The 72,089-nt window shown below is 47.6% G+C and overlaps 1 protein-coding gene across 6 annotated transcripts; it reads left to right on the top strand.

Moving 5' to 3' along the window:
• The first annotated feature begins 13,622 nt into the window (after positions 1-13,622).
• On the top strand, positions 13,623-56,052 carry LOC144179413 (farnesyl pyrophosphate synthase-like). 6 transcript variants are annotated; one of them, XM_077707760.1, is made up of 7 exons: positions 13,874-14,006; positions 21,263-21,325; positions 23,255-23,316; positions 24,478-24,769; positions 34,149-34,520; positions 47,494-47,706; positions 55,432-56,047. In XM_077707760.1, the coding sequence occupies exons 1-7, from the start codon at positions 13,884-13,886 to the stop codon at positions 55,633-55,635; spliced, it is 1,329 nt and encodes a 442-aa protein (XP_077563886.1). In that variant the 5' UTR covers positions 13,874-13,883; the 3' UTR covers positions 55,636-56,047. The 6 variants fall into 6 exon arrangements, with proteins under 6 accessions (XP_077563890.1, XP_077563887.1, XP_077563886.1 ...); XM_077707761.1 differs by lacking the exon at positions 23,255-23,316 and having other exon boundaries at positions 13,624-14,006; positions 55,432-56,044; XM_077707765.1 differs by lacking the exon at positions 47,494-47,706 and having other exon boundaries at positions 55,432-56,052.
• The last annotated feature ends 16,037 nt before the right edge of the window (positions 56,053-72,089 follow it).

The following is a 72,089-nucleotide window of genomic DNA, read 5'->3' as shown; positions in this document are numbered from 1 at the left end:
TTAGCACTGTTAAGGAAATGATGCAACGGTTTCAGTCGGGGTCTTGTTATGGTAGTTAGCACGGAAAGAATACGCCGACCGTGAAACAAGCAACGTTTTGTATTTAGTAGTATTAACTCCTTTTGCCGCTTTAAGTGCCGATATAATATGACATCGATATCATTTTGAATATGTTACTATTCTTAATGTCCTTCATCTCGCGGCAAATTACACAATCACCTGTAAGTAAGGAGATGTTAGATGAAACACGGTATGGGAAATCATTAAAACATGTGAGGAAAAGAAGAGCACCGAGAACAGAACCTTGAAGTACACCTGATAACACGGGACTAAGGGATGATTCATGGTCATTGCATGTTACAAACTGTGAACGGCAAAGAAGAAACCGCTCCAACCACGCGAGAGATTTTAAATCAAGGTATAGTTTGCTAAGATTGAAAAGAAGTAGTTTATGGCATACCTTATTAAAGGCTTTCGAGAAGTCCAGTTAAATACAATGGGCACGTGAGCGGCGGTCAGAAATGACGTGAGGTTGATGGGTCAATGACAAGTCCATTTTACAAGTCCATTTGAAATGACAAGTCCATTTGAAAACGATAAGTCCATTTGAGCGGCCCACGACACATAAAGCGAAAGCGAGTTACTGATAAGGCGGCGAGCGTCTGCTTTATCTTACTCCGTGGTCCCTTCCCTGCCAAACGCGCTCTGACCACGCCCCCCCCCCTCCTCCCCCACCTCCCCCTGCCCTCCGATCAACACCAGCGCCGCGGCGCGGCAGCGTACGAAGCTCTCCCATAGCGAGATGGCCAAGTTTCATGACCAGAAAGGCATTGAAGGACTCTGTCTATATCTTACCAAGTGACACTAATCCACCCTACCAGAACGATTCCGCAAGTGCCCAGTCGAGTCCCGGTACCCGCCGCCGTAGCGTTAGGGGACGCTACCGCTAGGCTAAGGCTCTCTACTAGGCTCAGGGGCCCTATTCTCGACTGCACAAATTGCCGGCATTTCGCCCATGTTCTTTTGCGTAAGCACGACGTAAGCAATCAGTGACGTGCTGCACCTATAGCTATGACGACATGCAGTGTAATTTGACGAGTCACTCATAAAGATCGCTACCAAGGGATCAAATATTGTGCAAGAAAGATATAAAAACACTTGGCATGTACTATAAAAATTAAGACGGTAGCTGAGGCTGACAAGAAAAACATTTTTCTGGAGGTCAAATTTGACGTCAACACCACAAGGCGATCGAGTAACGTTGATCCAAAAGCGAGCGAAAGGCGGATGTCGAGCTAAAGAACATCACACAATTTTTTTACCGTATCTATTTTCACCGTAGCTGGGCTCTCTGCTTCAATGCAAGCTTTGTTGCGTTATCACCTTCCCTGCCGCCACCGCCGCCAGGCCATCGTCTGCTGCTATGTTACAGTTTATGGCGTGATCACAGAAAAAGACGGCCGCGACCATCGCTTCTATGACACAAAAGAGCAGCGAAGCGCTACGCCTGATAACCGCGGAGTGCACCGATGTCGCCGATTCACTCATTCGTCAAGCTCGACTGCAATCAGCGCTGTAATGAACCAAATAGTCACTTTTCTTTGTTATTTTTCTCTTGAGTTCGATCATGTGACCCAACAGCTTACTAGGACGAGTATGGACAAATGCCATGCATTGGGTTCTCTTTGTCATGGAGAGGCTTGTACTGCCCTCTTATGTTGCGGTTACGCCAAAAAAATAATTTTTATTTTATTGCCAAACATAAAAGCAAAATACTGCACGTTATTTGTATGCTCCATGATCGCTGATTTGGAAGCAGTTGAAACTATAATTTGTTTCAGTAGGAAACATGCTTTAAACAGCGCGCATGCGAAACTGCGCCTGCTGCAAATTGCCGCACATTTCGCTGCGCCGTAAGCCGGGGCAATATTGTGCCCTATTTTGCTTGTATTTTGCGACAAAAACAGCCGCCATTTTCAAGCTGTTACGTAGCATTACGTCACTTTTACGCAGGCTGAAGTTGCCAATGCATGACGTAATCGTTCCCGCCAACTGTTTAAATTACGTCACGCCTTCTCAGCCAATCACAGAGGGGGTGTGTATTACAAGCAGCATTGTTGTTGAATAGCAAAGACAGGCTTACGTTGCCATGTCCGCTGCATTTAGTCTGGTTTTTCATTGCCGGCCAAGAATTATGCGCCTTTAGTAACGAGAAATAAGGCAAACTTTAGAACTGGTGTCCGTAGACGACATGAAACGTCAAAATGACGACAGCACACACAACCGCTTTGTCAACCGGAAGCACGTGACCAAAATTGAAAGCCAATCAGAAAAGACTTCCGGAAAATTGCCTGAATTGCAGGCAATTTGTGCAGTGGAGAATAGGGCCCCAGTTTTCGATTTCGCCGTGTCTAGAGTGCCGTCCGACGGTATCATAACATTCCACTATATCGACGTTCAGCTGCGTTTTGTAACAAAATTGCCGCGTCTGGCACTGCATCGCTCTAGATAACGTAAATAGCAACCTAACCTAAACATAGCATAACCTAACGCACACAAAAAGTCGTTTAAAACACCAAAACTAACCTAAGGCACAAAAATTATAGTTCAATTTAGAGATGAAATAAAAAACAAAAGCGGCACCAACCGGTCTCGAACCGCCGTCTTTAAAAGCAAGAAGCTAAGACAGATCATCTGCACTACAACGACAGGCGCTTTAACTCGTGCTAGCTTAGTCTTTAATATTCGAATGGCGTCGGACGCCGCTCTAGCAATGCCTGCAGGAATCAGCTAGAGTGCCGTCGGGCGGCACTCTAGACACTGCGTTTCGATTTTATCGTGGCATGCCAACCATCCGCTATCAGCCGCGCCCATCAAGCGTCCGCGGAAGTAAGTCATCAGTGCTAACAGGAAGCTACAACTGAGGCAGCCAGATATGAGGGCTCGCTGGGAGTACAGAGCAGCGGCAGATTGTGGGAAGCACAATAATACTGCATCCGAGACAAAAGAAGAGATATGCGATTTCAGCAGGCACCGCGCCTGCGCATTCATGTTTTTTTCGACGCGCCATGCCTAGTATCATGTTCGGCATACATGGACGCCAGCCGTGCTCGCAATTTACGCCACCACCAAAGCGCCTCTGCAATGACCGAAAATGAGGCCGGCGCCAACATTGCGTCAACTAGCTAAAAAGGGAGCCAAAAGAGCAACGCCATGCTCTCAAAACCAAGTTACGTCTGTCATATTGTCGCGTGGATTGTATGTTAAGGGCAATCTCCTGTTTAAGGTGTGTAAGTGTCACTGCACTTGGTACAATCTCCAAGTGATGGATACGTGCCGTGTTTCCTGGTAAGCCGGCTAGCACGAAGACGACGACACAAACGCGTGCCCCGGGCCCCGCGCGCTTGACTCGGTCAGCCATTTTTGCTGAGCTTTGACGTGCTCTCTCTCGCCTTTGCATTTTAGGCGCGCCGCCCCTAATAAATCGGTGCAACACCGTACAGCCGATTTTGCCTGCGTTTGTCGGGACGCAACAATATATATCCAGAAACGTACCCAAATGTGTCCCAATAAGAATATAAAACCGAGTATACGGCCTATATTTACACAAATTTTAAAAACGCCTTTCGATTTTTTAGCGACCGTGTCACCAGCGCAAGCTTTGTCTGAACAACTACGAATGGCGCCACGCGTCCAATTAAAAAACACCCCTAAAAATAGGCCAGCATGTTATTCCAGACAACAGCCACGTAAGAATGCTTGATGGGCTTCCAGAGCAGCGCAAGAGCTGTTCACACAATCGCTAAAATACCGCATTGTAAAATGGCTGTATAGGGGAAGACCGGAAACGAAACAAACGACAAAACTTATGCAGGCACTGATCATTAGCCAGATATCGACCAAGCCGCCGTACCTGAAACCTACACGCACTGAAGAAAGAAGCATATCAGATAAGTTAATGGGGGCAACTCTCAAGCTTCCAATTTTCAGTGTTGCGGAAAGAGTCTCTACATTATAATATATTTGGAAAAATCAGAGAGTTCCTCCTCTAGACAAAAGGGGATGTCTAAAAAAAGGCAACATTATTATCGCCCATCGTATGGAATACAGGATCAACTTAAGATAAAAAATTTGCCGCGTATCTGCTCCTTTCGTTACAAATGTCGAAGAAAGACGATAGTCGGCTGGCGCCCCTGACAAGTAAATGCCTCCCTGCGCTTTCCCGCTCACCTCTCATGCTGTTCCTCTCCCGTCTCGTTCCTCTCAAGATAACACGCTAGAGTTTTGCTCAAGTCTGATTAAATTTATTGCGTTCCACAGCACCAAGTCGGGTGCCTCGATGCCAGCGCTCCCGTACGGCGGAGACGCGCGTAAATCGAGGAACCCGTTACCCTACCACAACGTTTATACAACCACGTTGCCTTACTCCACAGGCCTCCCAAGCGGAACGTGGAACCTATCTAGTGGAACCTTTCGTTGCTGTTCCAGTTTGTCTTTTTTTTAATGCCACCAGGTAGCGCGGGAAACAGCAGGCGACGGTTTTCTGCAGTTGATGTAGTAGTTTATTTGCTATCGCAAAAACCAAGCATCCGTAATTTTTTAAATCCAGAAACCCTGCAAATATCCCTCATGTATTGATTTTCTGTCTTATATTTGCAAAATGTTTTGTTCTTGTTCAACAGTGTTGACAAGTGTAAACATTAACACCGGGCTTACACGTTTAGATTTGGCTGTGGGTATCTCTTCAAGTTCAAGTTAATTCAAAACTAATAAATACAGTATTGTTGAATACAATAAACATGCTACAGACGGAGGTCCCAAAGTTTAAAAAATACTCTCGGGGGGACTTCCTATGACAAAACAGATTGAGGGAATATTACATAATAAAAGCAGTGATTTCTTAGCAGTAACAAGAGCAGAATTATTATATAAGTTTAGACAATCTAAAAAACACTTTAAAAGACAAACATGTATGCATACCATTGTTAAAAACATAGAAGAAGTATAAATACAATTTTAGCACGTACAGTGATTTGAAAAAAAAAAATTCAGAAAATATAACAATAAAATAAAACAGCAGTATTTGTGGAGAGATAAATACGAGTAACTATTCAAAGTAGAAAGAAATTAGGCTAAATATGCAGACAAGATTAACGCAGAGTCATGGGAATTCATGAAGTGCGTCTAGCAAATATCATTTAGTGATATGAGTATTGCGAAGAGTATTGTGAAGAGTATATCAGAGTACTGCGAAGCTCCTGTTTCATTTTGGCCGGGTGGCTGAATAGAGTAACACTTTTGAAAGAAGAAAAAGAAGCCTCTCTCCGAGTTCTTACAAACCAATAACCGTTTTGAACGCAGACTACAAGACTTTAACTTCCCGTTTTGCGTCCAGAATTAAGGCTCTTTGGCCGGACCTCCTCTCACTCCAATAGGTTGGCACGGTCCCATACAGGAATATTTTTTTCGGCACCTAGCCTAACTCGGGACATACTAAACTATACGTACCAAACTGGTATTGCCGGCGTGTGTCTCTTTAAACGAAAAACAGAAGTTTGATAGCGTCATTTATTCATACCTGCTTGCCATATTTCAGGCATATGGGTTTCCTTCTGAATTTTTTCAGCTTCTCAGAGAATGGTATGATAATTTATCCAAGGGGCATTGTCAATAATGGTGTGGTACAGGGTGAAATTGCAATTCATAGAGGCGTCAGTCAAGGATGCCCCTTGTCGCCGCTTGCTTTTGTCTTATGCCTAGACCCCTTCATCAGAAAACTCGTCGACAACCCCAAAATTAGGGGTCTCCCTTTGGCCGGACAAGGCTCTGTTAAAGTGTCTGCGTACGCAGATGACGTCACCATTTTTATCCGGGACACAGATAGCCTCCCGGCTGGTTAGGGGACATGGAGTCTTATGCCCGACTTTCAGGCGGCGAGTTAAATGTCACAAAAAGTGCTGTCCTCCCTCTGGGAAACGCTACACTCGCCCCATTCATAACTTAAAAATAGTTGGAGACCTGAAGATTCTCGGCGTCAAATTTACCGAAGCTGGTGTTTCACCAGACATGTGGCCCGAGCTAGTTGATGATATTCAAAAGAATGTTGCCTGGGCTAGGTATTTCAACTTCTCTTTTTCGGAAAAATCATATCTGATTAAATGCGTTTTTCTTGTTAAATTCTTTTTTGTCTCCAGGATTATGCTGCCTCCCAATCCTGTTACGCACAGTGTTCCGCGACATTTTTTTCTTTCTTTTGGGATGGAAGCACGGAGCGTTTAGCGAGAGATGCCCTGCGCCTCCCACGCCGCTATGGGTGTTATGGTCTTCCTTGAATCGACCTCATGAGCCAGTTGTTGGCCGTTAGAGTGGCCTCTTCACTTCTCAGTGTGGTCTTTCTTGAATCGACCTCATGAGCCAGTTGTTGGCCGTTAGAGTGGTCTCTTCACTTCTCAGTGACGTAGAAGCTCCGGGCAGACCTTTTTTGTCTACTTTCTGGGCCCTTCTAGACGGGTTCTTTGTTCAACTATGGCCAGCAACCTTCACCCCAGTGCAGCTATCCCGTCGAAACTCTTCAACACCGTCATTAATTTAGCTAAGACAATTCGTGCACAGAATGCTGATCTCGATTTTTCCAATGAAACACCTTCGGGGCTGTGTGAAAAAATAGTTACTGCGAGGTCGGGCAGGCGTGTGGAGCCACCAGATTTTCCTTGGTTACGTCTGACTTCAGGTAGGCTGCTCGAGGACGCCAAAAATATCCAGTGAAAAAAAGATTGGCGAATTCTTCCCACAAAAGACAGATTATTTCGGCGGCTAGCAACACAGAACTCTTCCTGTCCCAACTGAGGTCAACCAGAACCCACGGCACACTTTCTCAAGCTGAACTGTAGCGCGTTGCTTTTGGCGCAACGCGCTTAGGCACCGTGCCACTCCAAGTTTGGGGCTTGCACTGTATCAATTGAGAGAACAGTGCCCTAGGCAAACTATTCGTAGTAATTGGCGATTTTGTACTATGGCGTAGTCGCTGCGGGGCCGTTGAACAGAATCGCAGAATGACCCTTGCTGGGTTAGGTTAGGTACAACTTTATTGATGCCTGCAAATCGGCAGTTTTAAATGCAGAGCATTTCTTAGCCTCGCCTGTTCCTGCGTCGGACGGTCCGCAGCAGGTTCGCCTCTCCTTCCCTCCTCTCTCTCAACAGCAGCTGGCGCGCGCATGCGTCGTAGTCAGCCCGTTCGCTCCGTCGGGGTCTCGGCGTAACAGGTGCGTGATAGCAGCGCGGTGGGGCGTGAAAGGGCGCGCGCTGTTTGCGCATGCGCGCTCTCCCCCCCCCCCCCCCCCCCCGTACTGCTCTCCCTCTACTGCGCGCGCTGCAAATATAGCGGCTAGCGGTCGCTCGTGTTTCAGTCACTGCGTTGCTCCTTCCTTCCTTGGTTGACGCTCGTGCCCACGTTTACTCGTGTTTGCTACTCCAGCATCACGGAAGAAGCGATGGAAGCAACACTGCCTTCAATCAGTACTGAGGCCCCAATGCTCTGCATTTACTCGTGTTCCCCTCGCGGGAAGGCGCGGGAATTTTTTATACGCCGCGACGCGGGCCTGGCGTTGACCTAGCGTTTGCTGCAGCTCTGCACAGCGCCAGCGGATCCCGTTGCCGGGTCGCCAGGTCTGTGTTTTTCGAGCGCACCCCGGGCTTCCTGGACGGCCCAAAGTTGAACGTCGACTTGTCGCTACTGCACACTGCTTCGTGGAGTTTGGGCGGATAAGTCCTTGACTTCACTTTGTCTGGAAACCGGACACAGTCCCACAAGATGGTCGGCCAGACCCACTTCACACACTTTGCAAACACCACTCAAATGAAATCCTCGATGTAAAACGTGCAGCGTTGCCGGTGCGAGGATGGATCCGGTTTGGAGCTGCCGCAGTAACACGGCCTCCTCCTGGCTGAGACCCTGAGGGGGGAGGGGGGGGGGTGGCATTAGCTGTCAAGCCAGGCGGTAGGCCCTGGTAATCTCGCTGTAGCTTGCTAGGCGGTCTTTGCTCTCGGATCACCACGTACTGTCGGTCTCGGGGGAGCGGAAGGTAAGTGCACGCGCCTCCGAGTGAGCCGTCTCGTTGTGGTTGAACGTAGTTGCGGACTCGCCCATGTGCGCCGGGAACCACTTTATGCGGACTTCACTGCCTTGAAGCTTGCTCTTGGCGATGATGGCGCCCGCCTGGGCGCACACTCGACCCTTGGCGAAGTTGCGCACGGCGGATCTTGAGTCGCTGAGCACGGTGCGACACTCGGCGTCGGAGACCGCCAGAGCGATGGCGACTTCCTCTGCGTGCGTAGCGCCCGTGCACCGCACGCTCGCTGCCGCTGTCGTGACACCCGTGGTAGCCTTAACGGCCACCGCGAAGAAACATTTTCGCTGGTACTCCCCCGCGTCTACGTACCGCGCGTGCTCGTCCTTGGCGTGCTGCTCGACGAGGGTCTTGGCCCGCGCCGCCCCCCGCTCTTTGTTGTATTCCGGGTGGACGTCCTTGGGGATCGGGTCCACTCGTATGCGAGCCCGTGCATCCTCGCCGATGTCGCTCTTCCTTTTTCAGACAGTACCTCGTGACCTTTCTCGAAGGCGAGTTGGGCCTGTTGCGTGAGGAAGAGTTTCTGCGAAACTGGTCTACCCAATTTAGAGGTGTCGAACCAACTGGTTATTATTCATGCCAGCTTTCCAGACCTGTGTCCTTAGGAATTTTCGTTGTTACAATTTATTTCGGTGTTAGAATTGGGTGTTACTGCGCTACAGTACTCGTTGTGATATTAACAGCAACCTTGTTCCGTATATTGCTGCGTTCTTGAAGCGAATGTTTTTGTGTCCTTGTTTCCCTCGCATTTTAATCTTTTGGTTGTAAGCAAGTCTAAATTGTTTGTATGTTAATTTTTTGTGTACAATTACCGTGAAACTGTTTGTGTGTTTCTTTGAGCGCCTGTAACTGGAAGCCTTCGGGCTCTGTTTTGTAGCAACAGGCGCTGCACTTCTTTAATTGTTTCTGGTTGTTACGTTGTATAATTAATACCAAGATTTTGTGATAATAAATTTATCTTTTCAAGACCGACAGACCTACAGACAGACCAAAATTTCTGCGTTTAAGTAGCCCAAGAAAGACTATCGTCTTTAACAACATCTGGGCGCAATGATGGATACGTCGCCGATCGAGCGCCATTGCATAATACCCGACCCCTACCGATAAACAGATCCAAACTTACGCAAGGACAGGCGACAACGCAGTATCAAATTCCTTCGAAAAAAGCTCCAAAACCATGAAAACCTGGGCACGCGCCGGCGTCAGTGCGTCCGCCGTAGCTATGACGCAACACAATCCAACACAATCCACTTTAATCCAATCCAAATCCAATCCAATGCCCCTCGCGAGAGAGTGTTCGCTATCGGAGAGGAGAGGGGGAGAGTGGCTGCGGACAACAACGGACGCACGCGCACAACAACGGACGCACGCAGGAAGGACAGGGCCGCCAAGAGATGCTCTGAGCGTCGCATCTAAAAAGAGCTTGCTTAAATAATTTCCCGCGCAGTCTTGGTTGGCTTTCAGCGTATGGAGAGACGGTATAGTAGCAGCATGAATAGTCATTCTTGAAAACGTAGCTGCGGTGGGTATGATGCCGATGTTCTAGGCTAATTAAAGTCGACTTAGGCTGCAGGCTCGGCAACAAACCTAGCAAAAAAAAAACACTTTCGCGAACGAATATCCCGAAATAGCCTGCAATACATTTGCATCATACTTTCAGTAAACGTATCGTACGCGATTTTGTTTGTTGCGTACAGCTGAGTAAGCCAGGAAGGCGCAAGGTGAAGGCAAATTGCTTTCACCAGGTTTCGATTACTCCGGTGCGGGGGCAGTGACGCAACAGAAGGAAGCCCACACTAACGCGTAAGACTTCAAGGTAACGAAACTGCACGCAACCTTCACAACCATCACGAAGGTTTCAGTCCAAGATTGCAGCCTATTTGCTTCTTCTTCGCTGCCGCAACGACCTTCACTCCCTCATTGTTGCAACAAGTGTGAGCTTCGTTAATTTTTGGAAGTGAAATCATTAGACATCATCTCGGAGGGGCGTGACCCATGACGCGTCTTTCTCCTTCCGAGTAAGTGTTGCCACGATTAGAGTGAAAGCTGTAGTTTTTTCTTTCTTTCTTTCTTTTTGGCCCATCTTGGCCAATCGCCCTTAGTGGTTATGCTTGGCATGACGAACATTCGCCGGGGACGCAGGGCGATTGCGGCGATGCACGCTCACACGAGTGCTCGGCATTTTCGTGTTGTTTTTTTTTTAAACTGCCGGGGGGTCGCCGCAATCTGGGCCAATATATATACCTAAGCGGGTACGGTTGGGTTGACAAACGTGCGCAGAGGGCGCTGGGTGGTCGCGGCGAGGTACGCACGCGTATTTCCAAACGCTTCGCTGTACAAAGCACCCACGTGACATGTCTGTTCGCGCGATGCAGAACGGCAATTAAATGATGTCATTGGAGGTGCCCCATACCTAAAGCGACTTCAAACATACCAAATCAGTATTACTAACAACACAGCACTTAGATTTGTGCTTAGACAAAAAATTAAATTTAGAAAAAAAGTAAGAAATGAGAAAAACTTACAGATAGGCCTGGTGAGGCTCGAACCCAAGCCGTCGTCTTCAGTACTCGGTACTCTACATCGAGGCAACACAGCCCGGCTCCTTTCAGCAGGTGCTCCAAAAAATAGTGCGCGCAGTGACATCACACATGTCACGTGGGTGCTCTGCGCAGCGAGCGTTTGGAAACACGCGGCACGCACACACGAGCGCTAGGCATTTTCTTGGTTTAATTAGCTGCTGGGCGGTCGCCGCGAGGCCCGTGGTAACGACCGCGCGCTCGGCAATTTATTGGTATTTTTAACTGCGGACACGAAAAATTACGTTGTGCTAAACAGCTTCGCTATTAAAAAGATGTCCTGAAGGTAACGGTGGTTCTCACCGCAAGCGTTGACAGGGAACGGCTGCCCTGCCCAAGTTTTCCCTGTCTTGGGCTTGTAAGTCACCACGACGAAACTCCTACAAACGCGCGCTTTATGGTGTTATGGGGAAAACGCCGCAGTCACTGAAAAGGTTGCCGTTGATTACGGCTCCTTTCGCTGCGAAAACATGTTTTCCCGCAAGAATGACGGTGCTTACTCGCACAGAACGGCACTGTTGGGGTGTTTATAGAAATTCGAGGATTCCCTAAGAAATTCGCACGTGCATAGACGAGTTTCACGTCGAAAGAAAGCTCCCCGTGGTGAAGCAAAAGTTGACAAAGTTTTCGCGTGTTTAAATGAACGAAAATGCTCGGAAATCAATAACGCCAGTCGAGCGGGTGGATATAGTAGCAGTGTGGTTTACTTGTGTGCGTTGACGTTTGCGTAACTAAGAAACGGTTCCAGACTTAACCGCCAATACTCGTTGCTGGCCGGTATTATAGGTAGTGATTGGTACAATCGGCATTTTCTTTTGTATGACCGCTACTTTTTATGCTAGCATTCGAAGACTGCACTTCGGGAGTAAACTTAGTTTGGGAATTCAAATTATCCCCACCTGACGGGGCGCGCCGTCCCTACACGGCAATTGTTTGGCACGCCGGTTCTCATTGTCGCCGGCTGCGATGGGCAGGTCGTTATCTACAAAGCCGGTCGTGATATCAACAAACCTGGGACCTCCTTCAGCAACAGCTGCCTACGTTATCAAGGTGTGGATATAGTTGGAGAGTGCTTGAACCCGTAGTAATGAGTAAGATAAAACAGAGAGTTCAGATGCGGAAAATGATAACATGGCGTACTCGAAAATTGGTTTCTCGTCTGCGTCATCTGTCGGGGCAGTTCGTGCTCGGTGTGGCCTGACCCAAAAAGGTTTTCTTGTAGTTGTGTCGGTAAGCTCACGTCACTGCCCGTCACTGGCAATCGATATCAGTTACAATGTTTTTGTGAATATTTAATAAATTCGGTAAACGTATACGTACCGTGTAAGTGTAGGTGGATATCTTTCTTTTTAAAATAAAACTCTGAAATAATCTCGTTTCCAGACGCCTTTCGCTCTTCCTCTGATTTCCCACTCTTTCGGAGGAAGAACAAATTGGAGGTAATCCGACAACCGCTTTCCTGCAGCCGGAACCAACATTTGGGCAGTTCTGTCTGATGTTTTTAAAGCGAAGCTTTCTACCTCTAGCAGCCAACGATTTCTTCATGGCGTGCGGGACAAGAAACTCGCAACGCAGATAGGAAGGGGGAGGGCAGTTTTCCCGCCCGGAACACAGTGTAGGTGGCACGGCGATAGGGCGCTATTACCCAGCGTTCCCCGCGGCAGCTGCCTGCTCGCTCACGCGGCCGCGTTGGAGGGACGGCTTTGTCGTCTGCTTTAGCAACGGTTGTTTTGGGCCTGTTCTCCCGTGCTTCGCGTCCATTGCGAGCTTCCTTCGCAGACGGCTTGATTAACTTGTTCAACAGCACCTACTGGGTAACCAGAACCCGACAGAATTAAGTGGTCGTAAGGCAAAGATACGTTAAGGAGTGGTTTTTAGGGCGGCAAAACAAAATCTTGAGACCGCATACAGATATCTGACCGCTAGAGAAACGCTACAGAAATTATTTCGGTGTCTGGCTTGTGTCGCGCGGTGGTGTAGCCCCTAGCCAGCTAACAGGATGGCTATGTTCCGCTGTTTCACCCTTCGAAAGGCGCTCTTCTCCGTTTTCTGCCGACGCACGGCCGGGCTACAGCGGCGGCGGCGTCCGACGCTCCTGTGTTCGGGACCCCGCCCCCGCGAATTCTAGGTAACGGCATGCAGAATCTGTGTGACCTCGCATGGGCAATTGTTGTAGGTGTCGTTTACAGCTTTGCTTTCCAACCACCTTTACAGCGTGGATTGGAGCGAATTTTAATTTTGCGGAGACTAGAAGCCTTCCCCGACTAAAGTCGTTCGTCATGTCGTCGGCATGCCGTATCCGACATGTCAGAGTGAGAACAAAAAGCAGGCTTTCGACACTTGATACCAATCGCACCGCGCCGTGACGTAGGGCCTTACTGGGAGAGCCTTTCAATGCTGTTGCTATTACGCCACTGCTACTGTAGTGTTCACTGCGTGGCACGCTGCGCGAATTTTGCAACACGTATCCCGATACGCCGGACGGCCAGGGGTCTTTTCTCCACAACTTTTCTTCCTTCTTAAGGGCACTCAGCAAGCACTCGATGTTCGGGATTCCCGACGTTTAGCCCGCGCCTTCTTGCCGGACAATAAAAATGTTGTTTCTCTCTCTCGGAGGAACGGCCTTGCCGCATTCGTGCAAGCCTCCTTGCTCGAGTGGATGGGCCGCGGTGTCCTCCTTTCGCGCGTGTCGAGGACGCACGTGGAGTGAGGGCACATTCAGATTACGTGACCAAGTTTGGGAACGCATTATGCGGTATCGTGGGTGATAAATGGTGCAGAAAATGCGAGCGCGAATAAAGGCAGCGGAGGAATGTTATCTCCACAGAAATTATGCATGGCTGGCACGTGACACCTCTGTCATTTCTGTTATTTCGCATTCACCTTTCTCAACAGAGCTCGATAAAAACAAGCGGCAGATAAGTTCATAGCCATCCAACACGCACGCTGTGCCTCAGCCCGGAAGCTATACAGTGACGTCAGCGCAAGCTATCCATAAAGGCCAGAAAAAGAGACGACGCAAAACAGAGCAACTGGAATACCTTCTTAGCCTCGTTCCAAGCGCGCACCCACGACATGCGCGGACTAATAAATTTAAATGCCGTGTGAAATATTGCGGGCCCTGTGTAAACCACGGTCGGTTCAACATGAGGACTGCGGCTGCGGCTACCCTACGAAGATGGGCAGTGGGCTTCGTATTGCCCACGAGAAAACAGCCTTCCGCTTCCCTGGTGACTCGACGGCATATCTCCTCGTTTTCCTCAAAAGCCGTTCTCAACGCACCCTTAACTTCGAAAAACAGGTAGGCAAGCTCATTACTTTCTGGGCCAGCGTTCCCGCAGCGTCTAGGTTGGGGTTGAAAACTCCAGGCATTATCAATACTCGTGGTACAAACCTGTAAAAAATAATATACCAGTGATTCAAACTATGGAAACCAATCAGGTTATTTTTGAAACAACAATCTGAATGCTGGTAATGCAGTCTAACTTTACGGTGTTCATTGCTTTTAACGTGAAGTACAACCCATTCAATACAGCGAGGCTACCGCCTTTACGCGTGTCCTAACGTCACCGGGCGTTTTACGTTGGAGTAGAGCATTGTTTTATTTTTTATTTCAACAGTTTTATTTCAAGTTTCTCTGCATCCAATTTTCACCGGCGCCTTATCATCCATCATGAGAGAGAGAGAGAGAGAGAGAGAGAGAGAGAGAGAGAGAGAGAGAGAGAGAGAGAGAGAGAGAGAGAGAGATCAAACTTTATTTAAAGCAGCCCATGTCCGGGCTGCCGTAAATGAGATTTTCATGCTTGTTTTGTGTTGTTTTAACGAATAATGATCTTTATGCTGATTCCAAAAAATAATGATAAATAAATTTTAACGAATAATGATCTTTACCTGATTCCAAAAAAAAAAATCCATCCTGTTTGCCTTCAACTGTTCGCCTGGGGTTTTTCGCTTATCACGAGAATTCGAAATTTTATGACCAACGAGAGGCCAACAACTTTTCTGTAAAATATGTTTCTGGCGTCTGCTCGCTGGAAACAGTTGCGAAAGGCGAGTTTGGGGATCGCCTCGTGCGTTACATGCTATTGCACAAGGCTTAAGAAAGGAGCAGCCCAAGAAAATCTGGTACGGGGGGGATTAAAAAAAAACATGCCCCCGCGGGAGGGGCACGAGTAAATGCAGAGCATTAGCGGCGTTACGCGCGTGGCGGTGGCGATGGGTGTTGTAATGGTGGTGGTAGTAGAGGGAGAGGAGGCGGAGAGAGAGCGCGCTATCACGCCACCGCCACGCCACGACGCGCCCGCACGGTGCTTGCAACGCCGGAGCGCGCGCTGCACCTATTGTTGCAAGCGTGTTGAGGGCGAGGAGGAGTGGGGGAGAGGGCGCAGATGCCGTGGTGCGGACGCCGAGTTACGGACGCATACCATCGTGAGTTAAAGAAATGCTCTGCATTTAAAATACGAACGACGAAGCGCACAGCCTCCCACTCAAGCTGCACAGTCTGGCTGCAAAGTCAGTAAACTGCGCGCATGCGCACTCTTTCGATAGCGTTTGACACTGCGGCCTACCTTCATTTACGGTAAATGCTTGATCGAGAAGCGACGCATGGTCGTTTATTTTGAGGCGCCTTTTCACGCGGCGTCGCCACTGAGCAGGGTGGTTGTTAGTCGGCATCATGCTATCTGCAATCATGGCGCTGCACGCTTGGCCCCGGAATATAGCAAATAACAGGGGATCCCATCCTGCTCAGTGGCGACACATCGTAAAAAAGCGCCTAAACATAAACGACAGGTGTAGACTCTCGATCAAGCACAGTTGACCGCACTCTAAAAAGCACGCATGTGCTCAGTTTAATGACTTTGCAGCCAGACGGTGCAGCATGCGTCGGGGGCGGTGCGCTCCGTTATTCGTGTTTCTTTTAATCCCACCCTGTACAGACACATGCCGACAAGCACTCAGCTGTCCTTGTCGCTTTGCCCCCTGTCCCTGTGTTTCTGGCGCTAATTTTACTGAACTATGTACCAACTTTCTCAGTTCTTCGCATTAAAGTTAACCCTGTTTGCTCTTAATCAATAGCATTGCTTATACGTGGGACGCTGAACTGAGCGCGCGCCTAAGACTGCGCAATAAACAACCCGTTTTAAAAACGCTGGATGACGCCCACAGCAGCCCGAAAGAGGACAAGTTAACATTATTGTCTGTACCATTACGAATAGCATCTTAAATACTTGTCATTGCTTGAAGACGCAGAGCTGGTTGCCACCGCAGAAATGAGGTAGCGGAGTGACGTTACGGACCACGAAGTATTTGCAATCATTTACGATATACTCCGCGAATATAGAACAAGGCGATGCGGCGGCGTGTCACTTCTGCTGCGGAAACCCCTCAGGTATGAAATCGTGCCCTTCATAAACAGCATTAAAGATTGCGGTGTAAACTATATATTGACAATACTATCTTGACAGTGGGCGTCTTCTTTACACTCCTTGGAGGGCATTCTGAATTTATGTATGCCGTTGACCAGTACCTAAATTTATAGAATGCCGGAAGTGATATTGTCTTTCATTTACAAGGTGAAAATTTCAATACGGGGATTTCAAGGTGAGTTGGAAAGGCTGACACCGATTTAACGTTACAGATCAGCATACCTTTGTTTGGGTAATTAATGAGGCAACCAGGGCACGGCCAAAATAAATCCACGCTGGATTCGCTACTCTTGACTGAGGAGCTTTGTCTTAATGGCAACATTGATAATTTCATACCAGATCATAAAACAATCTCACCCCGGGCATTCGCTCGAAGAGATTTACACCGGTGGCTGAAGTGAGAATGTAAGCACTTGGGCATTTGGACCGGTTGTGCGTAGATTGTGTTCATGTGTTTACGGACGGATCTGTCGACAGAGAATAAAATACCGGCGCAGCGGCCTTTGTGATTCCCGCATTAACTTTTCCAGGGTGGCTCGCATTGACCATTTAACGTTATCAAGAACGGCGGAGCGTATAGCGATTGAGGCGGCCTTAAAAAAGATCAACTCGATTCTGGTGCGGCGTCCGGTAATTTCAACGGATTCCAAGTCAGCCCTACAACTTTTGCCGCTTCAATTTCCCACAGATAAAACTTCTAAAAAACAGATAAAACTTCTAAAAAACAGATAAAACCTCTTCTTCAGCAGCTAAATGAGACCGGACTTAGCGTTCGCTTCCAGTGGGTTCCTTCCTACGTAGGAGTGCTTGGAAACGAAGCCGCGGGCAAGTTGGCCCGTTAAGTGACATCTTGCACTGGTTTTCTGAAAGTCGCTCCAGACGAACGGCGCATTTTACAAACCTTCAATAAAGAACACTTCCGATCTCTCTGGCAACCACGACATCAACCTTGTGTTACCAAACGAATGAAGAGGACATAGGAAACCTTACTGTTCCGCATCCGGACCAACTCAGAGCGGTCACCGGAGTGGCTTCATCGGCTGAACCTTATGTCCTCACCTCTGTGCGCAACGTGTTGTGTGACCGGTGACATCGGACATTTTCTTATGGACTGCCGAGCGCATGCGACGGAGCGGTTAGCTTTGTTTAAACAACTTCGAAGGAGGGCCGCTCCGCATGCCTCTTTGGATGATGTAATTTCCCGTAAAGGCCATTGGATCACAAGGGGAGGCGTTTTGCGCCTGATCCTCCCGTTATTAAGGGGCAATAGCCGTAGTGACTCCTGATGGTTTCCCGCGCATAGCAGCAAAAAGGTGTTGAACGGGGGAGATATTGCCGGCATCACGCTAGCCTAGGCCAACCCGTTAATGAACATCATTACCGCTACCACCACCAGCCGTAGTGACCATAAATAGGAGTACCGTGAAAAACAAAGATATACCTCTGGATATTTGTGTAATTTAGATAGAACTTGTGACACACCGGTTATCGAATACTTAGAATGATGTCATGATGATGTGCCTGTCGATAAGGACGCAAGAGTCTTTGGCGATACTTTGTGTGCACCTCTATAACAAATGTGCCCAAGAAAGTCAAACAGATAGCAAAACCCAGTTAATGGGTAACTAGAAATATTCATTTGAAGCGGTGACTGAATTGTTCTCGTGAAGGACGACAAGGCGACATCCATGCGCAAATCAGAAAGGAAGTAAAAGATGCGAACGCGGCATTTCTTTCGACAACGCTGCTGGATTACTTGAAAAACTCTACTCAAATTCTGGGCACATTTATCTTGTTGTAAGGGACGGATTAATAGAATTAAGGCAGACAGAAAGGTCTGTAGCAGGTCAGCTATAATCGCACAGCTTTTTAACATGTTAGCAACTCAGTATACACACCTGCGCATAATAGGTCCTTTTAATTAATATAATGTTTGTTCCCCTGCTGCACTCACATTTTCAAAATATTATGGTATTTATGCATCACTTCGACCTGGTGATTACACAAATTTCTTGTATGTTTTTACACTGTAAACTCTGCTTTGCACCACAACTGCGCCATGACGAGCTGTGAAATATAGCGGTTAAAGTTTCATATAATACTATATTACAAAAAATTTGCCGGTCGCTTCACAACCCGTGTCACAGGTGAGAGGACCGTTATTTCAGCCCTATTTTTTTTAGTTAACTATTCCTTATTCTGTAGCTAATTGTCGACTTCATTCTTAGACTAAACATTTTATTTTTAGCTCCCTTGGACACAGTCAATTAAGTCCGTTACTTTACCGTAACAGCTTCAACGCTCACATCACTCCGGACATTGTGACAATTTATTGTCTCTGCTGACTGCCGGGTACGGCCCGCCAAGCCTTGAATGGCTTGGGCTGACCCGGTATATTGCAAGAGATGAAGTAAACCATTACTATTACTATTGCCGCGATTCATACGCCCGCGACGCCGTGGCATATACGCTGAAGCTTAAAAACTCCTCGGACACTGAAGTCTGCTTACATGGTTTGACATTAATGTGTAACATTAAGGGACAAGAAGAGAGCGGAGTGTATCAGGGAACAAACGCGTGTTAAGGACATATTAGTAGAAATTAAGAAAAAAAAATGGACGTGAGCAGGGCATGTAATGCGAAGGCAAGAAAACCGTTGGTCATTAAGGGTAACAGGGTGGATCCCTAGAGAAGGCAAGCGTTGCAGGGGGCGGCAGAAAGTTAGATGGGCAGATGAGATCAAGAAGTTTGCGGGGATAAATTGGTCACAGTTAGCACAGGACCGGGATATAATTGGAGATCCATGGGAGAGGCCTTTGCCTTGCAGTGGGCGTAGACAGGCTGGTGATGATGATCAGAATGACGACATGGTTTGAAGGGGAAAGCCTAGCGGTTATCAATAACTCCTTTACTACTACATCGTGTTTGCGTCTATCTGCCCCAGCCCCCTTACCCCCTTCCCCCCACCCAGGTGCAGCTTCTTCACAGCCAGCGCTGTTTTCGCTATCAAAATATTAGGCCTCAGAATACAAGAAAACGGCTCAAACACCGAGGCGGTCAACGTCCTGGAGAGAAACGTAAACCAGACCATCAGGCTCATATTCAGGGTAACCAATCGACACCACGGCCTCAAAGAAAGCAATATAATAAGACTCATACAAGCATATATAATATCAAGAATTGCGTACACGACTCCCTTCCTGAAATTGAAAACAGAAGAAAAGACCAAGCTAAACAGCCTGATTAAAAGAGCGTACAAAAGGGCCATAGGAATACCGATCAGCACCTCAAATGAGAAGCTGGAGGCCGTTTGACTACACAATACGCTGGATGAGATAATCGAAGCCCAACAACTAGCACAGCACGAGAGACTCTCAAGAAGCAAAACAGGCAGATACATCCTAAACAAAATAATTATCAGAAACAGAACAGAGCAGGAGGGACCCAAACAAGAAATGGACACAAGAATCAGAGACACGTTCATCATAACCAGCATCCCAAGGAACATGCATCCAAATTACAACCAAGAAAGAAGACAGGAGAGAGCGAAGGCTCTCCACAAGAAATATGGTGAACTAGAAGGTACCCTATACACAGATACGGCCTTACAACAAGGACCTAAAAGAAAATCTATGCTATGTGTAGTCGTGGACAATGCGGGATCTATTGTGACAGCCTGCACGGTTATGACCAAATACCCGCAGATCGGAGAGGAGGCGGCAATAGCCCTCGCCATGGCTACCGGAAAGGCAAAAAGAATAATTAGTGATTCGAAGACAGCAATCCTAAACTTCTCACGAGGCTACATCTCGACAACAGCATACAGTATTATTAAAGACCTAAAACGAGACCCTGAAGCCAAAACCGCACTAATATGGACTCCAGCGCACTCCGGAATGCCTGGCAATGAAGTCGCACATGAGGCTGCTCGAGATCTAGTCTACCGAGCCCCCCAACCCCCTGCGGACACACTGCCAGATGAAACAGCGGATGACAGAGACCCACTCACAACATATAGAGAAATCTTGTACCACTACAGATGCAACAGGAAAAAGTACCCAGAGGCACACGGCAATCTGAATAGATCCCAGGCCATCGCCTGGCGACAAATACAGACAGGAACTTTCCCTAACCCCCTTCTGTATAGCTACTACTACCCCGGGACAGTCAGCGACCTTTGCAAAGCATGCGGCCAAAGGGCAGACCTCAAACACATAATATGGGCATGCAGAGAAAAGCAAAAACACACACAAAGAATAAACATCTTTAATGAGGAGCAATGGGAGACGGCGCTGCTCAGCTCCGAAGAACTACTACAGCAACTACTGATCCAAGAAGCTGAAGAAGCCGCCAGGGGTCAAGGACTCCTGGCCGACGACTGAAAAGAAGGGCAGGGAAATCCCACTCATTCCCCTTCTGGCTTTCTGGAAAAAAATAAAGTTGTTTCTCTCTCTCTCTCTCTCCGCATGCACCCGTTATACGCACGTGCCGCCACGAGCACCAGTCACACGGCACGTATTAGGGTAATTCTTGATCTATTCTGGCCAGGTGCCGGGTTAGCGCTGTGGTTAGCGCACTCAGAAGCTGCTCTGGGCACCCCGGCTCAAATGCCTCACCAATCAAATTTATCTTCTCTTCAGAGCAACGGCCAATTTGGTGCCACTCGTGTTGACGCCGACGAACAGTACGACTACGACTACGGTCACTTTTCTCGTTTGATGAGGCATCTAAGGCTTTTGTCTTAAAAAAGGAATTTGTTTCGCTAAGGTGACTATTGGTGACAGCACGCTAGCAGACGAAGGGTCTCCGACGCTCCCGCCCACAACGCCACAAACCGACCACTCTGGGTTACCAACGCGCTCAATCTCTCGAGCAGCATTTTTTCTTTCTCAACCATTGATTGAGAGACTTCACACTCTGACAGAAGAGCGTTGCCTAGCCACATTCTTCACAGCCGCCCGGCCGTGCCGCTGGTTTGGAACATTTGATTGATTGATTGATTGATTGATTGATTGATTGATTGATTGATTGATTGATTGATTGATTGATTGATTGATTGATTGATTGATTGATTGATTGATTGATTGATTGATTTATTGATTGATTTATTGATTGATTGATGTCTTTGCAGGCTCATGGTTGTGCCGTCCGGTTCGAGATTTCCTTCACGCAATATCCATCTAGAGAGGACCCTGTAAGTCCTCTACCTTAATGGCAGGCCGTTGCGTGTTTGGTGGCTGGCTTATATTCTCCGGTGGCCAGCGCTGGCAGTTTAGGCCTGCACGTCGAGCGAGTGGGCGTTAGGCTTAGCGTTGGTTTGGTAGCATGACTGTGCTTTTTGGCGTTGGCCCAAGCGGGATTTGAATGCAGTTCATGTAGTTACTATTGCCCCCACTTCTACGGAAACCGCTATGATTCGCATTCTATGCCTTGTCTTTTCTTACTGTTTGCCTTACATGCATAACTGTGTTGTAATATGTATTTATTTATCTTAAATACACTTCGTGCCTTGTCTTTACCTGCATAACTTGCGCTCATCCCATGACTATTAAGGTTTTTCATAGTAGCTGTCTGTGTAGCATCCTGATTTATGATTCATATCACCCATATTTTTCCTTTTCCCGCGGCTCATTTTGGTTCCCCTTCAGCTCTTTTGAGTTTTTTGTTATTAGTACGTTCTGTTTATCAATGAAACTGCTATGTATCAGTAAGCTCTCGGTGCGTGTACTAAGTATCGTACGTGTCCTGCATTATCCGTAGTGACGTAGCCATGCTGCCTGATGTATACACGCGGGGTGCTGGCGTCGTCAGGGGACAAACAACCCTTCTTTAGCTGCATGTTGTGGACAGTTTACTTTGCTGTATTCATGTCCGAAATAAACTATCTATCTTCCGAAAGCAGTTCCTTTTCGCGAACCTCGCAAATCTATTTCGTCTTTCTCTGAGATATTGGTAAGGGTGTAACCCGAAACGACCCATTCTTGTTTGAACCCGTCGCGTTTGAACTCATTCCAGAAATGCCGTTCCAGTTTGGCCCGTCTCGTCTGCGCACGTTCCCAAAACTAACTTCCCGTTTGAAGCCGTATCGTTTCAGCCCATTAGAATTCCTGATAATATGCGTCACCGTTTTTTAAAGTTTTCCCAAAAAATGTTCATCCAAGGAAAGCGGCCATGCATTACTGTAAAAACTTCTACGTACTAATTTGTCTGGAATTGACCCTACGGCCGATATTTCCGGCCGATAAAAGTTCGCGAATGTCTGAGGCCGATACGTGCTCTTGAAGCTTTTTGAAGAAGAAAATACTTCCGGTTTTCCCGTTTCTCTGGCTTTTTTACGGAATCAAAAAGTTTGTTTTCCATTCATGACTCTCGTCAGAAAAGAAACAATCGCGCTGAAACAAATAGTTATGCTCTTGGGAGACCTTTTTTTCCCGTACCACTGCTCGTAGCGGCCACCACGGCGAACTAATTAGCCGGAGCCGGAAAGACTTCACGGCCAAGAAACTTGTGCACGAAATATCCTGCATCGATGTGGGTTCAAACTCCGACAATCGCACGGTTTTTCATAATCAAGAAAGAGGCCACACAAGTGGAAATGTGACTACTGCAAGGACCCAGCCGATGGAACTCCATGCATTGCGTGTGATGCATGTCTGTGCTGGCATTTCACAGAAAAGTTCTCGAGCCGTCAGCTGGTTCCACAAACAGTATTTCAAGCATTACAGATGGATTGCTACCTAAATGTTTGCTTTTATTTTACACGTACTGCGTGCCCCCTAAGTATTTTCCGTAGAAATACACGCAAAAGAATAAAGCTTCCGGTGTTCTTAACGCCTAAATGAAACGTGTGTGCGGACCATTTCCTCCAAGAGAAAAATTCAGCTTTAGACTTCAATGGCCATTCTTTTACAGACATTTGCATATAGAGTGACCGTTAGCCACACATTAAACTGGATTGTACCATTGGCTTGGCCCATAATAGTTACCGCTTTCATAAAATGTGTTTTTTTTTGTGTAGTTAGCTAGATTTGGTAATTATAATTCGCGAGATTTTTTTTCCTGCGTAGAAATGAAGCAGTAGCCCCGTACAGCCCCTAATAAATTGTTTTGTGTGTTTTAATAGACGCAACTTCGTTCTCCGCAAGAGCTGCGGCCGCTACAAACTGGCACTGCGACCACGGAAAGGTTCTATTTTGTTAATTCTCGTCTTTTCCTTTTTTGCGTGTGTTGTAAATAGGAAGAAGTGCACGCGTATTCGTGTATAAAGCAATTCAATAACTTGAAACTGAGATATGCAATCGTTGGGACTGGAACCCACACCGCTGCAGGAGTAGGCACGCGAGCAGCACATTCCAGATCGTTCGACCAGCGCGGAACCAGACGGAAGGGTGCGGTTGCAGCTGTAATTCACCAACGCTGTACCGGGTCGGACCCAACGCAGCAACCTATGAGTTGCGTTTTAATTGGTGCCGTGTATCGTTGAACGGACCATTACAATAAGGTTGCGGGTTAATAGGGCGTCTCCACCAGCCCTAACGCTTTTTTTTTACGGTGGAACACGTTTGACGGAACTTCAATTTAATTTTCAGGTTACGGCGGACGCAGGTAATTTTTGACTTGCTGTTACGTCGGACGTAACTCAAAACATGGGGTTAAAAATCAGTCGGACGGAACTTGTAATTTCAAAAATCGCACGCCTCGGTCCGAGTCACCTGAGTCGAACTAGGTACGTTCGAGGGAAGTGGCTAAATGGGAAAATACGAAACGGGAAGGTCGTTTTGTACCTGGTTGAAGCGGGAGGGAACAAGCGGGAAGTTTGAATAGGGAATGGGTTCAAACGGGAACCTCCCATTGGAAGGCGACAGGTGTAGTTCGGCGGCACCCTTGAGAGCCAGGTGCCACCTGCTCCAGTGTACTAGCAAAGTTCGTGTCTAGGCTTCACCACTGGCAGTTTACGGTTAGAGGACATCCACTACCTCGAAATTTGATTATGGCCGCAGATAGCAGCACCTCGTACATACGGCTTGAAGGTTGGTGTTTTTACGCTCCTGGAGACTTCATCAACACGATGCGTACGTTTAATCAAATCAAATAGGTAACCTCCGAGGAATTCTGACTATTTGCGGTTCCTGTATCACGTCTGTTTGAGGAGCTCTGCCGCCAGGTGGCGCCTTAGCCAGTAAAGCAGTTTTTTACTCGTTCGTCATCGTGCGTGGTCGGAAAATGGTCCAATACAAAATTTAACCGTTATGTTTCCTGGAATCTGCAGCGCTTTTGAACCATGAATGCACACTGTTTGAGGCTCAACTCCAACAGCCTATACCTGTAATCATCTCGCAAGCGCAGGCGGCAAAAGCTGAGCGCCTCCGAGATACAGCGGCCACCGACACTGTACTCGGCAACGGACCTCCCGGTGCTGGAGGCGAAGGAGCTGATGCTGTCTACGGTGATGGAGATGGACTTTGGAGTGCCACGAGCACGCGAGATGTTGGAAGCCTTGCGGGAGGCACTCGAGTACACTCTGCACGGCAGGAACCGCCCTCGCCTCCTGGGCGTGCTCCAGACGTACCAACTCCTGGCTGAAGAACCGGACAGGAATTTGCCCGATGCCGCCATGGTCGCCTGGTGCGTCGAGATGGTAAGTATGTGGCCCGCCTCCTTTGCTGAAATACGTGAACGCCACCTGCAACGCTGCGTCGTACTCATATAGGGGCTTCTTCGGTAGCCTCGGTGAAAATAATTGTACATCTCTCTCTGTCTCTACTTTTTTTTAAATAAAAATTTGGCCGGTGCTTGTAACGCGTTTACCGTGTCTTCTGGTCGAAGTTTCAACCGGACAGCTGGACTAATGTTTTTTTTTAACTGAAAGATCCTACGTATGGTACCTCCCTTGTCTTTTGTTCGATATCCGATTAATATTTATTTGCTAGAAAATAGACAATTAAACCTCGCATTTCTCTCTCGCACTTCCCTTCCATTTTTTCGTGAGGCTAACGACACCTCACAAAGCACCCAGTGTAAGCCGGGCCTTTTCTGGACATAACGAGCACGTCACCATTTTTCATTACATCCTGTTCTAATTGGCGTTCCTTTCGTCACAAATACCCAATGCCAAATTAATAAGGTAGTTTTGACACCATCTTGGTATGCGGTAAAGTACATTCAAGTACCCCAGACCTAGCGGCCACCAAACATATGCCTATAAAGTTCCCTTCATGTACTTTCTACTGAGAGAGGTTCAAAACACGTGCACAGTTGGACATTAATAAAGTTCAACCAAGCGAAGCCGAATCTCTCAAATTTCTGACTTTTGCCACTGTATGTTGTACAAATTGAGAGGGCCTTGAGAGACAGATGCAGCAGGACGTTTATTCGGAAGCGTTGCAGCCGTCGCGGAATCCGAGACAGCCTACGATGACGATGATATTCACACGAAGACGATGGGATGGATGTGGATGAGGATGATTTTGAGGGGAAGAAGATGAGGCACAGGATGGTGGCCACAAAGTACGAGCCGGTCACTGTAAATAGTGCGCGATGCTCGAAACGTGCTCACAATATTTCCGCTGGTGATAGGCAAGCACGGTAGGCTCTGGCGTTCGCCTCATTTACAAATTAGATTCCACTCGTACCGCAAGGCAAAACAGGAAAACTGAAGCGAAGCCGACAGCGTGCAGTGAGGCCCCTTGTTTTATAATGTTGGCTATCTAAAGTTTGGTTCTTCTGAAAAGCTCCTACCCAGCAAAAATTCCCACATACATTTATTTTACGCTTACATGTCGCTACTAAATTGTTTAATTGTTTCGTATGCAAATGCTTCGGGAAGCTGCGCCAATCCAGTTTTGGTTATAGTGGAGGCAAGCTGTATTTCAGGAAGCTGCGAGGGACGGGGGAGATACCTTTTGTACGCTTTTGGCATTTATTAGTTAATAAGCAGCTGTTGCCGCGTCGATTGGTAAATCTGAATTCAAGGTACATTTTCCTCCGATATTCTCGAACATTTTTTTACACTTCAGTGTCCCTTCAAACAAAAACAGTTTTTTTTTAAATACGCGAACAAGCCAGAAGAAGCAGCAAACCAGCATGCTTCTTGCTTTCACGTACTGAGAATTTTGTCCGCCATCAAAGGCTTTTAAAACGCACGTAGATAAATAGGAGCAAGAAAGATACAAATAAGAGGCAAAACCGTCGACCCTTAGAGCAAATAAAGCAGTATGTCTGTATCCTTACGGGAGAGAAATTGCGGAAACAATGAAAGCCCTTGATACCAAAAGTATCACCAAAGGCAAATGTTAGCGCCCTAGCAAAAAAGTCCTCCAAGTGGCGATAAACATTTCCCGCATGCACAGGCAAGCGCCGATGGGAGTTTCGCTCGGTTTATTTAAGAGTATAGAAAGATATTAAGAGTAGAATCAGAGTAGAAGGGCAAATATTTTTCTTGGCATGTTTCGTGTGGTTCTGGAGCTTTAGAACTGCTCTTTCACGGCTTTTGTAATGCATCTAGAAGCTCTATGTAATTAGAACTTGGTGAACAATAATAAATTTAGAGACTGGGTAACTGCCCTACGGGCCAATGTCGCCTGCCTGAGATAGCGGTATTGTTGTAAGGGATAGTCTTAAGCAACGCGCTCTGTGTGGGAAGCCTTGAAGTTTGCCAATTCCTCTCTAAAAAGGAGACCGGAGCAAGGCGCCGTCTCCGGTGATGCATTGGCCTGGGGACATGTTCTTGAGTTCCGTGGAATTTGCAGTGTATCACCGAGGCTAAGATTTATGTAGCGCATAATGTCTTACCCATATTACGGCAGTTTCTGAGCGCAAGTGCTCGTAGGACTCCCACCTGCGATGCTTTGAATGATGTGACGGTTTCGCCCCTATATTTACCTCTGTGGAAGTGACACGTTTTTCTATACAAAGGAGACACGTCCCCCAAAACCCTACCAATTTTGAAAGTGCCAACGAACAGAAGCCTGCCGGGAACATAACTCCCGTGTCAGTTTCATTGTGGTTATCGAACATCCCACGCTGGAAAAACAATGCACATTTATGTCCACTTAAAATCTTCACTGCTTGGCAAAAACCAAAGGCTGAGATACGTTGTACGTCTATTTAGTTTAGCAAGTAGACTACCAATTTTTAACAGGCAAGGTTTGGTGTGACCGTTGACCGCGTTGTCTTCATAAAGGTGAGTCAGATGGTATAATTGTCATTGTGATCCTATTTCGAGGCTCATTCATAATTTTCCCACTCCCGCTGCACGCCACCAGTGTTGAGCATTTCACTACCCCTCCCTCCCCCCCTTCTCCATAAATTGAGTTTTCGTTTCGGTGAAACCCACAGCTCATGAATCGCAGCGGCGGGTGCTTTAGCTTTATCTTAAGCCTGGTTGTGACCGCTGCAGGACGAAGGCCGCTCCCAAAGGTCCCCAGCCACGCCTATCGAGCGCCTGAAAGCCGATAGTGCGATCGTTTAATCATTGGGAGTTTTTTAGCGAGTGTACTCAACCAGAGTCGCCAAATCCTTGTCTAGTGAGGAAATGCTGTTTGTGTCTCAGGGAGCCTCACCAATAACATAGTTAAACCTACCTAGTACAGCCTCCCGTCTTTAGTAGCCGTTAATTACAAAAACACGGTGCTTTATCTCCACCCTGAAATCACCAAAAAATGAACTCGCCTCTCTTGGGAAACCTATGAGCGAGTGCGGGCATGCACTCCGTTATAACATTTCTAAGGAAGACAAAAGACGGAGCCACCTCTAGATTAACATTTCACTTCAAGCTGCTCTTCGCGGGACTGTTTTGAAGAAACGCTGGGCGCGTGGGTTTGGCGCTTGTTGCTGGCGGTTTCTCGTTCGGCCCAACTGCTTATCCTAAAGCATGGGACCGCCCCGACAGCATCTTTTGGTTGCATCGTCATCTATAGGCGGCGCGCATGAACCTTGAAAGAAAACAAAGCAACGTTCAACGATAATAACGGTGTCTTGTAATCAGAAACGAACTGGTGTAGAATGCATTTACGTTCACGTTACGTGAAAGGGATGCATCTTCGAGGCATTTATTGCGGAGAACCAGCAGCTTGGAGCTTTCTCCTAAACTTGGCAATTGGCATTCGTCCCTCGCTTCAAGTTGATAACTTCTACCTCGCGCTACAAACGCGTAGCCTTAATTTCTGGTTGATTCATTGGGTAGACCGACTGCCCCAGATAGGCGATGGTCCCTGGTTAGAGTCCTAGATCTGGACGAACTTTTCTCCAGCGAAGCTGTATAGTTTTCGCTTTCCCCACACAGCGTGCTCGGACAAATCGCCGTAGAAGGGAAATTTTCATGGAAGGAGCATGCGTTCCAACCGTTCCGGAAAACGGCTGCAACTCTTTCGTCAAAACTATCCCGAAACGAATTGTGTGACCATTAGCTGCTCAGATAAGTCGATCATTACGCCGGGTTTCATTACTTTGTGTAACGACGTAGTTCGCGGTGAAGATGCAAATAATGGAGAATTCCCGTCTGCGCTCACTGCATGAGCAAATCAAGCTGATTCACGGCCGGGCTGGAACGGCGGCGTGCGCGCGCGCGTTGGTATCAACGCAGCGCGCGCCGCCGCTCTGGCCCGGCCGTGGATGATTGTACAGCTTTTTTCCTTGCCTCCCCATTTCCAAGGATGGAAAATAAATCAAATATTATTAACTTCTACGAGTGGGAAACGCACCGCCCAATGTTTCTCTGATAGATTAAAACAACGATGATTCGAAGTTTCAACGAGGTAGTTAAATACAAAGTATGCTCTACAGCAAATTCGAAGCAAACGCGTCTTGTTATCTGCCCTTTTTGGGCTGCATCCAGCTTCACTCGTCATTTTTTTTTTTCAAATGCGAAGTTTCCTAGAAAGCTTTATCGCTTTCTTTTCGTATAGACAAAGATTAAGGACAGAAGAAGTTAAACAAATCGCTTCTTTCGAGGTCGTTTTATCCGGAAGATAAGTGAACATCAGCACAAAAATCATTATCGCGCTCTCACCGACAATGCCGACCTGTTGAAGCCGCGCCAAGAAACGTGGATTCCTTATCAGACAGACTGACTATGTGTTCATGTGTGTACACTGACCCAGACGACCCTGTTTTTATAAACAGGTCGGTCTCAGCCATCTCTTTCGCATTCAGCTTCGTGCGGTGTTTGACACGTGCGTTGTCAGAGCGAAAGAACACGTCCATGCATTGTCTCCGCTAGGCAAAGTCCACCAGGCGTTCTACCCATCAGTGGTCTTGACCTATCGATTCCAATCTGCCGCAAGTTATGAAGAGCATGGCTTCGTGTTTAAACAGGGTCGTAGAAAAAAAAAAAACTGATGGTGGCTTAGCTCAGCTCAGCCTGGATATGCAAAGGGAAAGCTTGGCTCAGCCTGGTAAAGTCTTGGTTTCACTTGGTTAACCTTTGATCTAGCTGTAATTATCATACAACTCGTGGGGAGACGCTGTTCGTTTACAGTGAGGTCCCGCATCGGCGTTTTCCGAGCCGAATGGTTTCCGCTTCCCCAGTCTCCCACTCTAGCATCGCGCGCTTGGCATTGCGGACCCTCTCCCGTGCGGCGCACGCTAAAGATCCCCAGGTGGTCAAAATGATTCCGGAGCCCTGCACTACGGCGCGCCTCATCGCCTGCCTTGCGTTAGCTCGTTAAATCGTGCAATCAATCAGCCTCTCCAGTGAAGCAGCTCGCCAGGTGATACCGGCGGGGTGGTCAGATGACGGCTCAAAGCCTCCAGCTCCGGCGTAACCCTTGGAGAAGACGGCCCGGCCTCACTCTCATCCATGACCAAGCTCTCACACGCGGTGAGTCACGTGATCAGGCGGAGACCCAGCTGCCGAGAGCGCATGCGCTTAGGGCCCCTGTATTTTTCAAAGGTAGCGCCAACCATTGTACAAAAAGGAGAGGAGAATCTCCTCCCCGCCGTCTACGTCTCTCCTCACCCCGTCGCCCTTTTCTGCTCCCCTATTGGACCAGGCTCGACACGTGACCAATGACCTCCGCTGACCCCACGCGAGTTTCCTTTTCACCGCGTACCGACGCCATTAGGGGGCGTAGGACGACGGGCGCGCATGTGCGCTGCACGTGAAGACAGACACAAGTACATCTTTCTCGAGGCTATCTCGGCTGCATCGCGATACGGACTTGCGGTGACGTTGGCTGCTCCTTAGCATTGCAAAAGGCGATCAGCTGTTGTTGTTCCATAGAGAAAAATGACATTAAACGGCGATCGATATGGCTGCACTGCACCGTGAGAAGACGCTTTGATTGTCACCGAGGAAGGATTTCTGAGTTCAGCAATCACTACTAAACTCCTTCATGTATACTTGCCTCTGGAAGTTCTTTAGATGAAGGTCAGGCTGATGCTGACCGTCGGGTTAAATGAAACAAACAAACAAAAAGCAGCGTGACGTTCCCATCGACGCTTTCCCACGCGATTTAGTAACACTGACAGCACGATCGTGTCTAGCTCGCTCGCACTGGGTTAGGTGTTCGAAAATGCCCACGGTAAGTACTGCAAAATCTTCCCCGCTCGCAATTTTTTTCCAGTTGCAAAAATTTGTAGCGAAAGAAAATACGTTTCACCAGTGTGCTCCTTTATAATATATTCTATTCGCTTGAATTCTATGCAGTCGGTCTTTGTGTTCTGAGATTGTATTTTAATTTACCCCACTTTTGTGCACTTTCATGACGAATGTGGTGCATACGTGTGTACTTATTATAAGAGAGTGTAATGTTTTATAGTTGTTTATTTGTGGTGTGCTTGTTGTGAACGTACTTGTCAGTGCTGAACACGGGATTTAATTGTGGGGGATTCATTCACGAGTTTACCATAAGACATTATTGTCAAGATAACGTTAACGTTTCAACCGCTGCTTTTCCTTTCGAAGCAGGGTCCTCAGTAGACGTGAGCGATGCAGCATACAAAATAGCTGTGATCCAAAAAACAATTCTGAGGCATTGATAACAGGGAATAGCACCGGCATACGAAAATATTACAAATTGAGCAAGGATAAAGTCCCTGTGAATGCTCTACCGGGAACAAAATGTCCTATTTTTACAAGAATGTCAGCATCAGTTGGCGTAAAATAAGGACGATGGATAAGTCGCCAGTAAAAGCACGATGCAGAATGCGCGCGCACGCACGGGAACAAAAACATTTTTTTTAAAACTGAACGGAAAATGGGGCCACGTGAGTGTGTTTTGTGAATTTAAAAAAATTAAAGCTGAGCGTATATGGGCAATAAAATTCTCTGCCATGTAGCGCGCATAGATTGATGCAGGTTTTTTTTTTTTCGAAATTCGTCCATTAAACAGAACACCTTCGGGCAGTAACAAAAACTGCCTGGGAGTGCGTTTGTTCCAGATCTATGCGGCGCTGACTCTGCTTATAATTGAACATTTGCATATGCAATACAAGTACTTTCTTCCCACTAAACGGTTCCAGTATTTTTTGAGCAAATTGTACACACACGACCAGGGCCGTCGCCGGGAATTTTTTTCGGGGGGGGGTTTAAGGGCTATTGAAAGGGAGGAGTTTTGGCAAAAGGAGCACTAGGTCTTGTTTACGCGTTGCCTGGAAAAAAATTCGGAGAAAGGCCTAACCCCCCCCCCCCCCCTCCTCCTGGCTACGTCCCTGCACACAACCCACTCTGAAAGAAGGCATGCCTGTTCCAACTTTTAGTACGGTTCTGGGGTTAGAACTCTGCTGGCGCTACTTTTAAATTTTTAACGTGCACTTCCGCGCGTATGTGAAGTGAACAAAAATGTATGAATGCTAGGTTGGTTTTTGATCTCATAAAACGGTCCCAGATTTTAAATGCCCCGTGAGATACCAGGAAAGGAGATTGAAATAGGCCGGCCCGAGCGCGCAGTTTGTTGCCCTCAAAACGCAAGATGATAGCTAAGGCACTGACCAATCACAAACTATTCTTCCTACACATTATCTGCGAACACTGTTGTGAATTTAAGTCCAGAACTGTCGCGTTTTAAGCAAGCACTTTAACGCGCCGCGCATACGAAACGAAACGGTCCAGCGGCGCGCTCCGCGGGAGTCGCTCACTAATAGCGGCCGAGAGGGACGGCGAGGAGGAAACGGCGCGGGAAAGAGAGTTTGCGCTACCTTTGAAAAAAGCCCGCCCGCCCGCATCTTCCCACGGGGGGAACACGAGTAAATGCGTCGCATAGGGGTGATTGCATTGCGCGAACGTTGCGTAATTGGGTAGTTTGTGGTTACCGTTTGGATGTGGGGAGGGTTTCGTCTTTATTATTCTTATTGTTGATTTTGGGACTCAGGAAAGACAGGTGAGGGTATTGTGATCATTATTATATTTGAGCGCAGGTGACTGAATTCCGAGCGGCCGCTCCGCCGCTTATATACACTGCGCGCGCTGTCGCGGGAGAGGAGTATGGGGCAGAGACGCGCATGCGCACACTTCCGTATACAAGCGCGCGCCCTTTCCACACCCCCCACCGCGCTGTTATCACGCAGCTCAACACCCGCCTTCCACTCGCTTTTGGATCAACGTTACTTCATCGCCGTGTCGTGTTGACGCCAATTTTGACCTAAAAAAAGTGTCTTCCTTGCGAGCTTCAGCTACCGTCCAAATGTTTATACTACATGCCAAGTGTTTTTTATATATCTTATGAGCAATATTTGATAGCTTGGTGGTGATCGTTATGTGTGAAGCGTCAAATTACACTGCACGTCGTCATACATATAAGTGTATCACGTAACTGATGGCTTACGATTTGCTTACAGAAAAAATGAAGGCAGCTCACGCTAACGCGTAAAACTTGAAGGTAGCGAAGCTTTACGATACCTTCGCGACCACCACTAAAGTTTAAGTCCGCGATTGTAGCCGATTTGCTTCTTCTTCGCTGCCGCAACTACATTTGTTGCTGTAAGTGTGAGCTTCTTTCATTTTTTGGAAGTGGTAATCATTAGACGTCACCTTGGAGGGGCGTACGATGTCATTCTCGTTCCGAGCAAGTGGGGCCACGGCTACGGCGAACGCTGTTTTTTTGTTTGTTTCTTTCGTTTTGTTTTTGCCAATCACGGCACATCTCCAAAAGTGGGTATGCTTGTCTTGGCAAACTGCCGCGAGGCACGCACAGACGAGAGCTCGGCATTTTGTTGGTTTTTTTTTTTACGTGCCTGGAGGTCGCCGCAATCTTGGCCGATCTCCCGAAGTGGGTACGCATGGCTTGAGAAACGTGCGCAGGGGACGCTGGGCGGTCGTCGCTAGGCATGCACACGCGAGCGCTAGGTTATTCCTTGCTTTTTTAACCGACGGGCGGTCGCCGCGAGGTCCGCGCTCACGTGCGTGCAGTCGGCAATTTCTTCGTATTTTCAACTGCAGACACAAAACATTATGATTTACTAAACAGCTACGCTTTTGAAAACATGGCGAATTCACCGTGAATTGATGCATTCGAGAACAGTGCCCCAGGGGTAACGATTCTGCTCCCCCGCCTCCCCCCCCCCCCCCCCCCCTATCCAAGAGTGTAGCCTCATCCAGCCACTCCTTCCGGACAGAATAGGTTCGTCAATCAAGACTGCTACAGGATAAATGGTGCTGCTTTTATTCGCACCCCGGAGCAACGAGTAAAGGAATCAATATTTGCTACTTGTCCAAGACACCCAACGGTGACTCACGCGGATACAAATCTGCACAGCTCCACTTATTTGGCAAATCGTTGTAAGGGTTCCACCATAAAAAGGATCGCGCTCATAGTAGTGTAGGCGGAAGGTTTGTAGAATACGAGTGTGATAAAGTTTCACATGATTGCTGTGCAGCGTCTGCCTGAAGTGCATGCATGCAAGACGAGCGTCACCTTGCTAGTAGCATTAGAGGTTGTAGAATATGTATTCCTTAAGTGAACGACTTCTTAAAACAAGTTGTTCTACCTGAACGTTCTAGGCCTGCTGTTCGCTTACTGTGCTTTCCAGCAGCCAAGGAAACCTTTTTAAACTTGCGGTGTCGGTTTTCTTTTACTCAGTTGGAATGCTGCCAGATATTGGTTGACGACATGATCGACGGGTCTCCGGTACGTCGCGGTCGTCCAGCCGCGCACACACGGCCAGACATCGGGCGTCGGGCCATCGTCGATGCGATCATCTTCGAGAAAGCCGTCAGCTTCGTCCTCAAGCGGCGGCTGCAGTCACATCCCGTGCTTCCAGCACTGTTGGACCTCTTCGACGACTGCGACCTGCGGGCAATGCTGGGACAAATGTTTGACGTGCTCAGCACCGCAACTATCAACGGAGGCCAGCAGCTCAGGCAGCCCTCGTTCGACCGTTACTGGAGCGTGGGAATGTTGAAGAGCGGTCCGTTCACCCTTCAGCTGCCTGTCCGCGCCGGAATGTATATGGTAAGGTCTTGCGCTGTTAAGCCTTATTATCTCACGGGTTTATTTGATAAGTATATGTACAGCGTTTTCTGTTACAAGCAGTTTAAATTAAAAATTCAAGAGTCTGGACTTCAAACTGCCAATAGACTGTATGGCCAGTAAGTCGGTATTTATTTCTAATTTAATAACTCATCTTCGGGTAGTAGCCAGTTTTGATAACAGAACGTCGGCGATTCTAACCACTGCTAAAGGCACGAGTTGAACAGTAGAATAGCCAATCAGTAAATTAGGAAGCGAGTACAACTTCATTGCAACAATTCTAAGCTCTGTTCACCGATGACGCACGTAGAACCGCGCTTTTGTTCTGGATACATATTGACGCCAGAAACACGAAACCGTTGCACCTTCTGCCTAAAGTTGGCTAAAGGTTTCGTAGATCACCCCACAGAGATATTGTGAATTAAGGAATTAAGCGTCAGCTGAATTCAAGTCTATTCTCCTTCCATGCATAATGAATTTCAAACGTCCCGCAAAATAAAGCATTGAAATCTTTTACGTGCGTCTCTCATTTCCCCCAAGTTGTCGCGGGCCATTATTTGCTGTTCACGTCACTGCTTTAATTGTGTTACACATTACTTTGCCCAAATCCCACCTACACCGTTTTATGTGCGAAGGATGTCTCGGGAAAAACTAGTAGGTATTTTAAGTTGATTTGTTGGCGTCGCCCAACTGGCGAAATGTTTTAAATCGAAAGCTCCATAGCATTCATGAGCGAAAAACTCCGGCGTTGTTGGCCGTCTATAGCGGGTGGTACCAAAAATTCGTGCGGAGTGCAGCCCTTGTAAGAAACTGTGGCGTCACGTGATGAGAACAAGTGCACTTCTTCCAACGCCAACACTCATTCCGGGAAATAGTGGCGTAAAATGAAGGCTGCTTTTATAATTATCATGAAAGACAAAAATCGAAGATTATTCGGCAGTTATGCCTTCTTACGCATGTCCAGGGTAGACCATAATGCTCTCGTAATCAAAGCAATTACTCATCTACCTGGAGAAAGTTTTTGGCATCCCCTTTTTGGCATCGTCAATTTTTAAAGCAAAGCTCTCTGCCTCTCACAGATGCCGTCTGTAGCCAATCCAAAATTAACTGCCGGAAAGTCCATTGGCTCTGCCGATGATAATGATCCTGGGTGAAGTGCAAAAATTTTAAAAATTAAAGCCGTTCCACTCAATGTGAAAGCTCTCGGAAGTGCAGAGCAGTGATTCGCCATGATAGGCTGCAGTGCCGTTATGCGCTCACTACTGAAACCCAATGCAATCAAAATTTCCAGCCTTCGCAGTGCTCGCCCCCCCCCCCCCCCCCCCCCCCCCCCACCGCCAGGAACTGCGCCAGCGGGAGTTCTGTTCTTTTTGCACTTGCTTTAATTTCGTATGCTGAAGCTGTTTTACGTCATTTCGAACGCGTATTTTTTTCTTGCGCGTCTGGAGCCTTTCTGCGTCATTTCGAACGCGCCATTTCTTTCTGGCGCGGCCGCTTTTTAAGTGCGAATGCACTTCTTAAGCGACCCTGAACCTGCGTCCATAGAGTTTCATACTAATATACACTAGAGGGAAATGTGGCGCCACCGTCTAGGGGAGCCGCGCTTCGGCGAGCGTGCCGTCATGTACCGGGAAGGCACGTTCCACTTGTCCTTGGCATGGCTCACGAACAGGCTGAAAAGTTGGCTTTGGCTGCAAAAATGCAACAATATTACTGCAGAAAATTAATCGAATTTGTTCTGTCATTAAAAAATAAAAGCTCCATAAATATTAATTTGCCAGGGATTATTTAGAAGCTTCATGGAAGATGAACAGAAAAACAATGTTACCCCTTTTGGCTTCAAGACGAAAAAGAAGCCATGTGGCTAACCAAGCCAAGGAGGCGAGGAACGTCGCTAGCTGCAATGGCGCCGCCCACGGCGGCACGCGAATGCAGCGCCAGATTTCCCTCTAGTATATATTAGTATGAAACTCTATGCCTGCGTCCACCGGCGATGTCCGCATAGCATACCCACGTGGGGGATTGGCCAGGAATCTCCTCGTCTTCCTTGGCAACGGGGGGAGATGGGCGCGCGCTGCCTGGCCGCTGACATGACACATACCCACGTGGGGGATTGGCCAGGAATTGGGCGTGAGAAGGGCTAATGCACCCGCTTAAAGGAGTACTGACACGAAATTTCAAAGCTGAGATCCGCTCTAGCAATCAAGTACAACGACAACACAAATAGGTGTCTGTGAATAAATGCATCTTTCTTTCTTTGTAGTTGTGTGTGTGTGTGTGATCTCTCTTTCGCGAACATTACCGAACCGCGCAAATTCAACTCGTGCATTCGCACTTTCACATTCTTCCCCTCGGGAAAATGCCGGGAATTTTTTCGCTTACTATGGTAAAAACCAACCCAACGAGCGTTCCTAACTAAATGAACGCGAGGGCTGGCGGTTATATAAATAGATTTTTTTCCTGAAATATACTTGCAGTTTTCTTTGCGCTAAATAATGGGGAGATGTATGACAAACGACAGCGGTTCGCGAGGTTTGAACGGTTATGACTTTTTTTTAACGTTTACTGAAATGTAAAAAAAAAAAACACCCGGGGGTCTCTTGCTAGTGCATCAGACCCCCTTAGGGTAGCGATAAGTTAAGGTTCACGACGGGTATGAGTGGGAAATAGCGAGGGAAAAATATTTAAACCGCGTGGATTTGGAAGCATCAGCGTGACTCCCTTACGCCGGTACAGAAGGCTCTACTGGGTCCATTATCTCGCTGCGCCGCCTGATTCCGGCAGTCGCATCGACCGTTAGCAAAGTAAGACGGCAAAGCGAGACCATAAGTTGCTCTGCACTTAAAATGCTCCCCGTGGTCGGAATCGGACCTTGGTCCCTTGCGTTATGAAGCCCACGTCTATGCGATTGCGCCACCCCAGCGAACGCACATCACACCACCTTACCACACACATAATGTCCGAATCGCGTTACCACCAAACTAATCATGATAAACAAATGGGGTTCGCTCGCTTCTGGGTTGGTTCGTTTGGTGTTGGACTTGATTTTGGAAAAGTTCGCGTTCCCTATTCATTGTCGCTTCGACAGCGAAGTAGTTTTTTTTTTTTTTTTTTATTTGCAGTCGCTTTCGCGCTACATACAAAACCCCTTCTGCCATAACAAAAAAACATGGACACAATGTATATATAGGCACGACCTTTCGAAACGCTATCGGAATTGGCGTAGCTCGTACTTGTCAGCGGTGTCTTGCGCGAAGCAAACTTTCGGTGTAATCTGGTGGAATAAGGAAATAAAAGAGGCTATTGACCAGCGAAGAAAGGCGTCGAGAGAACATATAGAAGCAAAAAGAACTGGTATGGAACCGGAGGTAGTGAAGGAGAAGTGGGATGTCTACCGTGGGAAAAAACTAGAAGAGCAGAAAATGGGGCAAGCAAAGATCAAGCAGAAAAGCGAACAATGGATGGCAGAAATACGGAAAAAGGACAAAAGCGCATCCAATACGTTTTGGAACCATGTAAAATCACTAAGCTCAAAAAACGTTAACCATCAAAAATTCCTGATTGATGAGGAGGGGGATCATTTAGAAGGAGAGCACGCGTTGGCGCATAATCATCGAGTGATTAGTGAGAAGTTTAGTTTAAGAAGTTTAGGGAAACCAGCACCGATAAGATCAGCGCCACAGAAGACTGCGGAAAGGCAAATAAGTTTGAGCAACCTTGATTGAAAAAAAAGCAGAGCAAAAGGTTTCCCCCCAGACAGCTGTGGGCCCGTACGGAATACCAATGAAACTAATAAACCTGCTTGGACCTAAAAGTAAGGAATCGTTTATGAGAGCAATGGATAAGGTGATAGAAACCAAACAAATACCAGAGGACTGGTTAGAAAGTAGGATGAATTTAATATATAAAGGCAGAGGAGACAAAGCCAGTATTGATTCATACAGACCACTCACAGTAACGTCAGTGGTGTATAGATTCGTAATGCAGGCGATAAAATCAGAACTTCAAGCATGGATGGAAGAAAATGAAATACTTGGGGAACTGTAGAATGGATTTAGACAAGACAGGCGACTGGATGACAATCTGTTCGTCATAACGCAATGCATTGATATTGCGAAAGCAGAGAATAGACCACTATGGATTAAGTTCTCGGACATTACAGGGGCTTATGACAACGTAAACAGAGAACGGCTGTGGAGAATGCTGAAACTCCAGGGATTAGATGACGAGTTAGTACAGTTCCTTATAGCAATATATAAAGACAATAGAGTGCACCTTACTTGGGAAGGACAGAAATGCGCCCAGCAGGTCAACATCCATCGGGGACTGAAACAGGGATGCCCTTTGAGCCCAATACTGTTCATGATTTACATGGCAGGGTTAGAAAAGAAACCGGAAGAAAGTCAAGTACGGTTTAGCCTAACCCATATGCTGCAAGGCGAAGTGGTACAGCAGCATATTCCGGGAATGTTATACGCAGACGACATTGTTCTTTTAGCTGATAACCAAAGCGATATGCAGCGGCTAATAAATATTAGCGGCCAGGAAGCCACTGACCTCGGGTTAAATTTCAGTGCAGAAAAATCAGGAATAATGGTTTTCAATGACGCTACCACCGACGTATTGTCTATCCAGCAAGGCGAATTACCTAGAGTGAAGGAATATAAATATTTGGGAGTGTGGATAAACGAAGGGATAACTACTTAAGTACTCACGAGGAGCAACTTAAGGTTAAGGGAAAGCGAAACGCAGCATAGAGCTCTGTGGGGGTGTAACAAATATGAAGTAGTAAGAGGAATGTGGAAAGGGGTAATGGTTCCGGGTCTCACGTTTGCGAATGCTGTACTCTGCTTAAAATCAGACGTTCTATCAGGCCTTGAAGTAAACCAGATAACGGTAGGACGTTTGGCCTTAGGCGCGCATGGAAAAACAACTAACGAAGAAGTTCAGGGAGATATGGGCTGGGCGTCGTTTGAAGTTAGAGAAGCTCAGAGTAAAATATGCTTTGAGATGAGGTTGAGGGCAATGGATCAACGAAGGTGGGAAGCTAAGGTTTTTAGGTACCTATACTTGAAAAGCGTGGACACGCCGTGGTTAAGAAAGACTAGAAGACTAACGATTAAATACGGAAAGAACAGTGGAGAATCCAAAACAGCCAAGGTAACCAAGAAAGAGGCAAGGCAGATTGAAACGAATAAATGGAGGGAAAAAATGGAAGCTAAAATGTAGTTAGAGATGTACAGGGCTGAGAAAATGAACATCAGAAAGGAAAATTTCTACGATAATTCCCAGGGCAGTGCTTTGCTTTTTGAGGCTAGGGCAGGTTGCCTGCGAACTAAGAGTTTTGTGCGGAAGTATTCACAAAATGATGGGGTATGTGTGGTCTGCGGAAAAGAAACAGAAACTATGCGGCACATAGTGTTAGAATGTGAGGGTATCCATCCAAAACTACATGAAGGGAATATTGGGCGTCCAGAAGCCCTGGGATTTAAGGGTATCAGAGAGGAAGTTAACTTCAAGGCTGTCGAGGGGACGAAAAGAAGATTAGAATGCTGGTGGACGAAAAGCAGAGAGGGGAATATTGCCTAGGACAGTTACCACCTGTAACAGGGAAAAGAAAGTATTTCGGGCCTAATAAGCTTTGGTGCCTGCCCTAAGCAGCGCTAGTATTAAACCAAGAGTGTAAAACATGGTTATATTCGTCCTTTTTGGTAAGATGACATGTCATCACCCCGCTTCAAAGGGGAAACCAATAGTAATCATCATCATCATCATGAGGAAAACCAGGAGTACACAAATAAACCATACCTAACTATTTGAAATGCGACATTACTTGTCAATGGTTTTTACAAAAACAAACAAAAAAGCGAGATAAAAATGGTGCTGAGGAGAAGCGATATAAAAGTCCCAGAAGAACAAAAAAATGCTGGTTCGAGTGGTGTGGAGCGCCAAAAGAGAAGATAAAGATCAAAGCATCCAGATGGTACTGTGGGCTCGGGCGGCGCCAGTAACTACGTTCGACTGGTTTAACCAGATGAATCCGCTTCGTCTGGTTGATCTGGTCTAGATTTGTCTGGTTTAACCAGATGAATCTACTAACAGACACAAACACTGCTGCAGCCAGTAAGCCAATCGTGATCTCGCGACGTCATTGTTATGACAAAGGCTACAGTATCAGGCTTAACAGCTGGAAAATCTTTTCTTCTAAAGTGTTTTGTAATTCTATTTTTTTTGTATCTCTTGTGAGATGTCTTTTAAGTCATTAGTATTTCACCCCCGTTCCATAAAATTCAGTTTGAAGAAAGCACTTGTCGTTGTCGTCTTTGTTTGTGTTCTTTTTTCTTGCGCTGAAGCTGCAAGTTGCAAAATCGCCTTTCTATCCAAAAAAAAAAGCTATTTAACGCTTGAAATCTTATGTGAGGGTAAGAACGCGCTAATCGAAGACCAAATCAACGCGATAACGCATCGAGGGATTACAGACGAAGTTCGTGTCGCTGTACAGCTGGCGGGCAGGGCGACGCTGTGTATGTCGACGCTACGTACGCAAGAACCAAACGTAAAAGTCGAATCTCACGGACATCCCTGAGACGCGCGCACACTGTTTGCGTTCTGCGCATGCGCCATAATCACCCGTGAAAGCTCTACGTACGTGAAGTTCGTACGCACCTGAAACGAAAGCTATTTATTCTGCTTCCCCGTGAGTGCTCTACCTTCGATTAAGCATGCTTAGCAGTTAGTTGAGGTTCGTGAAGGTAAACTGATACTAGGTGAATTGCTGGAATTACCGCACGAATCAACGATCGCGCAGAGCAAGTGGCGTTGATTGATTGATTGATTGATTGATTGATTGATTGATTGATTGATTGATTGATTGATTGATTGATTGATTGATTGTACCGAAGAGATCTCTCCTACCCTTTTGTCTAAATGTTCACGTCACTTACTGCAGCAACCTTTCTGCAAAGATTAAAATGATCAGAACAGAGAGAGGGCGGAAGAGAGCGCTCCTGTGGTTTACGCGGAAATCACACTATTGGAAATTCCAGGAACGCCGGAACAGGGGGTGGGGGGCCAATTTTAGCCAATTTTACGTTGCCAATTTTACGTAGCCAATTTTACGTTGATAACACTCACAAGACACGAAAGCCGCCCCGGATTGTGGGACCGACACGTTGACGTTGGTCGGCTTGGCGGCAATTTGAGGAACATGGGACCGGTTTGTCAATCTCCGTGGGCAGCTTCCCTTGTTCTCCGTGCAGGACCAAGTAGCTAGGGGAAGCGCGCGGCTCCTAGTGAGCAAAGGTGATTTACTCATCACGCTATGGCGGATGAACCATGCATGGACTTCACATCAGTAAGTGGAGGCGGAAAACAAGATGAAGAGTGATACCGCACAGGCTGAAAGAGTGCCGACGAGCTTTGTCAGTCTGACCAAAGGGGCAAGGGAGCGAACAGTATTACCCCCAGAAGCGCCGGCGCCACACGAACATTCAACTGAAGGACGGCCGATTGGCTCTCGAAAGTGGACGAGGAATGATGTGGCTCAACGTGAAAAGCACATGAATGGCGTTAGTGAAATGCCCCCACCGGCATGTGGGATTTGGCGGCAAGGTATGCGCGGGCCAGGGCCCTTGAGTGTTGCGTTCAGCCAAGGATGCCGCATTGTCGTGCAACAAAACTTATAAATGGAAGTTGTACTGTAGTCCCGGATGCACGGACTCCACTAGGTAGGGTCCGGTCGACTGGCGGGTTCAGCTTACCTCTTTTCCCCCTCCCTTTCATGCCTTTGTCGAACCCGCAGGAGCGCAGTCCTGACGTTGAATGTGAACATCTTCGACAGAACTTTGTCTGGTTGGGTTAAACTTGAGGAAGGGGTAAATACACCGAACAAGGGCGTTTCTTGAAAATGGTCTCAGCGTTTCGGAGCGTGCTCTGCCCCTGGGGCTTTTTCTTTTGTCTACCAAATTGCTTGCGCACAATGCTCCGCTAGTTACGTCGGCAAAACACGGAACTTCCCAGGCCCCTTCCGACAGCACAAAAACGACGTTCGCAAGTCTGACATTCTGTGCAGTGCATTGGCCGAACACTGTGAGAACGCTGACCAGAGGATCGACGTCGACGTCGAGCAGGTGATTGGCACCGAAACAAATAACTCACAAAGACACTCTTCGAGTCCTGGCACATACAAGGGTCTCGGGGTGGCCTGAATAGATCCCTAGGAGCCCTTCCTGCCATCTACTCCCACGGCTTCCGACGCGCAAGACAAGATGCGAGTAAAAAAAAGGAAAAAGCCACCTTATAAAACTTGCACCGTGCGGTCGAATACAGTTGGGACCACTTTTAATAAACGCCGTTGGTTCGTGTATTTGCCTCTTCCTGAAGTCCTCAGGTTCGCGCAAGGCGTGCTAGCTTTCCATAGGGGGCTACATGTAATCTAGCTGCAAGGAGAGTTCGGACGTATCGTACGTGAGGCATTTAGCTTTAGTGAATGGAGTGAACAGCAAAAAACGCCGCGGCAGCGTTCAACCCCACCTAAAAGCTATAGTTGTTGCACTGGGTCACCTCTTCTTGACCTATTTTCCACGTGGTGTCGAACTTGCAACCGCGTTATGCGTGTGTTTGTTGCGAGTATTGCAGTCTTGCCGTGCGCCCAAGGCGTGTCCTCCTTGTGAGTGCTGTGCTGCAGAGAGGGCAACTTTCACTTTTCCAATCGGACAGCACCGTTTGTGGACACTTCCTGACGTAGGGAACCACGAAACGACTGGTAGATAAAAAGGCTGTGCTGCGGCTCGCCCAGTGCATTCTTAATTTGATTCTCACCCTGACTTGTAAACACGTTACGAATAAGGAAGTTCACCTTGTAAAAAGCTGCACTAGCCTTTTCGCTCAGAAGGTGCGACGGCGACCGGCTCCAGTACCGGGCCCGAACATGTACCATTCTCTACCATTAGTAGTTCGGTAGGCCGGATTTGTCATGTTATTTTAAAGACGATAGGCTTTCTTGGGCTACTTAAACCCAAAAAGTTTGGTCTGTCTGTATGTCTGTCACTCCATTCAGCCACCTTTTTTTTTCTTTATTGTCGATTCAGCCACCCGACGAAAGCAAAACAATGCCTGCGCAATAGTCTTATATAGTCGCAGCTAAATATACCCGTCTAAGTCCGGTGTAATGTTCATACTTGTCAACATTGTTGAAAAAGAACAAGACATTACGCAAATATGAGGCAACAAAATTAATGCAGAAGTGATATTTGCAGTGTTCCTTTATAAAAAAGTCAAACATGCTTGACTTTTGCGAAATTAAATACTTTATCAACTGCAGAAAAAGAATTCACTCCGCCGTCGCCTGCTGTCGCCCGCGCCACTATAGCTTCTGGCGCCATTTTAAAAAATCAACCGGCAACAGTTACGAGAGGTTCCACGAGATAGGTTCCACGTTCTGCTTGCAACGCACGTGGAGTAGGGAAACGCGGTTCTATAAAAGTTGAAGTAGGGCGCCTCGATTCACTCCCGTCTTCGCCGTACGACAGCGTTGGCATCGAGACACCCGGTTTGGAGCAGTGGAACGCAGGAAATTTTAAATGATTCAAGCAAACCTTTGGCATCTTTACCTTGAAAGGAGCGCGACGCAAGAGGAACAACATGAGAGGTGAGCGGGAAAGCGAAGGGAGGCATTTACTTGGCAAAAGTCGATAAAGACTATTGTCTTTTGACGACATTTGCAACGGAAGGAGCAGATACACTGCCAATTTATTTGTTTTGTTTTTTTTTTCATGAAAATGTAAAATTCCTTACTCGTGCACGTTAGACTACAAGCGTACGGGGACCGTCAGCGCAGTTTCTAAACTAAAGTAGTCGCCAAACTTATTTTAGGTGTTGGATGGGACAGCCCAACCAATGGCGTTTATTAACAGCAGTCCTGACGTTTCGTAGCCTACTCGGCCCCTCGGGCTTTTTCTTTTCGTCGACAAAATTACTTGTGGTTCTCACGTTGCATTTGCGATTAGACGAAGCCGTGCGTAACAAAAAGATGGTTAGCATGACAAATAGAAAAAACCGATTTGTTTTCTCACGAACGAAACTCAGATTTGAATAACCTAAAAGTTTTCAGGTACATAGAAAATGCAAAACAAGCGGTGTATCGAACCCCCAAAAATACCGGCTCGGTTACGATTCAAGTTCAGGCGATTTCATTTCGTTGGGGTTCAGTTCTGGCTCGACTAAACCACATACCGAAACGGTTCCCCAACCGGTTCGATGAGTTCAATTATCGTCTAAGTGAGAAAACATTTATTATTTTAAAGCAAGAATAAAAAGAAAATACAAACAAAAATACAGAATGCTGCTGTTTCCTGATAACAGGGGTGGAATTTCAAAGCGGACTCTAAACAATTGGGCGAGATATTAGGAAAACTAATAAAATAGTCATGATTTGCCAGCTACTTTCTCACCGAGACCTTATGTAGCGCAAGGGACTACATAAAGCCACCGCCAAGAGATATCACGGTGGGATGCATGTCAATCCATTCCTTTTTTTTTTTGTTTATATCGAAATCCTCACCGTAAACCACACCGCTAATCCTCGGCGCTAACCTTCATACCCTAGAGTTAGGCCTGAATACAGGCGCATTTAAATACCAGCGTTTAATACCTGCGTTTATACCAGCGGTGTACCACTAAAAAAATCCATGCAGCAGCCACGTAAGCACTACCAATGAATTCCAATATTTGGCCACGTAGAATAATTGATCAGCTGTAACCTACTCGAGGGTGTAAGCCACAATATCGTTAAAAGTAAACTATTTGTTAACCCGCAGTCCTTGCATTATTGTTCTGGTAACTGGAAGGCATTTTGCGATAGCTTCACGGATGTGGGCGTCACTATTAATGTGTCATCGTTCCGCCCGGCCACAGGCCATCGTTCTGTCCGCTGGATTGCGGAATCTTATAATTTAATAAGATTCCGCTTATGTAACTTATTATGTCATTACAAACAGCGAAGGTTGATTTGACGAGAGAAGCACGACATGGAATTTTTTTGGAGAGGCGCTATTTATTTCGTCGACAGCAGTACATCCCCTCCGGAACGAGTAGCAGTAGCAGTTGAGTAGCGAATCGGGCAGTCGGTAAACGTGTACCGCTAGAAACAAATATGAGCTGAAAACTTCACAGAACAAGGGGAAAGGAACGCTGGTCGAATGGCACAGTGTGCTACCGGGCTGCGTTTCATATATGCGTTATCTTCTTGAGTGCTGTTTTTCCTTCCAAGACGAAATAAGTATTGCCTGCAGGTCGAGAGGCGCAGGTTTTCGGAAACATGAGTAAGTGCGCATCATACGCTATCAGTGTTCCCTTCTAAATCTATTATTATTTGTGCCTATTTAAAAACGCGATCTCGTCTGCTTTACCCTCCTGAAACTGAGGAAATTATACCAGGAACCACGGCACTCGCTTCCTTTGATTGGATGACACGTTTGTTGCCAAAGGTGGAAAAAGGGGGGGATGCGTATGCAGCAATATCCACCTTTCCTGTTTGGCGTATTCGATTTTGCTTTCTTGCACGTAATAATTTATTACCATGTGATGGACCTCTTCTTTTCGCTGTTTTGTCGTTGAAGCACACTTTTAAAAATATTGTAGCGCTTGACTTCCTGATGCTGGTCCTCTGCTTCGAAGTTCAGCCTATGTTGCAGGGTGGTAGAGCAAATTAAATCACTTGGGAATACTGAACGCGCTTCGAAATGTCGACACATGTACGTTCTAGTTTTCCGTCTACATCAGAAAAACGGTCGCGGGGAACGGCGTTCGAACCGGCATCCTAGTGGTTATCAGCAAGCGGCTCAGCCACTGAGAAACTCCTGCAGGTCACACTTGTCAAGTATTTACACTTTCTAAGTGTGTGACCTTTTAAACAAATTATAAAATGAAAAGCGCTTGCGCACTTCGGTTGTGGGCCTTAATTCATCCTTGCGCAGTGGAGCACTCTTGCAGCCTGGTTGCCTCTATAAAGTCGCAGCGAGGGAAGGGCAAAGTCGTTTCATATCGCCTGTAAGCTGCCGAGAATGAAATTTCGTTTTGTCAGCCGTGCACTCTGCTAAAGCTACGAGAAGGAATAGACCATTGCTACATTGGTGCACAACAAAGAGAGTGTTCGTAGTGTTTTCATTGGACTGGAGGGAGAACTGCATAAGAGGCTACAAAGTTGATGGTACGGGAATGAAAAGGGCCTCAATGGAATTGAACGCGCAATTTGAAGAAGGGGTGGTGGAACCGGTCCGTCGTGCACCGGTAACCGCTATTTATTTTTTCCGTTGAGTTCCAGTTCGAGTTCAGCATGCTCAAAAAATACTGGTTCAGGTACGGGTGCAGTTCCGGCAAAAATACCGGGTCGGTTTCTATTTCCGCGTTTAGGGATCGGTTCCGGTTCGACGCCCTGAAAAAGGGGAGCTTTCGCTTCACAACCCTCCCCCCCCCCATTCCCTGAACCCTACTAAAAATAAAGTTCCGGCGTCACTGGAGAATTGTGACGCGGGAAGTCATAATTTTGCATACCTAGTGCAGAATATTAACTCAGTTGGACACGAAAAATGGGCCCCTGTGAACTGTGCTCTGTGCCGAATTTCTGGCACAATTCTTTTGGCTGAAGCCTAATTTTTCTTCGCCTCATAAACAGGGTATACCTCGAATGGACCTACGGTTAACATCACCAGTTCTCTCTTTCACGTCACTGCGCCAGGCCACTTGCGGGTCCAAAAACCTCAGTTCCCGAAATAAACATAGGACGAAAACCTTTCTCGCGGACAAAACCGCATAGTCTGCGTTGGATAAACATATCCAGCATTCGTTATTCCGAAAGAATGAAATCTACCAAATTTCAACGCTCAGTACTAGGAGTTGTTGCCTTGTAGTAAAACCGAAGTTTTCTTGTTTTCTTCGATCCACTGTGCATTTGCAGGCTGGTGTAGTGGACAAAGCAGTGCACAAGAAAGCACACGAAGCATGCACGGCCTTGGGGCAGATCTACATGGTGCACAACGACTTCAACGACTGGCACAGTTGTCCCGAGGTCATGGGCAGGGTTGGAACTGACATCGTGGAGCACAAGCACACATGGTTCCTCATCACCGCCCTCAAGCTGGCATCGCCAGAGCAAGTACAAATAATTAAGGTAAAACTTACCTGAAGTAGGCCGGTGACGTTCTTTGGCAAAACTATTACTTCTCCACCACCTACATTCGTCATAGCTAGGTCTGTTTCTCCAGAAACTTTACCACGTCTCTAGTCTTTTCGTTAGTTATTAACCTGTAAATTATGGCGACGGCAACGGCTTCGTGAAAACTGCTGCAAAGTGTTATTGCGCTTTTAACCGCCGTGTCGGGGTAGTGAAAAAAGCGGAGGTGACATGTCCCTTCCCTCCACCCTCGTCCGTCTGGCAGTTTCCACCTGCAGCAGCCTCACCCATCCACCAGCTTAGTGAAGGCGTCCTAGCTGGGCAGTACCGTCGCCCAATGCCCCCCCCCCCCCCCCCCCAACGCCAACAGAATGTTTTTGAGTGCAAGTCCAGCCTTTCCTGCGCAGTTTTTACATCTGCCGCTGCGTAGTTTTGGTAACATCAAGAATGACATCGGGTGAGTGGGACCGTTGGTGTACACAAAACTTTAAAAACTCAAGGAAAGAAAAAGAACGACAAAAAACGTGCACCCGTGGCTCAATGTAAATTTTGGTCTTCTGAAAATATGTCCACGTCCTTACCAGATCACCACTCCGGGCTGCGATATTTCCATCCCATTCCTGCGGCGCTCATGTCAATGCAGGTCAGGCAGGAAGAATATATTTCCGTAGTATTCACTGGCATGGCGCGCATGCCGGCCACCATATGTGTCACCATAGCAACAGGGTGCAGGCTCCGGCATGGCGGCGCACACATGATGCCGCCACACCGATCTCAAAAGCACTACCACGACGTTAACTACTGCTTTACGCAGCGTCCTACAGCCTACCTGTCGCAAGAAACGAGTGAAGTCGTCGGCACAAATCAGCTGATTGCCAGCTGCTGTGTTTTGGTATCGGCCGCTGATTGCTCATCTGGCGGCGAGCGCCCTTTCTTTCGGCCGCTTGCCCATAGATGTCGCTAGTCTCCCAGCGAACAATGGGCGCATTACTACGCTGCCGTCGTATCTCATTCACCGTGTGCGTGAACATTCACAACGGTTTCCATATCGGTGTTCCCGGGAACTGCGCAGCAGCGTAGGCATATCGTGCGTTGTGCTGCTTCCTCTCGCAACCGTGGCTCCGTACTTCAGTTGTAACGCGGTCTGGCGGTAACGGGTGGTAATGGCGCATACAACGGATGTTGGGACTGTTTTTTTTTTCTTGCGAGGTACGGGCGCATGCGCAGACACGGTAAGCACTGTCCTGGCGGTTTTCAGTGTTGCCAAGAGGAGAAATCGGCCGCTAAACCTTTCTGTCAATATCATCGAAAAGAGAGGAAACGGCCAATTGTGCACCATGGCATGCGTGGGCGAGCGGGAAATAGTGTCACAATCAAACCCAACGCAGTCTACAAAGCTTCGTAGCTTCGGCGGCGAAGGAGAGGGTGGCGGGACCTGACGGACCAAATGATAGTGACCACAATTCTTTCCGGGCTGAGCAGTGAAATGCCCGTTGAGGAAGGATTTCTTTTCCCGGAACAGATCCTCGGGCAAGCGATGTGCAGCCAATTTTAGAATAGCGCTTGTTGCCTTTGCGTACGCTGAACCCTAAATTTTTGCTTCACGTTACGTCAACACCGCGAGGGGAGTTTTAGTAGAGCGTCTTATCAGTTTTGCATAGCGACACGCTAACTCTTACGGCTCCATCTCTTGAATCGATTGCGAAACGACTCGCACATCGGCCGATTCGGCCGATGTGTTAGCGGAGTGCCGGAGTGCCTGGACTTTTAACGACTATCCAAACCACTGCGAACAAATTTTTCGCCGTTAGTGTTGAATGCAAAGCGTCCATAACATTTGAATATTCTCTTACCTGAGTACGCTCCATAAAAGAAGCCTTGAAACCCCGTGGCGCGTCTTTTGTGTAATCGCACACAGCTCCCTGAACCAGAAGTCCGCGTTTGCCGCACAAATTTTATTCAACTTAAAAAACAATCCATAGATTGATTGTAGGGTTTTACGCACCGACGCAACGCAGGCGATGAGGCGCGCCGTAGTGGAGGGTTCCGCATTAATTTTGTCCACCTGGGGATCTTTAACGTGCGCCGAAATCTCGTACACACGGGCGTTTTTGCTTTTCCCCTCCATCAGAAAAGCGACCTCCGCGGCCGGCAATCGAACCTGCGACCTCGTAAAAAAAAAAAAAACCAGAGATGCCTTTCGAACGAAAACAATGGCACGACATGCGTTGCAAATCTGAAGCACGAGTAGCAAGCGATGAGTTGCCTCCTGCCCGTCGTTATTCGGCACTCACATGTCGCTCTTTGCGGGGTCGAACAGCCCGTCCCTTGCCTTGAGGCTGGCGCGCAAGACGAGAGGGCTTTTAGCCAGGCACACTGTACGTACCCGATGCGAGGTTGAGTCGTGCGTCGCCAAAGATGGATAATCCCGAGCGTGGTAAACACAGTCCGCCTGCGTACGTGCAACATCGCATTTCATCGCGAAGCGATCGAACGAGTCCGCAGCACAGACACAGCTTCGGTAGCCGGCATGGCTGCAAGCTTCGTTCAGACAGTCCATGCCACGGCGATACAGCCTGCGCGAAAGCGGCGTAAAAACCACGCGCCGTATTTAAAAATGCAGGAGCAAGAACTTGGTCCATCAGACGCAAATTACTGCCCACAGATGAGCGGAACCGCGCAGGGTCGTCGCGGAACTGGCCACCATGTCGTGAACCCAAGACGCCTCGCGTACGCACGCTGTCTTGCTGAAATAGCAGACAGTAGAGAGTTTTAGTATAGCGTTTTGTGCCTTTGCGTACGTTAAACAACTGAGCGGAGAGTTTTAGTGCAGCGTGTCGTCGGTTTCGCTTTGCGGTCTTCTAACGATTATGGCACCATCTGTTGAACCGAATGCGAAGCGACACTCATTCGGCTGAACGAGCACCCGGAATTTCGCACGACTACCTAACCAGCGGAACCAAACGCGTCCCCGTTAGTATTGAATGCAAAAGGTGCACAACATGACAGAAATATTCTCCTACATAAGCGCACTCTATAGCGGACGCATTGAAGCCCCGAGGTTACTTGTTTTGGCGATCGCACACAATGCGCAGAACCAAAGGACTGGGTTTCACGTATACAGTTTATTCGACTCAAAAACAATCCAGAAATCCGTTTCGAACACACGCGACGTAACGACGTTACTGGTTGCACTGCGAGGCGGAAGCACAAAAAAAAAAAAACAAATCCGATGTTTTGCCTGCAGCCCGTCGTAAGCATCGCACTCAATTCACGCGATTTGCGGGGCCGACCAGCATCTCACTTCACTCTCGCTCAAGCCGAGAAGGCTTTTAACCACACACACTGAGTTGAATCGTCGCTAGTCCTTACGAATTCCGAACATAGCAAGCGCAGTCCACCCTCAGGAATGCACTGTCGCCTACCCCCGTAAAGCGAACTCGCCAACAGCGCACACGCAGCATCCGACGCCGGCCTGCAGGAGCTTTGTTCGGGCAGTCAGCGGAGCTACATTAGTTTCGCTCACCGCAATAGCAACGTGCAAATCACAGAAGCGATTTAAGAAGACAGGAACAGAAAACTTGTTCTATAAGATGCAAATTACTTCACACAGAGGAACGAAAACGTTGAGTTTCTCCGCTCTACCTGCCGCGATGTTGTAAGCGCAGGGGCACGCGAGGGCCTTAGTGTGCGCACGTTACTTTGCTGAAATAGCTTTGACTTCGTTTTACCGCCGCTAAACGCAAAACCATCTTTGCGTACTACCCGCCGCGGTGGTTCAGTGGCTAAGGCGTTGCGCTGCTGAGCACGAGGTCGCGGGTTCGATTCCCGGCCGCGGCGGCCGCTTTTCTGATGGAGGCGAAAAGCAAAAACGCTCGTGTGTACGGGATTTCGGCGCACGATAAAGATCCCCAGGTGGTCAAAATTAATCCGGAGCCCTCCACTACGGCGCGCCTCATCGCCTGCGTTGCGTCGGCGCGTTAAACCCTACAATCAATCAATCAATCTTTGCGTACTGCGCATGCACAGTGCGACCGACGCAAGGGAATAGCGTACGGTAACACTTTGCGTAGGGCTGAAAACGGTATACCAAAACTCTAGTTTTAGCCTTCCGGATGCTCCGTTTCTTCCGTCGGTACCGTGTTGACCGAGACCCGACTGCGCTTTCGCGCGTGGCCTCGGCGAAAAGACGCACCCCACCGTAACGAATTAGCGGGCATGGTGAGGTCCGGCCCGCGGAACTAATCCACCGTACCGGAACGAATGCGCAAGTGCCCAGTCGGGCCTCGGTAAACACGGTAAGCACCGAAGACACAGAGCATACAGAACGCTATGAGTCTGCTAGAGAGAGTTTTAGCACTCTCGTCTCACGTCAGCTATACTCGAAACCAGCGTGGCATGCGGCGCATGTGTAATGCGAACGCCGTAAAGAAATAGCGTACGCTAGCTTTTTGCGTACGGCTGCGTACGCTAATCTGAAGCTCTGCGTCATCTGGCAGCGCTAGAAAGCGTTGTTTTCCCTCCTGAGCTGGGTGAAGCTCATGTGAAGCTTACTTCGCAACAAATTCCTCCAGAGCCCTCCCTCGTAGCTACACCCTTTCGTTCTTCGGCCCGGCGGTGCTCTCGGGGAAAGATAGAGAGACCGCCGCGGCGACGGTGAAACAAAGGACCGGGAGCCCGCAATGACGGCGGTAAATTAACTGCATCTGCTTATACTGTGAAGCAGTATACCTCTAACCAGCCAAGGAACTTTTCATGTCCCCGTCAGCAGAAAACTCCCAGGCTACTACTGGATACACAAAGAAGCATCCCAGGCTACTACTGGCTACTGGTTACACCCAGACTACACAAAAAAACTACTGGCCCCGCCAGGGATCGAACCTGGGCCCGCATAGAGAAGAGGAGCGATAGCCCGTCGTCTTGCCGACTCAGCTACGCCCACACGTGGAGACGGGGATACAGACGGTGGTTTGGATTCAGCGTCTGGGTAGGGGGAGGGCGCTTTTTGGAGGTGACACATGAAACGAAAGTGAGAGGGAGGCACTGAGAGAGGCGACGCCGTAGCCGCGCGTGCCGCCCTCCTCCTTACCCTTCGAAAGACGCTCCTCTCAGTTTTATTTCTCCCGACGCTTTTGCGTTCTGGACGCTGCACCGGCGAATTCCAGGTAACGGTTGACAGAGCCTCTTGTTTCCCTCTTCGTAGAGCCACGTGTGTGAATTCAAGTGGAGCCGAATGGCTAATCGTTGTGGGTGTCGTTCGCAGCTTCGCAGTCCAACCACCTTCACAGCGTGGATTGAAGCCAATTTTTTTTTCTTGTACGTTGTCACTGGCGAGACATGACTGCTTTATTTGTTTTTCGTGATCAGCACAAGCTCTTGTGAATAGCGGAAGTGGTAGTATGTATGCTAGCATGTTCCGGCCTGCCTATGTTTCTGCGATTCATTACAATTTTTTCGACCGACACCTCGTTGATTGTTACATGTCGACGTATAGAAACACTAAGAAGGTTACAGCTGCCCGTTTTCGCTTTCAAACGAGCGACAGAAAATTGCGTTGAGAAATGCCTGCAAGAATTACAGCATTAAGATGGTCATACTGGCATGTGGCATGGATACTTGAAATCAGGAGGTTAAAAAATTTGAAAGGCCCTCGGCTGCTCCAAACGTGTAGTACGCCGGCGAAACGTCAAGTCACGTCACGCAGTTTTAATAAAGCATCGCTTTCAGGGCACTATATGGAACGTTTTCGCAGCATTTCATTGCACCTCAAAAGTACTTTTATGTTGGGATTTTTTCTGAGTTATTTCTGTGTTCTTTATTTCATTTTACCACATTTCTTTGTCAACATATAGGTTAAGGAGCGTTCTCGGTCTGTTTAATTCGGCTTACTTAATGTGAAAGCTGGGCTTTACAACAGTATGGGGAAACACTTCAACTGTACTCGTTATAATGCAAGCTTAATGATTTATACGAAATTGCCAATATCTTTTTACGAAAACTTTTAGCTGTTAGTGTAAAAAATTTAAATTAAGAAATTATAAATGTACCGGCAGCCGCTTTGAGACTTCTGTGACAGAATGATGCGACTAATCATAGAGAGGAGTGTGCCAGTTTCAAGACTTCTTTTTGTAATATTGCCCCAAAATTTGGAATGCTTGTACATACTAGGTAATTGATTAGCGCACAACAAGACAGATTAAAATAAGATAAGCATTCTGTTGATGCGAGGTGGCAACCAAGTGGGAGATGATTTTAAGCTGAGGTTTCAAACATTTCTTGGCTACAGTAGCCCTCCACAAGCCCTCCACGATGTGAATGCCTGGTATTGTTATTTTTACACTGTATACAAGTAAACTTTAGTTTCCAAAAAATCGTTAATAAAACAACTTTTCTTCCGTGTTTCAAATATTTGTATCACCTGTGACTAAAAACAAAAAAAAGTAGAGGCGCGGGCGAAGTCATTTTTACACTCAGTACAGCTGGAGAGCGAGAGAGAGACAGAGAGAGAAAACAACTTCACTGGGTGCCCGGGATGGGGTCTTAGAAAAAGGGAGACGTTGGAGATCTTCTTAGGTCTTCTTCCCACCTTTAGGTGAACGCCAGGAGTCTTTGGCAGCCCTAGGTTTAACCCAGCCATGCTACAAACGTATACATGCTACCACTTGAGCTATTCACAAGAGTTTGTCCTGATCACGTGAAGCGGTCATGTTGGCCAATGAATTTTCGGCGGCCGACACGAAAAACCGGACGCAGTTCGTTCACTGCCGTCACTGCCGCCTCCCGACCTCGTAATTCACCGCCGCCGCCGCGATCTCTATTTTTTCGCGGCGCATCGCCAAGCCGGAGAACTGGAAGAACGGAGGGCTGCGGTGACGTATGGTCACGTGAAAGGAGCGCGGGAAGGCACCGGGCGCCGTTGCGCCGACTTAAGGCGGTGAAGGAGAAATTCTGTTAAAGCAAAGCTCGACTACTCTCGTCCAGCGGTTTCGCCGCGGATGCGCAAGTTCACCTTTTGACCGCACACCCTGCGACACACCTCCATTGAAGCGCATCACGTGTCTCGCCGGGCCCGCTTTCGGCACAAGGCCCCGTCGTTCCAGTCGTTCTGCTCAACTAGCAACGGTGGCCGCGGCGGATGCGGCCGCTCAGCTAATGGGCAGCCAACCAAACCCGCAGCCACCCACGCATGCGCCGTTGGGTCTTCTCGGTCTACGTGAGTCGTCTTGCACCCGGAGAAGAGAAACGACGCGTTCGCCGTGAATGGAAGCGAGGCCGGGCTTCTTTCTGTGAGTGTTGCACGGGGCCGAACGGCTTTGGGCCGTGCTCGGCAATACAGCTACATAAAAAGTTAACCAAGCGAAACCAAGACTAAACCAGACCAAGCCAAGCTCTTGCTTTCCATAGCCAAAGCTAGCTGAGTTAAGCAGCAGCCATTTGCTGACTCAACACCGTGACTGTAGCATCAAGGATATGTGGAGAGCAGCAGTGTGATGTGGGACCTACCTAGGCTGTCTATGACAAAAGAGCCTTCCAGACACTTGATATACATGTAGCTTATGACCATTAGGAATGACGGGCTGTGTGATGCATAAACGCTATTCTACCGTCCGGGTCGAGCGATCATAAACTACACTGTACGCGTTGTGTTAGGCAATGTTCTATGAAAAACTATCGCTGTATGGAGCCAACAAAAAAATAAGTACCCGATCTTTCTTTCCTCAGGCACACATTGGCCGTGGCGTTCCGGGTGGCCCTGACGAGGCTGCAGTTAAAGCTGTTTACAACGAACTGAATCTCCAAGACCACTACGTGGAGTATCGAGAGCAAGCCCTACGCGACTTTGAAGCACAGCTGGCCCTGATGCCGCCAAACCTGGCTGAAGCACTCCGTCTCCAAAGGGATATACTGATGGGTCCAGACACCTAAGTGCTCTCACAGTAAGGGGTGTTACCACCTATATTGCCCGTAACGTTTTGGTACTGCCTAAATACTCACGCTGCCTGTGTAGACCGAAGTAGTGAGTGCGTGGAAACTGATAAAAGGCAACTCAGAAGGATGCCGACAGATGACACAGGAACGGGGGGAAATGTACGTCTTCAAAATAGCCGCGCCACCTCAGTTGCAAATTTAAAATGTAGTAAGACATTCTGCTTGAGATGTTACGCTAGTGCATACTTTTATGGTTGTACATTTAGTTAGTTTTATTAAGGCCTAAAGTTATGTGCTTCTGTGGCCTGGGTACAATCGTAATTTTTTGTCCCACATTATGTTCTGGTGAACAGATCTACACTCTGCACACGTATTATAATATTTATTAAAAAGATGACGTGTCAATAAAATCTCTACTTTCCTAAACGGCTGTCTTCTTCTTTCTCCTTATTCCCTTCTATCACGCTAACCAAACGTTGATAATTATTCCTGTCGAGCATAATGTCAAAATAGAGTTTGGAAAGAATGCCTCTTCAAGGGCACTAAACGATAAAAATACAGCGCTTAATGGTCTTGCTGCCAACCCTGAACAAAGAGAGCAAATAATTAATTGTCACATTGTTTATTCAGATGTCAATAAATTGCAGAATTGTTCGCTGATGTACCGGCAGGTACTGTCATAAACAAATGCAATGCGGACGCGCAAATAGCGCAATTTCTTTCTATGTAAGTCAGATTGTCGCATCACTCCATGACAGCAGCACATCTTGTAGATGTGACTTTCAAAATACACCAAAACGCCGTCATTATGTGATCTCCACGAACCGGATTCTTCGATATTGCGTGTTCTTGTTCATATCTTCTTGTTCGCGCTTTATTTGCCTATGAGTTTACATATTACCTCGAACAAAAACTGCGTGAACATGGCAGAAAAAAAGGCATTTACGCTTCACAACGCTTGTGTGGCACAAGACCCATGATTTGTCCTATATGCGGTTCAATGTGTGAAGCGAATATAGGACCATGGGGTCCTCTTTTCAGTGTCACATTATCCGTGGACTGAATAGACGCCACACGCTAATGCACTCACCAGTATGCCCGCATCCTCGGTTTAAATGACGGCGGTATCGTAAGTATGTATGAAGGGTTAGAAAACAAAACCGGTATGAAGAACCCTCGTAGTGCGTCATTGCTAAGAGCATGAAGTTGCTTTTTTGTGTGTCTCAAAACCGTCTCCTTTTAAAGGAACATTGCTCAACAATATAAGCAAAGCCTTATTATTTTGCGAGGAATCGAGTTCACAACTTGTCTGAGGAGAAAAAGGAATGCGCCATTGATGGATTAGTTTTCTTTCACTCTTCTGGTACAAATGCGTTCATGTGACTGTCCAACATTAGTTGTAGCCCTCGTGTACGTAGATTTTATGGGAGCAGAACAACGCATTCAACTTGGCAACATAACCTGACGTGCTGCCCGGTCTCCGAAGGGAGATATCCGAAGCATTGGTGAGATGAGAGCAACCGAAACGTAGCAGATTGGCTAGACGCAAGCGTTTCACTGTATAGTGTTGACTATAGTGTATAGTGTTCATTGTGTAGTATTGACTGCATAGGGTAAGGTTGAGACAGGTTGAATTTAATTAAAACATAAGGAGTACTCTGATAGGAATTGTCTCATGTTCGACAAGCTGGGCTGCTAAATTTAGGTGAGGTGTTTATCGAAACACTGTGGAGAACAGTTGAATTGGAACTGGACAAAAAAACTCAACAAAAGTTTGACACATTTAAAACAATTTTAGCACTGGAGTCAATCAAGCTTCACCTAAAACTTTATTTCGGCAAGTGTAATAAAATGTCAGCGTAAAATCTAAAGGAAACTTGAGTGCGACCTACTAGTCTGTTGACTGATCGTAATAAACTTGAAATTCTGTTGAAATAAAGCTGAAATTGGGTGGCTAATTTGAAAACTGATTTAAAGATAGATGCAAATTTTGGAAATGTTTATAGCATCGTATTGACCGATCTTTACAATACGTTTATTACACCTCGACTAGAATTTTTGTTGGGCTATAGCAAGCCCCCACCCGCATGCTGTAGAATGAAGAACACGCCACACATGCCGCTGTGTGTCGCGTACGCAGCATAACGTGGACTGTATTTCCTCTAAAACAGTGAAGCTATCATGCAGGTGCACCTCACGTGAAAAAGGGCTTCTTTGTCGGCTTTTTTGCATGTTCAGAGGCTGCAACAGATTTAAAATGTGTTATCACAATAGGTTACAGTTCCAACGACCTGGGAGATCTCTCTGAAACACAGAAATGTGTTATTTCGTAGCAGTACTTCTTCGAAGTCTTCGACCGCTCTCTTAACCTCGCTTGCTTAATCCTATGCTATCTCGTCGCATGCCCGGAAGCTTGTCTATGCACATTCCGGCTACCCGCACTACAAACATAAGTTATAGTGTTAAAGCTTACGGGTTTAAATGACAGGAGCTGCCTATGCGGACCCAAAGACTTGCACAAACTGCTGCACGACTGGTAGTGTAGTGCAGGGGAAGCTGCACTACAGCTCCCGCTGACTAAAAGTGATGAACTCTGGCTTCAGTTCATAGAGAGGCTGCGGTGAAACACTGAAAAATCAGGGCCAGGTCTGGTGGTGGTGAGGAAGTGTTGTTTTAGTCCGAGTGCCCTCCTAAGATGGTTACAGCTTTCTAGTGCAGCCGCTCTGCCAACCGGATATGTCATTTGCCCTGGTCTATACGGCACTCTAAACCTGGATAGGTGCTATTTACTGGCAGTGGTATCGCCCTCAAACACCATTCGGGGCTAAGGGAGAGCGACTGGAAGACTTAGTTTTGCATTTAATTGAGGAAAAATTGGAGCAGCTTACACTAGTGGTGAAAGGCTGGACAAACAGCAGAGCTGGGGGCCCCGCTCTCCTCGTCGCAGACCCGGCTGTAGCACCTGGCGTGAGGTTTCGAACTTGCCGCTCAAAGTTCTCCATGACTGGCAAGACGACCTCGTTAGCACGTGCCCGCAGCAACCCGCAGGTACCCGCAGCAACCGGCTTCGTCAACTCGGGTTCTGTAGCGTGAACTCGGCGTTTGTGCTGCCCACTTTATGAGTGGGCGCACGTGAACCGGCGAGGAAAAGAGCGCGCCAGAGATCACGCCACGAACGCTGGGCAGAGTATTCTCGAAGGTTGAGTTAAACTACGCCTTGCGCTAATCACCAGACGCACGCTCACGTGCGCTCGGTATTCTTAACAGCAGAGATGTTTAAGCTCTCAGTTTCGCCTTATAGAGTTATCAGAAAAAAATACCTAGAAAAGACCTAGCGAACTTGAGCTTGCGCCTCGCGAGGACCGCCCGGCGTCGGCCAGGTCGACCTTCGAGAACACTCTGCCCAGCGTTGGAGGCGTGATTTCTGCCGCGCTCTTCTCCTCGCCAGTGCACATGCGCTCGTACTTGTAGTGCGCAGCACAGACGCCGAGTTCGCGAAGCCGATTGCCGCGAGTTCTAGCACGTGCTAACGCGGTCCACTTTGGAAGAGATGTGAAAGCCTGCGGACAAAACGATCCAGGACTGGCAGTCATGGAGAACTTTCAGCGGCAAGTTCGAAAATCCATGTGAGGTGGAACAGCCTGGTTTCCGACGAAGGGAGAGGGGCCACCAGCACTGCTGTTTCTCCGGCCTTACACCACTAGTGCAAGCTGCACAAATTTTGTTGCCTTGATTTTAGACGTGGAGCTGTTATAAAAGCCGTAAGTTCGCCATTGCAAGAAAAAATACAAACAAATGCTGAGTGCTCGTGAGCGCGTGAATAGAGGTGACCGCCAGCATCTCCGGCATGGGCAGTGGAATTAGAAAAAAAATGGCAAAACCCGGAGGAGCGAGAAAATGGCGAGCGCTCGTGAGCGCATGCCTCGCGGCAACGGCCGAGTCCCCGGCTCGCGCAGTTGCTCTCGCAAAAAGATGGATTGAGTCTTTTTAATGGAGCAAGGAGGGCGTTTGCCGTACAGTGGGGAGAGGGATAGAAGGAAGGGAATTACTAATCAAGGAGGGGATTCGCGTTATGGGGGCCTGATAGTCTTCGCCGGGGTAGGCCCCACTTAGACTACTCGCGCCAGACCTCTCTTAACTGCAAAAGCGGCAATAGTTCTTAATAAAGATGCGTCTAATCCAGTATGTGCTTCATGTTTCATGGTGTCGGGATTAATGTATGTTAAACTCTCTGGGCGATGTTTGGCAAAGTGTGGGCACGTCCACATTAGGTGGTGGAGATCTGAGTTGACGTCAGTGTTACAGTAGGGGCATCGTGGGTGTGTGTTTGGGCATCTTGTCCATTTCTGGGTAATGTGAGGAGCGTAGGCGGCATCTGCGCAGAGCTTGTTGATGAATACTTCCTCGGATCTGCTGCAGGATACAATGTTGGGAAGATACCCACGGGGTGTAACCTGCTGGTAACATTATCTTTTACGTTTTTTTTAGCCGGACAAGTAGGAGGGCTGGAGGAGTGGGTGTGGCGGCTGAAAAGGGAATCAGTGGAGGCGTAAAGTTCGAACACTCCTCTGCGGCCTCGTGGGCGGTCTGGTTCCCTGGGCCGGTCTTCTCGTGGCCCGGAATCCAGTCAATTCTGATGTGCACGTTGTGGCTTTTGAGGAGTTCTTTGTGTAAGATTATAGAGTTGCCGAGCGGGTTCAGGGAGAGTGGCTTGCGAAGTTTTCTTGAATTGCTTCGAATGAGTCCGTTAGAATCCGTATTTTGGCTGGTTGTCGGGTATTGAGGTCGTAGCAACTATGATTAAGAGCACCATTGATGACATGCAGTTCACCTTCCACTGCAGTTGCATCATCGTGTCTGAAGGAGAGTTGACCTCCAAGGGATGGGTCTTCAGTGCAGGTCCATGCTACGCCAATATGCGAAGTTTTCACACTGGCGTCGGTATAGATGTCGATCTCATTGGGAAGTTTGGACTTCTCCAAGTGAAGGCTACATTTAGATCTTGTTGCCATTCTAGAGCGGGGGGTAGGTTTGGTGAGATTACTGGTGACATTTAGATCTTGTTGCCATTCTAGAGCGGGGGATAGGTTTGGTGAGATTACTGGTGATGTTTTCCGAGATTGTCCTTGTAGAGAATGCGGCAGCCGCGGTGGCTTCTTCCAAACAGGCTGTGTTTTCAATTTTAGCATTAGAGCTGGAGTTTGTTTTTACATACGCGGTAGCGCTTGATGGGAGCACTAGAGTTTCTTTTTTCTTTTTGCGAGGTAGACCCCAAAGAGGAGCCACCTCGCAAAAAGAAAAGAAAAAACTCTTGCGCTCCCATCAAGCGCTACCGCGTAAAAAGTTCAGAGAATTCGGGGCCGACTGGGCAAAGTTTAAGTAAAAATCAAAACTCTCTTACTCAACCATCAGTCACTTGGGCATCGATGAATCTTTGTAGCTTTCTGACATGTCATATCCTTGAGTCTGCCGGAAGTGCCATTCTCCAGGCATCTTGTGGTACTTCTAATCTGAGGAGGCCTGGGGTGTTCTTCGTAGATACCCTACTGCCCAGAACCTCATAGCTTTTAAGCGCGCAAAAGCCATGGGAAAGCGCATCCGCAAGCCAAAACCAACAGTTGGACGTCTTTTATATCATCTATTAATTCTTACACTGACACAACTCAAAGGACACAAGACAAACAATTTACTCCTTGTCAGCACCACAGGCAACACGCTTGAGCACCAGGCAAGCACGCTTGCAAAACACTTTGAACAGGTATCAAGTTCGTCACATTACACGAGCACATTTATACAGTACAAAAAGTCCGCTGAGCACAAACCCATACGGGACAACAAGCCATCGAAGGGCTCTTACAACTCCCTATTCTCGCTCCAGGAGCTGCAGATGCCCTGGCCACATGTAAAAATTCAGCACCTGGCCCAGACCAAATCTCATACAAAATGATACGAAACCTCCACGCGGACACAATTGACGCCTTTCTTTCCCTCTTTAATAAAATTTGGTCTCTTGGACGCTTTCCATGGGCGTGGAGAGAGACAATAGTCGTACCAATTCTGAAGGAAGGCAAGGATCCTTCCTCTCCATCTAGTTATCGTCCCATTGCCATTACTAGCTGCCTAAGCAAGCAGCTTGAAAAGATGGTTAAAAGACGACTTATGTACTTTTAGAATATCACGGAATCCTCGATAGCTGCCAGGCAGGATTTCAGTCGGACAGATGCACGACTTATCAGTTGGTGGCCTTAGAGTCATACGTCAACGATGCATTCGTTCACAGGCAGCACTGCGTGTCTATTTTCTTTGATTCGGAAAAATCGTATGACACGGCATGGCGTTACGGTATCCTGCGCGTCCTGAAGTCATACAGTGTGTCAGCAAACATGCTGAACACACTAGAAAGCTACTTCTTTGAGCGTTACTTCTGAGTAAGAGTTCGTGCAGCATTTTCGGAAATACACACAGGAAAACGGAGTTCCACAGGGCGGGGTACTCAGCTGTACACTGTTTAAATTTAAGATGAACAGTCTTCGAAAGGAACTGCCGCCAACTATTTTTTACTCCGTATATGTGGGTGATATACATATCAGTTTTAAATCCTGTAACCTATCCATATGTAAGCGGCAGGTCCAACTGGGTGTGAACAGGCTTGCCAAGTGGGCTGATGAGAATGGCTTTATGGTGAACCCCGAAAAGAGTACCTGTGTTTTGTACTCGAGGCAGCGTGGTATACCTAAGGCCTGACCCTGATATTATTCTGAATGGTGCGGCCCTTCTGGTAAAAAAGAAACATAAATTCCTTGGTGTTGTGCTAGATGACAAGCTTACGTTTATTCCGCACATTAAACAACTACAGAATAAATGCACCAGGGCAATGAACATACCGAAAAGTTTGTCCCACCAGTCCTATGGAGCAGATAAAACGTGCCTTCTGCGTCTCTTCAACAGCTTGGTGAGGTCGCGCCTTGACTATGACAGTGTCGTATATGGATCGGCCACTAAAACAGTCTTAAAAAGGTTGGATCCAGTCCTCCACCTAGGGCTCCGGCTTGCGTCCAGTGCCTTTCGGACAAGTCCCATCCAAAGCCTATATGTTGAGTGTGACCAATGGTGCTTCGAGCACCAGCGGACGTACACAGCAGTAACGTATGCGCTCAAGATAGCATCGTTGACTAATCATCCATCTAATTCTATCATCACTGACACGTCGGCTAGCAATCTCTTTTCTAACCGTTTATCTATCACCATGCCATTCATCTTCCGAACGGGAATACAGGCCCAGGAACTTGGGGTCTCATTTAATGACTTATGCAAGACTGCTCCCACCGACCTCATTGCCCCTTGGTACCTGCGTCCAGGCAGGTCCAGGCAGGTCCTCGGTCCTGCGTCTTTAGTTGTATCTTTTAGACAAATCAGAAAAATAAACGCACCAAGAGTACTTATACTTTACAGCATTTTTTACACTAACACACGTACCCCTACACTACTTTTTACACAGATGCTTCGAAGTCCGCTTCTGCTGTCTCATGCGCTTCACATGGCCCCAACTTCCATAGTACAATGACACTGAACGCAAACTGCAGAATTTTTACAGCAGAAGCAGACGGAATTTTACTTACGGTAGAATACATCACAGAAACATATGTACAACATTTTATTATCTTTACAGATTCTCTCAGCGTCGTGATGGCATTACATTTGGCAAAACCAAGTAAAAACGCTGTATTAAACCAGCTCATTAGGAAGATAATGTTGGCTTATGCTTCAGATATGAGGATAGCAGTGGGATGGGTGCTGCGGCAGCTGGTCTTCGCACTCGCATGGATGAACCTCTGGTTGCATGTCTGGACATGCAACCAGTTATACGACGGAGACTTCGTGAAATGTGGCAGCAGGAATGGAACAAAGGACCGAACAACAAATTACACACAGTTAAACCTTACATAGGTAAATATCTCACCGAGAAACAAGATAGATTCACAGAGATATCCATTTTTAGACTGCGAATAGGCCACACACACGCCATACACGCATATATATTTTGAATGACGCACTCTCACCAGTTTGTGACAAGTGTGGGGAACGGCTCTCCGTTCTCCACGTGTTAACTGAGTGCACGTGCACCATGAATGATGCAGAAAACGACACTTCCCTAAACTCTACACACACAATATTCCACTGCACCCTTCACTATTCTTAGGAGACGAATCAATGTTCTCTTACAGGTGTCTTTTAACTTATCGTGCAGATGTCAATTTCTTAAAACTCATTTCATACAGGGAGTGACTTCAGACCTCAGACTCTCTCCTATTTCACGAAGGTTCTGAACACTGTTTTGTGGCGCTCATGGAGCCTGGCTGCGCAGCATGCTCTTACGCTCCAGGCACCCTCATGCATCAACCATTGTTCCTCTCATCCGCCATCATCATCATTTTTATGCTTTAGTCTACAAGCTCTCTGCACCCATATATAGTTTTTTAGGCAGTGCCATGCCCATGCTCATTTCATACACATTTTAAGTACTAACCCGACATAGAAGGTCCACCTAACATAGTCTTGGCGCTCTTTGGTCGCAGATACCCTTGCGTCATTAAACACAAACATAATAAATAATAAATTCAGGAGTCCGCAGAACTCGGGTCTTCTGGAATAACTCCCCAGGAAATTTGTTTTCTAAAGCCGGGCGCGTGGTCGCCTTGTCAAGCGCACACTATGTCGCGCGCAGCGTCGTACAATCACAGAGACACGCGGCTACAACGCGAGCGGCGATATGCGTTTGCTTTGTGTGTAGGCTTGGTCTTCGTACGCTGGCTCTCCTACATTTGTTTTTCCGCGAGCGCGCGGGCGCCAGCAGATCCGGGATCTAAGCCATAGAAGCCCCGCTGTAAAAACTCAAGGCACAAGCGCTGGGTGTCAACAAAAGTATTTGTTGCAACGACGACAATACATTCTCAACGGAAGTGATATGGAGTGGGTGAAGTGGTGTGCCGGGCCATGCGCAATCAGGAAAAGTGGCTCGCCCCTATCAGTCTGCACTCAGCGAGAGGTGCAGACTTCATTGTGCAAGATAATACAAACAATACATAACCGGGAGTGCACGCGCCTTCCAAAGCGCGCACGCTGCTATAGGCCTGTCACTCTATTTGAATGCCGCATTGTCTGGCACACCACTCCCCACGTCAACCTATTGTTCGTTTCCCCCTTTTCTGAGTCTTCATCGTTGCTCTGAAGTGTAATTGTCGTCGTTGCCATAAATACCTTTTCATTCAGCAAGCACTCGTGCTGTGTGTTTCTTTCGTTTGGTGCCTGTTATTCTCACGGTTTGTTTTTTAAGATGTCATAAACAACTGTCCCCAAACGCATCCTTCGCCCCTTGCTTCTCGTACCTTTCCACTGGCGCTCCAGCCGACGTACATTTGGTACGCACAACATTGGCCAACATCTCCATTTTACCTGACCTCAGTTTCAGTCCGATTCTAATCTCGACTTTCGCGGGCTTTCTCAAATACAAATTTATTATACCAAAGGCCTGGAACGAGTGGTTCGAGCTGGTTCCTATGAGACCTCTCTGTGTCAGCAAAGAATACGCCATAACACTCACAAGACCACGGCGTTACAACTCGGCCAGTTATTGCTGGACAGGAACACTTCGCCAAAAATTTCCCCATTGGGTGATCTGCGTTCTCTACTCTGACATAACTCGTAATGGAGTAATGGTGGTCGCTTGCTATACCGCTACCACCTGTTTCGACAAACCGTGCAAGTCTGTCTACTATGCGGTGACACGGGCCACCAGCAAGACGTGTTTCCGATATCTTACCACAAAAGTGTCCAGGCTGCGGACTGAGCTAACCTGCCAACGAACTTCCGTACTGCCCACATGCAAACTATGCAATATTCAACGCACCACGGCCGGCAAAAAGCACATGACATTTTATCCCCACACACTCGCGAGCAAGCCTCACCTTCCCTCTGTGAGGCCTGCATAAGCTAATGCCGACTCGCAACAGGTAAGCTGGTCATCAGTGGCCTCAGGCTGCCGTACCGATATCCATTCCTGCACATAGTAGTAGTAGTTTTAATAGTTGTAGTGGTGGTGGTGGTGGTGGTGGTGGTGGTGGTGGTGGTGGTGGTGGTGGTGGTGGTGGTGGTGGTGGTGGTTGCAGTAGCAGCAGCAGCAGTAGCAGTAGTAGTAGGAGTAGTAGTAGTAGCAGCAGTAGCAGCAGTAGCAGTAGCAGTAGTAGCAGTAGCAGCAGTAGTAGCAGTAGCAGTAGCAGTAGCAGTAGCAGTAGTAGTATGTATGTATGTATGTATGTATGTATGTATGTATGTATGTATGTATGTAGTGTCGGATGAGGCGGACTGAGCCTTGCACAGCTGCCGGCAATTGCTCCGCCTAATCTTCCCTGGCAATGTCACCACACCTCACTCATAATCCCAGCAGGAGACGACACACGTCTCTTCGCACAATGAATTGGTCCCTAGGAAAAATAATGTCCTCCGGTGTAGCATGGGGCACTCCTTGTTTCTCGAGTTCACAGAAATAGAGTTCGTCCCCTCAAGGTCGGTTTTGGAGAAGTTCATAATGTAGTGATCAATGTCACCGGTCACACTGCACAATGGGCACAAAGTGCACAAATCAATGTTGATTTTATGCAACCAAGGTGGTCTACGGGCTGATTGTGTTCTTACTCAGTGGAGCAGACAGGCTTCGGCTCTCCTCAGGCCTTTCGTCACGACCGGTTGACGCCCATACACCCTGCTATTCTATGTTGACGTCGCAGCAGACTGAAATTGGTAAATCGATCACAAACTTCTGGCGGGTGCTGACATCGTCACTGGTTGTTTCCCCAGAGTAGGTGCATTAGAACTTTTGTTGGTTATGTGGGCATCGACCAAATGTGAACTTCTGAGTTGGCCATGAGCTTCTAACGGCGGCTGCCTTGGTCATTGGCCAATTCACTTGAATTTGTATGTGGTAATACCGGTGAGTATACGAACATCGCACCTAAAGAGGATTTTCTTAATTGGCTGTGAGCTTATCACAGCAGCGTAATCGTCACCACCCAATTTACTGGAGTTTGTACGCTGTTATGCTTTAGGGTGAAGGTGCCTTAACCTTGGGCCTAACTACGTGATAGGCAACATCAAACTAATTATACAACGCGCCGCGTGTCACTGCTTGTTGATGACGGTATAGCTCAAAACCTAACGTTGGTTTTGAAATCAGACGAGCACAGACTCCCTCATTTGCAGTCCTTGCGCGTCATCTGGTAGCAGGCCCCTCCCGATCGCAGTTCGATCGCAGTTGGACATGATTTCTCTGCTAACGCCAAGTTGACGCATTCATCCGCATGTTCCTGCTAGAGCTTCCATCAGAACTGACAGTCCGCAAGCAAAAAACGCTCGAAGTGGGATTTTTTCTCCCTGGAACTTAATATGTCATGGGGCCCCGGCCCGATAAGTGGCATAAGCGCACCTGTCAGTTCTCACGTTATGGGTGTAAAGGGAGCTCACAGGTGCCAGTAGGAGTTAAAAGAGGCCGGGTGTCGGTCTTCGCGCCTCCAAACAAATCAGAAACCGGATTTACAGTCCACTACGAAATACAGGTGTGTCGTACGGGCGGCGAACCAATGGAGACATCAGCATGCGGTTCAAAAAAGATTGTATGATTCCCGGGAGTATCACCGTGAACTCCTGTTGAAGCCAGCACAACCTACAGTTTTCTTTACCTACCGGGTTTTACACACGTTATTTATGTAATTTTTCTATAAAAAATTATACCATAAATTGGATAAAAACACTACAGCAACAAATAAAGACAGATTGTAGAAGCTACTGGTGATGAGCGGCCGCCAGGAGCACTGCTTACCCTAGGAGTTCCTCATCAGAAACTTGATGATAGTGATGGTTAGATGCTCTGCCTTTGTACCGGGACGTCAGTTGTTAATGGGGAAAATAACCGACTTGCCTTCATAGCAAGATGGACTCCCCCTACGGGCCCCGAACGAAGCACCTCTCTCTTGTACTACACGGCACCTCTGTGTCAACGACCCTCCTACATACAGCTAAACAAACCAGGAAGTATACCGAAGACCTGGACGTACTGAGTGCAACAATCTGAGAATTATTTGGGAGTTATCTCTGCATCAAGAAGACATTTGCGCGTAAGCATCCTTTTCTGCCAGAGGTACACATTAACGGTAAGTGACAACGAGCAACGGCGAAAGCACACGCAAATCCAAGGTGGCCTTATCGCCCGGGCCACTCGTGACGCCCGTCAGGTTCAGTTCAGGTAAATAAAGGCTGCCATTTTTATCTGCCCTTGATAGTTTATTTACACTATCTGACGGGTGCAGGCGGCCAGTGCACAAGAGGGACTTGTGAAGGAATTTACAACAAAGTAACGAAGAGTGGTTAACAGTAAGTGAGCAAATACAAACTTTGAATCACAATGCATCAATATAAAAATTACGCAAAATGTGAACAACCATAAAGCGAGAACGTAATGAACAAATTCAACGCCATTCGGCTTACGTATGTAGAGTACCAGCGGAGCTGTAAAGTCATTGCTACCGAGTTACAACGGTCACAACGGCTCTCCTCTCACTACGATGTACACTTCTCGGCATACCGGCAACTGCTCGCATATAATTCGATAACGCCAATTCGATGGGCGTAAGCCGCAGAGCGGTCGCTGGACCGGATCGGTGTGTCATGGAAAACCTAGTATCGTCAGCACGAAACGCTAAAAAACTTCTCTTTCGGCCCCGACACATCTATATTCCAGTCACCGACTACAACCAAAGGGGTAGTGTCAACGCAAGTATTACAACCCACAGTACGGGTACCGTCCAAGGACACGTAAGCACTTGTTAAGGATTCTGGCTGTGATAGCAATGCTGTCCAGCTGCACGCCTAAGGTGATTTGGTTTCGCCGCGCGCCCTCGCAGAGCTTCAATTCAATCGTCACACTGAGAGCCATCCTGGCCTAAGAACTCAAAGGGGCTTTCGATAATGTGACCCATCAAGCGATTCTGACAAGCGTAAATAGCCTTGGCTTTTGAACACGGACTTCTAATTACCTTACAGGCTTTCTATCAAGCAGAAAGACCACATTCAAGCTTGGTAACCAGCCCTCCAGTCCCATTGACGTGGGTGGCAGAGGCACACCGCAAGGACCGGATATATCTCCGCTCCTTTTCAACCTAGTCCTTATAGAATTACCTACTATCCTGAGGGCCATCACGGATCTGAGCCAGGGCTTATATGCCGATGATATTAGTGTGGACCGTGTTAGGGTTCAAGGCAAAGTGCTTCGCTGTTACAGTGTGCGCGAGTGATAACAGTTTGATGCACTGCGATGAAGTTTCCTGCGTGGCGGGAAATCCCACTCCTCCTTGAACAGGTCTCCACCCGTCCAAGATGCGTGCGCTCGATATCGGTGACCCATGCCAGCGACTCCTGTGGCGCGCATGACCCATCGTCTCCCCAACTTGCCTTCGCCAAGAATGCGCCGACTGCTAAGAACCACGCCGCTGATTCACGGAAATTCGAACACTGCATCTGCGGAAAGTGTGTTTGTGTATTTGTTCTTTTTGTGCTGCGCAGCACGCTGGAAGCCTGCTGACCATCGGCACATTTCGGTATAAATTCTGGCCCTTTGGCGAGCCGACTAAGTTTGCATTTCGGGCACGACTGAGAGTGTTACTCGGTCCGTCCGGTTGACACGCTGTAATAACGTCAGCTGCTGTTCTTGTATCATCGCTACTCTCTTCTCGCAATGCAGTAAACAAGTTATGTTTTGCTTTTCCCTCTTCATCGCTCGAAACGGAGGCATCTATGCTGCTCGCGGCTGGTTCACCACGCTACCACAACAGGACGGAGGTGACCGAGGTCGGATCTGGGACGCCTTCGCCGAATAAACCGCAGGCAAGGGCTCGGTAGGCGAGATTCAGGACCATCTCGAGCTGGCTGCTGGTTGTGTGAATAACTATGCCAGAAAATGCGCGCTATCCTGCTCACCGCAGCAGCCCGAACTTCTTAAAGCCGGAAAGAGAAGATAGCAATTCTAGTATCCGCGCTTCCGGATCACCCCGGGCGGCCATGCCATCACGGTATGATGTTCAAGGGGATTGTTCAAGTACCATTCTCCGCAACCGGCTCAGTCATACAACGTGGCAAATTAACCCGTATGCTTCGAAGAATAACCATGAAATCGCGGGGAATAAAGTAACCGGACACCCGTCACCTGGTCCAGGATTAAGAGCAGGAAACCCGTCGCCTGGTTAACTCACACCTTACCTACGCCATTTCCATTATTAAGCAACAGCGGCGTAGCCAGGATCTACACCATGATCTGCAAAGTCCATAACCGTGCTTTAAGGCTCCACATCAGTACCTCGACCTACATGCTTCTTAAATTGCGCGTACGTTGCACTGCCGCAGAGTTAGTCAAGGGCCACCTCCCCAGCCAGCGTCTGCTGCCAGGCACGACCACCTGCGGGAAGAGTCTCTTCACCAGACTGGGCGTGGCATCCCCCGAAGAAAGATCCGAGCATCGACGTTGCCACCATACCTCGCAAGATGGACCCTATTACGCACGCAGAAAAGAGGCAAAAGCGCGCCCTTCCGACAAACGAAACAGGGACCGGGACCATGTGGTTTACACCGACACCGCCGACTATGCCATAAGGGCCCTTAATTCAGTCCCTTCAATCGTGAAACCCATCCCTGGTATCACCTTGCTGTTCACAAGCGCTACACACGCCGACGAACTCCTCCCAGACAAATGCGGATACCGTTATAACTGACTCGCAATAGGTTCGTTGAAATTTTCTTTGGGGTAAAACTTCTAAGACAGCTCTGAACATCCTGTCACCCGATATAAAGGTTAAAAGACGACCGCATGAGGAATAGGCCGAAATCTATCCCGCCAGGTGACCCGAGGCTCTTGGGTAGAGGCTGAGCATCCTTCGTTTACCTACCGAGAGATAACACAAGACAATTAATACCAAAAGAATACCATCCATCACCCGACCTAGCTCCACTTGCTTTATCCTGGTCAGTACTTCCCGCTGTGAAAATTCTGCCTTCCCCGGGTGTTCAGCAAAATTCAAGATTTATAGAATCGGTCACCCTTCCAGTAAGCAGAGGAAGAAGGAGCTGCCAGCTCCGGCCCCGACTCTCAACGTCGGATGGTGAACGGGGCCGTTGCAGCAGGAGTCTCCAATGGAGTCATAGACTGGAGACCCCTCTCGCCCTCCCCCCCACCGATATTACTATGCTCCTAATAAAGTTTATTCTCTTTCTCTCTTTCTTCGTCTCTTGCAGCTTGACGCCTTTTTTTTCAATCTGGTTCTGGCTTACGCTTCGGACTGGCTTCGATCTGTCTCCTACGCGCTGCTCCGCTGCTCGGTCCCTGTCCCTTTGCTACTGCCGGATTAAAGAGCGAGCTATATAACATCTCGCGATGTAGAGAACATCTGGCTTTAATATTACGAGCATTCTCAGTATTTTCGACGGGAGGATATCAAAAAATGCATCAAAATCAAAATGAAATCGCTCCCGCGCTCACTCATTCAAGCAACCCTGAGGTGTCAATAAAAATCAGCCTATATATATATATATGTATATCAAGGTTGCAGTCGTCATTGCCAGTGCTATTCGGCTGTTTCCGAGATATTTAATAGTGCCGAATGACGTGTGTTTGTCATGTTTCTTTAATACAGTGCTAAATAGGCGAAAATATAAGTCGAGAAAAAATCCGCCGTTTTTCCGGGAGCGGGAGGCGAACCCACATCTCCGCATAACGCGTGCGGTGCGTTAACCAATTACGCTACCCTGCAGCGGCTCCCCTCTCGACTTTTACCGGGGGGTTTATATTTACAAGTGCTCTGAGGTCGGTCAACTAGCGCCACCCCTCGACTACCGCGGGAGACGTAGAACGTCTTTCTTCCCAGCGGCCGCCACGTAAGACGTGGTCGGAGGTCGGGGTTAGCAATTGGCATATCCGAACTGCTGGAGCCAGAGTCCTCGTAATGCATGTAGCAGAACAGAAAGATACGGGACGAGGGACTCAGTAAGGACACATATCAAGGTTGCAGTCGTCATTGCCAGTGCTATTCGGCTGTTTCCGAGATATTTAATAGTGCCGAATGACGTGTGTTTGTCATGTTTCTTTAATACAGTGCTAAATAGGCGAAAATATAAGTCGAAAATATAAGGCGAAAATATATATATATATATATATATATATATATATATATATATATATATATATATATATATATATATATATATATATATATATATTTATATATATTTTTATTTATTTATTTGAATACCCTAAAGGCCCCGAGAGGCATTACATAGGGGGGGATACTATCCATACAATGCATACGTCAACACGCATAAAAAAGACCGCACTGAGAGAACAGACAACTGGGCGA

The sequence above is a fragment of the Haemaphysalis longicornis genome, unplaced genomic scaffold (genome assembly GCF_048455015.1).
Source record: "Haemaphysalis longicornis isolate Haplotype H1 unplaced genomic scaffold, Haemaphysalis longicornis Haplotype H1 scaffold_4, whole genome shotgun sequence".
In the NCBI taxonomy this organism is placed as follows: domain Eukaryota; kingdom Metazoa; phylum Arthropoda; class Arachnida; order Ixodida; family Ixodidae; genus Haemaphysalis; species Haemaphysalis longicornis.
This window is presented reverse-complemented; position numbering and strand designations above follow the sequence as displayed.

Coding starts and splice junctions, on each gene's coding strand:
- LOC144179413 (XM_077707760.1), top strand. CDS start 13,884: ATGGGCAGTGGGCTTCGTATTGCCCACGAGAAAACAGCCTTCCGCTTC. Junction 23,317..24,477: donor GGCACTGCGACCACGGAAAG/GTTCTATTTTGT, acceptor TCGCAAGCGCAG/GCGGCAAAAGCTGAGCGCCT. Junction 47,707..55,431: donor AGCAAGTACAAATAATTAAG/GTAAAACTTACC, acceptor TTCTTTCCTCAG/GCACACATTGGCCGTGGCGT.